We start from the raw sequence: 72089 nt of genomic DNA, 5'->3' as shown, positions 1-72089 counted from the left end.
TTCTGAGAAATATTTGTTCTAGAATATTTGGCTCTTAGGTTATTAAGTTATAGAAAGTTGAATTTACGGGCATGTTTGGTATGTCATTTGGATTCTATTTTCCATCTTTTCAGATTTTAGATTTAGAATTTTAAAAGGTAGAATTACATTAAAAAGGATCATTTACTCCAGGGAATGAACTCTCTTTTTCTTTAAAATAGGTAAAATATAATACATTATAAATTATATAATATTATAAAATAATAACTATACAAAATTTATAATATATATGGTAATAAATTAATTAATACATCTTAAATTGAACAAAATATATAGTTGGCACTAGTTTTCAAATTACTAAACAATAATTGAATAATTTTTAAAATTGAGATTTAATTTTTAAAATTTGCTTCCGAAAACAATGAATATATGTGAACAAAATAGTTTTAAGTTTTAGATTATTTCAAGGAGATAACAATCATCTATCAACATTCATGGACATACTTTTGCAAAAAAAAATTAAGTAAAATAAAATCCTTTGCAAAAAAACACTCATGGACATAAAAGAGATGTTTTAAAGAGATGAATTATGAAGTATCTATTATCTTCAAGAAAAATGGAAAAAACTAATAATTAACCGTGTAGTTTCATCGAGCTCCTGTTGTGATGAATATAAAACTGCTGAATTATTGTCACATTAAATTTTCAATGGTCTTTCAATACTCAATTATCTTTAGTGCTGTGATAAAATTTCTAAGCCATATTTCATGATTCGATGCCTCATAACACGCCACAAACTCTGCTGCCCTGGCTATAAGTGATTGCTTGACACTTTTCTATGAAATGGCTCTTCTTGCCGTCATGTAGATATACCCAGATGTGGACTGCTTGCTGTCTTGGCATCCAGCAAAATCAGAGTCAGAAAAGCCAAAGATCTCTATACTATCTGATCTCCGATATGTGAGCATGTGATCTTTAGTTCTTTGCAAATATCTCATAACCCTCTTGATTGCTTTCCAGTGTTGCATACCCGGATTACTCAGATATCTGCTTAGCATTCCTACTATAAAGGCTATATCAGGTAGGATGCAAACTTGAGCGTATATTAGACTCCCTACAGCCGATGCATAGGGAATCTTTTGCATCTCACTCCTTTCATGATCACTTTTAGGACTTTGATTCAAACTGAATTTGTCTCATTTAGCTACGGGTGTATCTCCTAGTAGACATCCATTCATGCCATACCTACTCAATACTTTATCAATGTAACTCTTTTGTGATAACCCTAAGATACCTTGAAAACGATCTTGCAGTATTTTTATACCCAAGACAAAAGAGGCATTGCCAAGATCTTTCATCTCAAAATGCTCTGTCAGAAAGTTTTTGGTTTCCTGTAGTAGGTTTAAATCACAGCAAGCTAATAAGATGTCATCTACATATAATACTAGGAAGATATATTTACTCCCACTATTTTTACGATACACACATTCATTAACTACATTAGCCTCAAAACCAAAAGAAGTAATGATATTATGAAATTTGTGGTACCATTGACGGGAAGCTTGCTTAAGTCCATAGATGAATTTCTTTAGTCTGCAAACCATTGACTTTGGATTTCCTGATTCAAAGTTTTCTGGTTGCTCCATGTAAATGGTTTCAACAATATCTCCATTGAGAAAAGCCGTCTTAATATCCATCTGATGTAACTCTAAGTCAAAATGTGCTACCAGTGCCATAATAATTCTAAAAGAGTCTTTCGAGGAAATTGGAGAGAAAGTCTCTTTATAATCTATGCCTTCCTTTTGAGTGAAACTTTTTGCGACAAGACGTGCTTTATATCTTTCAATGTTGCCTTTTGAATTCCTTTTGGTTTTAAATATCCATTTACAACCAATAGGTTTCTTTCCTGCAGGCAACTCAACTAGATCCCAAACGCCATTGTCACTCATGGATTTCATTTCATCTTGCATAGGCTCAATCCACTTATCTGCCTTAGAACTTTTCATTGCCTGTTGAAAATTGATAGATACATTTTCTGTAAGGCCAATGCTATCCTCATGTTCTTAAAGAAATACAATATAATCGTCCAGTATTGCACTTCCTCTTTCTCTAGTGGATCTTCTTAATGACACTTCTTGAGTATGTTGAGGTTGATCTATAGGGTAGAGTGATGTGTCCTTAGTGTTGTCTTGAAAGGTAATGACATCAAGTGTTGGAACTTCATCTTGAGTGTCATTATCTAAAATTACTTTACTAACAATGGTAGGTAAGGTAACCACGTCATTCCTAATAGTAGCATTTTCTTCTTTAAAGACAATATCTCTACTTTTATTTCTCCCCTCAAACTCAATATTCTCAAGAAATCGAGCATTTCCTGTCTTGAAAAAATTTCCTGAAGTGGGATTATAGAACTTGAAGCCCCGAGAGCGCTCAGCATACCCAACAAAGTAGCAACTTATGGTTCTTGAGTCTAGTTTCTTTTCATTTGGCCTATAAGGCCTTACTTCCACTGGACATCCCCAAATGTGTAAATGCCTTAGGCTGGGTCTTTTTCCTATCCACAGCTCATATGAGGTTTTATTTACTGCTTTGCTAGGCACTCTGTTAAGTATGTATACTATAGTTTTTAATGCTTCTCCCCAAAGAGACTCTAGCAAAGAAGAATGAGCAATCATAATTCTTACCATATCTTTAAGAGTCCTATTTCGCCTCTCAGCAACTCCATTCATGCCAGGTTTCCCAGGCATCATGTACTGAGGAACTATGCCACATTGTTCATGGAAAAGCACAAAGGGTCTTGGACGTTGTTCACCTGATCCATCATATCGACCATAATATTCTCCTCCACGGTCAGATCTGATGGTTTTAATTTTCCAGTCAAGTTGAAGTTCAACTTTTACTTTAAAAAATTTGAACATGTCCAGAGCTTGAGATTTCTCATCAATTAAATATATTTAGCAGTATCTTGAATAGTCGCCGATGAATGTGATAAAATACTGTTGTCCATTCCATGAAGCGGTATTGAATGGTCCACATATGTCAGTATGTATCAGTTCTAGGACTTCGCTCTTTCAACACCTATATTTCTCTTGTTTGATTCTTTTCCTTTGATACAATTAACACAAACCTAAAGATCTGTTAGGTCAAGTGAATCAAGAATTCTTTCATCCACGAGTCTTTTAATTCTAGTGTTAGAGATATGTCCTAATCGTTTGTGTCATAATGTATCAGAATTTTCATTTAATTTTCGCTTTGTACCGCGTGATGAAACATGCAAGATTTCATTATCAAAAGGAACATTATCAAGCATATATAAATTTATCAATCAATGAACCAGTATCAATAACATTTGAATTATGCAAAAGACTTAGCTTTTTATTTCTAAATGAACAATAATAATCAAATTTGTCCAATGAAGAAATAGAAATTAAATTCCGTCTAAATGACGGAACAACAAAAGTCTCGAACAAATCCAAATGAAAACCAGTTCCTAAAGTAATATAAATGTTCCTATTGCTTCTACTTTTGCCCTATTGTCGTCAGCCACGTAGATGAAAGCCTCAGCATCACTTGGCGGTCGGCTCCAAATGCAACCCTGCATAGATTTACTTATGTGAGTAGAAGCACCTGAATCTACCCACCACGTATGCATAGGTACAGAAGCTAGATTAATCTAAGAACAAAAAAGGGAGAGAAACATATCCTTCTTCAATAACCAAGCAGAATATTTGGCACATTGCTTTTTCATGTGCCCAGTCTTCTTGCAGAAGAAACAAGCGGGTCCTCTTTTCCTTTTTCTACTTATAAGATTCTGCAGCATCATTCATTCTCTTTCTCTTTACACTCTTTGAGGTGGAAGCCATGTGAACACTTTCTGTCTTCTCTCACTGCATCCCCTCTTCCTCTTGAACACAATGAGAGATTAACTCATTCAGGGACCATTTGTCCTTCTGAGTATTGTAACTCACCCTGAAGTGGCTATACTCTGCTGGAAGAGAGTTCAAAACCAAATGCACTAAAAAGTCTTCCGAAACTTCCAACTTCAGTGCTTTAAGTTTTGTTGCAACATTTGACGTTTGCATTATGTATTCCTTGATGTTTCCTTTACCAACGTATCTTGAAGAGATGAGTTTTGTCATAAGGGTACCCGCCTCTGCCTTATCGTTTTTTGTAAAGTACTACTCCATTTCCTTTAGAAAATCTTTGGCATTCGTTCCCTCAACAATAGAGCCTCTAAACGTTTCTGGAATTGAGCGCTTCATGATCATTACACACATGCGATTAGACCTATCCCACTTCTCAATTCAACCTTATTAGGATTTTCCTCAGTTGAAGTAGGACAGTCTACCATTAATGCAAGGTCTAAATCCATACACCCAAGTACTATCTGGATGTCTTCTTTCCAGTCCTTAAAATTAGCCCCATTCAGTGTAGGAATGTTGACTTGAGTGGACATATTATCAGAATTACCAAACTTAACTGTATAAAGAACACAAGCTCAATATAGTAAGTAATGTCACATAGATATATATAAATATTCATGACATTCTAAATAAACTTTATGAGGACAAATGAGATACCTAATGCAATATTTACATTCAGTCTTTGGACAAAAAATGTTAATTTGCTAGTGATACTCTCAGTACAATAATAAAACATTAATAACTCATTCCTTTTGTATGATAGCATTCCTTTGGGCTAACTAACAACTTCAAGGACACAACCTTATGTTATCCATATTTATTATTGCATGTGTGTTTGTTGTTTGGCTAAATTGCAACCTTCCTTTGGGCCAATCACAATCCGCATAAGCAACAAATACACTACATCTAAGAACTTTAAATGTTCCAATTTATAAAATAGAGACTACTTTGGTAGCGTATTTCACGCATCAAAACATTCAAAAAAATTAGATAAATTGTGCTACCAATAAATGAAATATAAATTTATTGACCATGGCAGTCAACCTTAATTAGCACAATTTAAAAGGGAAAAATAAACAGTTCTCCCTACCTTTTATGCCCAAAATATTTATAACAGATTATAAATATATAAAATACTTATCAAAAATTAAATTACAAAATAAATAAAAATAACTTGCCCACTGCAACAATTTATCTTTATGTACTACGGTTTTACCTAGCACAATAGCCTTATGCGGAGCTTTATTTATTTATTCTTTTTTTTTTTAATAATGAATCGCAAATTCTCATATGCGGCACTTCACGCAACTTTAATTTTTTTTAAACACTAACTAATTTGATTCTAGTATGATCGATTTGATAAAATTAGGAAGAACGTTATATTAACCTTTATCAAATCAATCGACAATCAATTCAAACAATTTTCAAATTAAATAATTCAAAATTGTCGAATCAATCCAAATAGTTCTAATAATTCAGATTTCATGCTGTTTCATAATAAATTTGACTAAGGAAACAACCAACAAATTTATTCATAAACAACAATTAAATATTTAGTAAACAACCATGCAAAACTTGCTCTGATACCACTTGTTAGAAACAAAAACTTTAATATAGGATCTATGCATGGGAGTAGGCTAAAGAACTATAACTATAAGTAGAGATTCCAAATTCATGTAGAAATATCTGCGTGGTTTGGGTCTTCCTCAACTATGCAGCCTTAGACCAAAGATGAACAATACTCTCTATTAGATGGAGAATATGAGAATAAAGGAGCATAGTATAACGGGGGACCATAACCCTATATTTATAAGTTGATTCTAGGGTTTCCCATAATCCCTTAGGATCAACGGGCTGGTATCTGCCCAGCTGGCCACACCATATATAGAAAGTTTATGGACCCTAATTAGACCACTTATTTTTCCCATGAATAGTAGTACATATAATTTATCATAAATTGTTACCCATTTAATGGAATTAATTAAATTAATTCCAACAGCTCATTATAGTGTAAGTAAACTACTTTCAGTACTACGTAAGTATTATTATATATGACATATGAATAAGAAAATATCCAGGTGCTTCACCACGTTTCTAGTTTGTCCTTACCTTTATTTGTAACTTTTTTTATAGGTTCTTTTTGATCGATTACGGTTTTTGGGAAGAAGGAGACGGTTCGTGAGTTTGGTAGTAATTATCGTATCTTCCAATGCAGCTACCCCTCCATAGTTTTAAAAACAGTATTTGATTTTTCAATCTTATTTTTCCTACTCATTTTCCACTTACTTACGTTTCATGAGGTCATTTTTCATATTTTTCTGCATTTTAATCTTTTTTTTATTTCAAAGTATTCATTTAACCAATTTTATTTTTAAAATTTTGAAATTTCTAAATCTAGATTTATTTTTGAAATTTTGATTCACTATTTTATTTCATAAAATCAAGCTGTAGCAAAAAAGTTATTTCAAGGGTATTTTTGCCACAAATTTAAGGGGTAATGGTATGATATAATTTAGCTATTTTGGTGGGGGTATTTTTATCTATATTAAATTCTAGATTGAACTATAACTACCTGGTAGCCATTTTTATGATATTGGATACTTTTGGCTATTTTTCAAGTCACACTATTTAATATAATCATTCTTCTACTTGCCCCTAAAAGAAATGCATCCAACAAAGGCCCCGGCCCACGGGGCTCAAGCCATATTTTATTAGAAGTACTGAGACATTATTGGCGAAGATAGGATCAGGATTGGTCTTAATTTCGTTAACGACAACAGATTGGTAGATCATCTGAACAAAACCTATATTGTCCTTATTTCAAAGGTCAAGGATCCTAAAACTGTGATGGAATTCAAACCCATCACCCTTTACAATGTCGTCTACAAGCTGATTGCTAAAACTCTGGTCAACAGAATGAAAAAAGTCTTAGGTGAGATTATTTCCCCGACCCAATCAACTTTTGTCCCTGGAAGACTCGTCACCGACAATGCAGTTGTAGGATTCGAGTGCATCCACTCTTTGAACAACAAAAGACACGGGAAGGATGGCCTTGTCGCCTTAAAGCTCGATATGTCTAAAGCTTACGACCGAGTGGAATGGACATTTTTTAGATGTACAATGGCAACTTTGGGTTTTGCAGAGCGGTGGATTTCCCTAATCATGAGTTGTGTTGAATCAGTTAACTTCTCAATTCTCATAAATGGAGAGCCTGGTCAAAGCTTCCGACCCAATCGAGGGCTCCGACAGGGAGATCCACTATCCCCTTATCTTTTTATTTTACGTGCGGAAGGCTTGTTTGCTCTTCCCGGGAAGATCATAAAAGACTTTTTTTTTTTTTTTTGCAGATGATAGCCTCATATTTTTTAAAGCGATAAGACTATACTGTCGTGCTATAAAGCAGATTCTCAATGATTATGAACGTGCTTAAGCTCAAACAATAAATTATGACAAGTCCCAGTTCATGGTCAGTAAAACACTAAAGCTGGAATAATTGACCTCGTGAAGATGGAGCTCAACGTTTCTTATACCGGTCAATTGGGGTGTTATCTTGGTCTCTCATCCTAGATCTCTTGTAACAACCCGTATTTTCTAATATGATCATTCTGACAAAATGCAGAAGCGTAAACAAATAAACACTAAATTAATGAAAAAACTTCTTTATTTAATTTGATACTATGACAAAAGATAAGGACAAATCCAACTTTGAAACACAAAAAATGAGTACAAAAATACTAATAAGCAATTTCCATATCGAATTTCGAAGTTCATTTTCCTAACATTCGTAAACAAAAATACGAACAGATCGAAACTTATAAAGTCCTTTAAAATATTTAATACAATTTTCAAAACTCTCAAAATAAACTAGATTTTCAGGAAAAAGTCTTCAAATAAGGTAAAATTTCCAATCAGTCAAAACAAACTTTCATTCTTTCAAAACAAACTTTCGTTCATTCAAAACGAACTTTCATTTGATCAAACTTCAAATCCTTCCAAACAAACTTTCTTTCAATCAAAACTTTCAAAATTCCTTCTACAACATTTGGTACAACTTTCAAACTTTCAAATAACTAAATCATTCAAACATTCAAAACAATCTTACATTTATTCATACTTTCAAAATCAGAGAGGAATGTTGCATTATTTGGGTAGCCTACAGAACATATGTGGTTACCCATCGGTGACAGCAATCAATTAGAAGCTTGTATCAGAGTTGTCGAAATAATATCGACCAGAACAGAGTTGTCGAAATAATATCAGCCAGAACAAACAGAACGGTTAGTTAAGTGTGAAGCCATGTGAGTGAATAACAAACACATGAATTTTCATTCCTAAGGAATGTGAAACCACAAAAGTGTCTTTCCACAAATAAGCCAGAATAGAAATCCATCAATTCCAAATTAGGCTACTACCCCAAATAAGCAAAACGTTCCTCAAAACAAAATCATGACATATCTGGATAGCCCTATCAAATCAATCAAAATATCTTTCAAATAAAATGCAAAACAAATACTTACTTTCAATATTAAATTAATTCAAAACATTGAAATAATTTAAAACAAACTTTATCAATCCTCCAAAATATGATTTCAAATATTTCACAAATAAACAAAATATCAATTTCAAACCTTTAAATAAATCTAAACAAAACTTTATCAAATCATATCAGAATACTTCAAATACTTTGTAAATAAACATAATATCAATTGTCAAATTAGTTTTCAAATCCATAATAAAACTTCAATTTCATATACAAGATATCAATTTCAAATCTTCATATCAAAGCTAAAATAAATTTTAGTTTTCGAAGGGATATGGTAAATCACTTACAACACTTTTCGAAGGGATACGGTAAATCACTTACAACACTTTTCGAAGGAATTTGGTAAATCACTTACAACACTTTTCGAAGGGATAGAGTAAATCACTTACAACACTTTTCGAAGGGATACGGTAAATCACTTACCTCTTTCAGAAATCCTACGAATCTAATTAACTTCTTCTTTGGTAGTTGTCAACTTAGAGGCCTAAAAACAACCAATATCCAAAATCAATCCTTAAATCCTATCCAAGGATTTAAAATTCAACCAATTACTAACCAAATCTTATCTACCCAATTTTCCCATTCAAAATACTTTGTTATGCAAAATAATTAGGAAAGTATGGATTTGGGGCTACAAAACCAGATCTGAAAACTGGGTTAAAAAGCCTCTAAAATCAACAATAACAACCTTTAAAATTACAAGAATTAGTATGAATTAATACGGACTAAATTTACAAAAAGTTTCTCAACAAAACAAGTTCAAAAGCCTTATAACCAATTGAAAATTTGGGAATTTTAAATCTGGAAAATTTTATGTTTCATAAAATAAAACTTCCAAGAATTTTCCATAAAACAATTAACAATTTACTGATTTTTATAGAAAAAATCAGATTTGAAAACTGTATAGAAAACCTTTAAAACTTGGTAAAAACATATAATTTTTCATCTAAAAATCAGAACAATAAACTATAGTTTATGGGATACAAATAGGTAAACTTTTTATGCAAAAAGAGTCTCAAAATAGGCCAAAAACAGTCTCGTAAACAAAAAGATTCAAACCAAAAATTCTGGTAAAATTTTAGGGTAAAAAGTCCTTAAAATCTTTTATTATAAAAACAAAGACCTCAAAACTTTTTCCAATAAACTGAATTAAAGAACTACAGATCAAGAAAAATAAAACTAAAACAATGAGGAATAAAAACTTACCGATATTTGAAAGAAAGTATCAAAACTCTTTTTCTTTTCTTTTTCTCTTGGAGAGAAAACTAGGTTTAGCAATTTAAGAAAAATAAAACCTAGAGTTTAAGGGTTTTATAACAAACCTCAATGAATCCTTTTTAAAAAAGGATTAACATAAAAAGATAAAGATTTAATAAAACTCTTTCTTTTTATTTATTTTTTTATTATAAGAACAAATTATCTTTTAAAAATAATTTTTAAAACAAAAAGGTTTATCTTTGAGAAAATAAAAGAAAACAACTAAAAACAAATAATTTAAATATATATATTTATATATTTTTTCGGTTGTTACATCTCTAGAAATATATGTGGAGTTCTCAATTCTATCAAGCATAGGGTCTGGAAAGTTTTACAAGGGTGGAAGAGAAGCTTTTTTCCACGGGTGGAAAGGAAGCTCTAATTAAAGCAGTTGCTCAAGCAATCCCTAATTATACGAGGAGCTGTTTTAATCTTCCTTCTAGCCTTTGCAATGAGATTAATGGTTTTTATGCAAAGTTCTTATGGGGGTCGACTCAAGAACGAAGGAAAATACACTGGCGAAAGTTGGAAGAAATTTTGTATTCCAAAAGATCAAGGTGGTATGGGGTTCAAACAACTGAAAGTATTTAACAAAGCTATGGTTGCAAAACAGAGTTGGAGGATGATGAGAAATCAAGATAGCCTGCTTTTCAAGATTTTACATGGAAAATATCTTAAAACGGTGGTTTCTTGAAAGCAAAGTTGGGAAATAATCCCTCTTATACTTGAGGAAGCATTATTTGGGTAAGAGAACTTTTTGAGAAAGGCTTTCACTCGAGAATAGGCAACGAACACTCGGTCTCTATTGGCTTGGACTCTTAGCTCCCAAGGGACGGATGCTATAAATGATTATCCTATCCAAGGTAAATGAAAGATAGTAATGTGGCATCCATCATGATATATAAAGGTTCTTAGAATGAAGAATTGATTCGAGCAAGTTTCATTGAGTCAGAGGCCAACCTCAATCTCAATATTCCTCTCCCTATGAGGGATAAGGAGGATGAGGTAATTTGGGGTCCAGATAAAAAAGGCTTTTCTCGGTAAAAGTGCTTACTGCCTAGGCATGGTGAGTGAATTTAGAGAAGAGGCTACCTCTTCTAACGACTTTCAGAGGTGCACTTGGAAATGTTTATGGAAGTCTAAAGTCACCACAAAAGCCAAGATTTGTTGATGGAAATTATTGATCAATATTATACTAATTCTAATCTGTTTAGAAAGGGAATTCGTTCTGATTTTTTGTGTCCTCTTTGCAGGAAGACAGAAGAGACGTCAAACCATATTTTCTGGGATTTCAAGGTAACGAAATCTATGTGGGGAATTTTTGTGGATTGTGATTTTAATTATTTATCTATTGACAAGGTAATGCCGACTAGTAGAGATTATTAGGATTGGATTGCTGTTCATTTAAAGCAAGGGGTGGTTGAAAAGGCTATCATCATAATGTGGCAAATATGGGCTTTCTGAAATAAAGTGGTGTTTGGAGTGGAGATTCCAAATCAGCAAACTTTAGCTCTCTACATTGAGAAACAAATTTAGAATCACGAAATTGCAATACATCACAGGACGGACAGCAGCCTCGGCTCAAGCTCAAATTTCACGCTAAGTCAAAGTTTATTATCAACAACCAGCTCGCATAAAGCCCGAGTTCACGAAAGTTGGTCCCCCTACCCTTCAATACCTAGAAGTTGAATTATGATGCCACTGGGTTCGACGATCAAAATCAGGGAAGGCTGGGATGTGTGGTTCTTTATTGGGATGGATAAATTGTACTCGTCGGCAACACCTTTGTTCGAGAGAAGAGTAGTATCAAATATCTAGAAGCTCTGGCAATCTTGGATGGGTTACGAAGAATCCGAAAACAAGATCGAATGCAGTATATACTTGGAAACAAATTCTTTGGAGATGGAGAAGCTACTGAATGATTCAGAGGCTGATTTAATCGAGATTGTCTAGATCGTTAATGAAATGAAAGCTCTTATGGAAGAGAAATCGGTGATTTCAACCCGTTTCATAAGGAGAGAAGCAAACCTTCTGGCACATGTTGTAGCTCGTCATGCTTCGAATGTAGGGGAGTCCATATGGGGCCCTAGGGTTTCTGAAATTCCCGAGTCGATTAATTCTGTTTTAAACTCTTCGCATTAATTCTATTTGAAGTTTAAAAAAAAGGTATACATATATATATATTTAATCAAACGACATAGTAGATAACTTACGTCAACAATTTGATATTATTTAATTGAAAGATATAGCTAAAGCGAACACCCAAACCTCAAATATTATACTAAAAAAATTGAAAGAGATAAACATATCTAAGATTAGAAATTAAAAGTTGATTATATCTAGGAGTGATATAGAGAATGAATGTTATAAAATGATATAAAATACCATAAATAATTTATATAAATTGAGATCAAACATCCAAGAATTTAAGAGAAAAATCAGAGGATAAATATTACAGATGGTATGAATCCCAAGAATTAGTAAAAATTATATTTAGTCCATGAATCAAATTTCTCTAGAAATCTCAATTTAACAAAAGGTTTTAATATAATAAAATAATATTTTGAAAGAAAATGTGATAGAGAGATGAAAAAAATAAATTTAAAAATAGGAAAAATAATAGTTGTGAAAATAATATAAAAGAAAAAAAAATGAGAGATAGATGACATTCAAAGATGAGAGAGAAGAGTAGATGGTATGAAGATTTGGGGAGTGAGTTTGGAGAGTAATTCCACATTGAAAGTGTGAGTTGTTGATGACAAGACTTAAACAATTTTTGAATGAAATACTTACAAAAAAATCCACAAAATTCGAACGAAGTAAACCAAGAATGATTATTAAAAATGAAAAAAAAAACACAAATGTGAATGAGGAAGTTTCCTGTGCGATGCTGACAAATGCGAGATAGGATTTGACTACCATGATAATTACGACTTTTCATGACAGGTAAAAAATGTTATAAATTGTGGAAAGTTCGTAAATCTCCGTTTTTAAGGCAGAATTATCTCTCCACCATTTCGTGACAATTTTTAATTGTCACAAAAAAGTTTCAATTTTCGTGACAGTTTTTAACTGTCGTGAAATTTTTAAAAATCTGGGAAGTAGCGTTTTTTCCGGCAAAAACTTACCCCACAATCTGTGAATTTTTTGCTCTCAATATTTTTTATGGTTAATAACTGTCATACAAGCCCAAATTTGTAGTAGTGTCCTCTGTTCTTTTTCTTTTGTTACTTGTTTTTTTAATTTGAGAAGAAATTTATTCTATAGGTATTTTGCAAGCTCTTTCTCTCCTATGTTCTCTCTTCCTCACTTCTTCTTTTGGTTATTAATTTGAGAAGCTACCCGTGCATGAGAAGAAATTTGTTCTTTCTTCCTCTTTTCGCCTTTTGACAAATATTTCAAATGAATTGGATCAAAATGCATAAAGTAATGGAGATCAAATAATATAAACTAAAAGTGTCACCTCAAGCCAAGAAAAAAGTTGGAAATTTTGCCCTTCAATCTTGTTTCCATATAAGCTTAAACTTTAGAATCTTTATCGAGATGGAGATCAATAAGAGGTGAGCGATAAAGGGCGTAAGATTGAAGAAATTCTATGGCAACGGTAACTTGGAAACTTGAAATTCGAACACCGATTCTTCGTTTTCCTAGTCCACCCATGCCTGCTGATTTTCTAATATATGTTCCCGTTCTCTTCAACCTCACCACAAACTCCAGATCCATAGATCTCTTTGGCATGGATATTGTTTTGGTCGAATTTTTGGATTAGTTAATTTCACTTTAGATTTATCTATAGTTATTTTGTTGCAATTTACCATATCTGATTTAGGGCATTTATTTAAAGCATACATGTTATCGATTTGTGAAACGCAGAATATGACCTATGGTAAAAATAAAAAAATAAAAAACTTTTACTTGTTGTAATGTTTTAATGGATAGCTGGATTTCTACCTTGGCTTTACGTGTTTTCCCAAAAAAATCTTTGACTTATGTGATCGGCTACGAAAATTAAAGGCAATTTGATCCAATTTTAAGGTCCACTATTAGTCAACCAAGATTCTGAGGAAAAATCTTTAATGAATTTAGCTTTTATGGTTTCGAGCTTCATCGTTTGGGTAGATGGGAAGAAATTTGTGACTTCACTAATTATATTAGTACCTTTTATATTGCTGAAAACTTGATGTAGTATAGTCATAAATCGTTTATCATCTAATTATAGGGGTGATTTTGAACATTTTGTTTATTATGCAAATAAGACTCACATATGTTTAGCTACTAAACAAAATTTTTTTTGTTACCTTGTTGAACATTTAAAGATGTTAAAGAAAATGATTTATCATAAATTGTTGAACAATAATTTTGAACGTTTAGAGATGCTAAAGCAAATGATGAAAACATGTTTCCTATTGGCAGTATTGATAGTATATATAGGACAAACTCAAATATTACTTGTTGATGCGTGGATTTTGACCCTTTGGCTCTTCTTCTCGCACACGCCAAACTCTATGATAATAGAACCGATACCTGCAAAATCAAACCGATCTAAACTGGTGTGACCTTAGTCACACGGACTCCGATGCTTAAGTTAGCGAAGGAGAGTTGAGAAAATAGTTAGCTAAGGATAAGTCACCTGCCTCTTCAGGGTTGGATCTCACTGCTACTTATAGCTGTGAAGGTGATTCTAGAACCTTCATAGCCAAACCCTAATTCGGTGTTGCAGGGCCTGAGGGATCGTAGATCGTAGGCGGGAGATTCATGGGCTAGACCATGGGCCAAGCAAGGGTCGGAACCGAGAAGTGGTCGAGACCGAGAAGGGGTCGGGACCGACTAGGGGTCGGGATCGAGCCCTCTCAGCCCAGTTGGTTTTTCGTCGTTTTCTTTCCTCGTTCTCTGCCCCGGCGCTAGGTCGTTCTTTGGGCTGGCCCGTTGTGTCACGGGCCGGTCTCCTCCAATCGATGATCTCAAGCTCGAGCACCTTGTCCTGTTTCGGGTCGTTTTTGTTCTCCATAAAAATGGCCCCCTCTCAAAACAAAAGACGAATAATTGAGCTAATATCTTTGTTTTGAGAGTACCTGTCGCTTGTCGTTACCACGAGATCATTGTATATCAGTGGCTAATAATGTGAAGGTTGCTAACGCACGGGGCTTCTACCAAAAGCTTTTGATCCAATTTTGGATTTTAATGCTTGGTTCTTGCCACTAGTTTTGTGCCTTGAACTTGTCGATAATATTCATGAATTGGAAGATTTTCCAATTTTCGTTGACCACAATCAAGTCTCATGAGCTTGGTTTTATTCTCATCTGAGTTTAAACCATTACTTTTGGCCTTGGGATCTAACTTTAACAGAACTGATGTCGATACCTTTGGGTTTCTAACCTATTTGGCTTTTGCCCATGTTTTATACCTCATGGCTTACTCTCGGGTTTCTAACCCACTTAGCTTTTGCCAATGGCTTTTATACCCTGAGTTTAGTCGGCACCCTTAGGTTTCTAACATATTTGGCTTCTACCGGTTTTTTACCCCAAGTTAAATCAACACCCTCGGGTTTTTAACCTATTTTGGCTTTTACCATATGATTTTCTATTCGTGGGTTTCATTGATCAGTTAGGCTTGCCTGTTTTCTGTTTTAACCTTGCTGGGCTTGTACACATGCCTTTTTCAGCACCTCGGGATTCTTTTCCCTGGTTTCACTGATTGGCTTTTAGCTTATCGGCCTGCTTCTATGTCCGTCCCAATTTTGAGTTTCTTGATTGGTCGTAGATATGAAGATATTCATATGATGCCCCCTGCTTGAGAAATTTATTTCAGAATGAACATAAAACTCAAGTATCATGTCGAATGTCGAATACTTTATTTAGTAGGAAGATCGTCTGTCGAAGATTTAGTTACAATAACCTTAGTTGGTCCAAATAATGGAAAAACATAAAAAATGTCCAGAAATATGTCGAACTAGTGGTAGTATCTTTTGAGGTGTTGAGCGTGCCATGTGTGTAGTAAGGCCTTCCCCCATTGGTCTTCTAAAGCATAAGTGCCTACTCGCACCACTTTAGTGACTTTGTATGGGCCCTCTCATGTCGGCCCGAATGCACCGCTAGTTGAATCTTTAGTATTGGGCATAATCTTTCTCAACACCAAATCACCTTCTTTAAAGTCACGTTTCTTAACCTTCAAGTTGTAGTATCGAGCTATTCGATTTTTGTATTCAGCCGTTCGTAGCCATGCTGTTTCTCGATGTTCTTCTAATAGGTCGATGTTGAGCTTTACGGATTCGTTGTTGTCAAGTAGACTGAACTGCTCTACCCTTGGGGAGGGGAGTCCAATTTCGACTGGCACTACCGCCTCAGAGCCAAATGATAATGAAAATGGCGTTTCTCCTCTTGAAGTACAAGGTGTTGTTCTGTAGGTCCATAATGCGTTGGGAAGTTCCTCTGCCTACAACCCTTTGAGCTTTTCTAATCTGATCTTCAGAGTTCTTTTGATGATTTTGCTGACTGCTTCGACCTGCCCATTAGCCTGCGGATGTGCTGGCGAGGAACAAATGTGCTTAATGCCCAACTCCCTGCAAAATTTTCGAAAGGCAGCATTGTCGAACTGCTTCCCATTATCACTGATAATGGTGTAGGTTATTTCGAAGCGGCAAATTATGTTCTTCCAGATGAAGTCGGTGACCTTTTTCTCAGTAATTGTAGCTAGGGCTTTGACTTCGACCCATTTAGTAAAATAGTCGACTGCCACTACTACAAACTTGGTCTGGCCCTTTCCTAGTAGGAGAGGTCCTATAAGGTCTATTCCCCACTGAGCAAAGGGCCATGGACTCATTATGCTTGTTAGAGGCTCGGGCGGTTATCTAGGTACTGTTGCAAACCGTTGGCATTTGTCACATTTTTTGGTGAATTGCTTCGTGTCATTCAGCATGGTCAGCCAATAGTACCCTTGTCGAACTATTTTGTGACTTAGGGATCGTGCTCCAGAATGGCTCCCACAAACACCTTCATGTATCTCTCTCATGACGTAGTTGGCTTCATCGGGCGTTATACATTTTAGAAGCGGCAACGAGTAGCCTCTTTTGTACAGATTATCGTCTTTGAGCACATATCTGGCTGCTCGTCGTTGTAGCTGCTGGGCCTCTATCTTTTCAGTAAGCAGGATCCCGTCTCTCAAATATTTGATCAAATGGCTCTTCCAGTTTCCTTCTGGTTGCCCTTGTTCATCGATATCCATTGCTTTCTATGCTTCTATGCTTGGTTCAAGTAGAATCTCGACCGCTACAGTTCTGCCTACGTCGGTTTCATAAGCTGCAGCTAGTCGAGCTAACGCATCAGCGTTGACGTTTTGAGAACGTGGAATTTGTCGAATCTCATATTTTGAGAACTGGTCGAGTTGGTTTCTTACCTGTGAAAGGTATTTCGCCATTCTCGGTTCTCTAGCCTGGAACTCCTCTTTCACCTGACCTACAATCAGTTGTGAATCACTAAGTATCAGTATGTTTCTGACCCCAACGTACCTGGCCACTCTTAGTCCTGCTAGTAGAGCTTCATACTCGGCTTCGTTTTTGGATGCATGAAAGCTGAATCGCAGCGCATATTCGAATCTTTTTTATCTGGAGAGACTAGTAGAACTCCTGCCCCAGCATCCTCGAAAATTTGAGGACCCATCTACGTAGAGTGTCCAGAGTTGCTCTTCCTCAACCACTTGTGAGTCGATACTATATACCTGAGGTTCTGTTGGTGTTAATTCTGCTATGAAGTCTGCCACAGCCTGCCCTTTCATGGCAGTTCTTGCCCTATAGTGAATGTCGTATTCGCTAAGCTCTACAGCCCATTTTATCAGTCGCCCAGAAGTATCTGGCTTTTGCAAGATCTTCCATAAAGGAAAGTTGGTGGACGATTATTCTGTGCGCTTCGAAATACGGGCGTAGTCTCCGAGCTGAAGTGACTAGTGCCAATGCCAACTTCTCCATTTGCGGGTATCTAAGCTCTGCATCTACCATTGCTTTGCTTGCGTAGTAGATTGGAGACTGTTGTCCATCTTCTTCCTTTATTAACACGGAACTCACTGCCGTGTTGGATACAGCTAAGTATAAGTAGAGGTCATCACCCACGATTGGCTTTGACAGGAGTGGAGCTGCCCCCAGGTACTATTTGAGCTCCTTAAAGGCAACTTCACACTCTTCTGTCCATTCAAATTGCCCTTTCTTCCTTAAGATTTTGAAGAATGGCAGGCACTTGTCAGTTGAACGGCTAACGAATCTGTTGAGTGCTGCTATCCTCTCATTGAGTCCCTGCAGCTGCTTTAGAGTTTTAGGTGGATCCATCTCCAGAACAGCTTTGATCTTATCTGGATTGGCTTCGATTCCCCTTTGGTGTACTAAAAATCTCAAGAACTTGCCTGAGGTTACTCCAAACATGCATTTGGTGGGATTCAGCTTCATCTTGTACTTTCGCAAAACGTCGAATGCTTCTACCAAATCCTCCTCGTGTCGCTCGTTCTTTCGACTCTTTACCAGCATGTCGTCTACGTAGACTTCCATATTTTTGCCGATTAAGGCTGCAAACATCCGATTCACCATTCGTTGGTAAGTTGCACCTGCAATCTTCAATCCGAATGGCATCACGGTGTAGCAATACAGCCTCGACTCGTGACAAAAGAGGTTTTCTCCTGATCCGGTACATGCATCTTGATTTGATTATATCCGGAGTAGGCATCCATGAAACTCAATCTTTCATGCCCTGCAGTGGCATCAACTAGTTGATCTATTCGAGGCAAAGGAAAAGAATCCTTCAGACAGGCTTTATTTAGGTCCTTGAAGTCGATGCACATTCTCCATTTGTCGTTTGGCTTCTTTACCAGCACTACGTTGGATATCCACTGGGGATAATGTACTTCCCGAATGAAGTCTGTTTTCAGTAGCTCCTCCACCTGTTCAGCTACAATCTCGTTCCTTTTTTGGTTGAACGCGCGACGCTTCTGTTTCACTGGCCTAAAGCTCTCGTCGACGTTGAGTCGATGTACCATGACTCCTCGATCGATTCCCGACATGTCCTCCGGTGACCATGCGAACACGTCGGCGTTGCTTCTGAGGAAGTTTATAATGCTTTCTCTTTCCTCATTCCCCAACCTGGTTCCGATGTTGACCCGTCGGTCTTTGACTGTCAGAGAGATATATTCTACCTCCTTAGCTGGTTCTCCCCTATCAAGGGTGGTCGAATTAAGTCGATGACCAGAGCTCGGCCTTGCCTCACCTGAGAGGTCGGTCGCTTCACTCCGGCTCGTCACTGGTTCTCCCCTATCAAGGGTGGTCAGATTAAGTCGATCATCAGTGCTCGGCCTCGCCTCTCTCGAGAGGTCTGTCGCTTCATTCAGGCCCGACGTTGGTTCTTCGGTCAAGGGTGGTCGGATTAAGTTGATGGTCAGGCTCGGTCTTACCTCACTCGAGTGATCGGTCGCTTCTTTCAGGCTCTTCTTTTCGAAGCACCGATGGCTCTCATCAGAATTCATGTCGCTTTCAGACCAAGTCGACGATCAGGGCTCGGCCTACCTCGCCTGAATGGTCGGCCGTTACACTCTACACGCCTCAGATAGAAATTTCACCTCAGATCGGGATTTCGCTTCGACGAAGCTCGCTTTACTGTATCGTTCCCACAGACGGTGCCAATTGTTGATGTGTGGATTTTGACCCTCTGGTTCTTCTTCTCGCACACACCAAACTCGATGATAAGGGAACAGATACCTGCAAAATCAAACCGATCTAAACCGGTGTGACCTTAGTCACACAGGCTCCGATGCTTAAGTTAGAGAGTGAGAGTTGAGAAAATAGTTAGTTAAGGATAAGTCACTTGCTTCTTCAGGGTTGGATCTCACTGCTACTTATAGCCGTGAAGGTGATTCTAGAACCTTCATAGCCAAACCCTAATTCGGTGTTGCAGGGCCCGAGGGATCGTATATCGTAGGCGGGAGATTCATGGGCCAGACCATAGGCCGAGCAGGGGTCGGGACCGAGAAGTGGTTGGGACCGAGAAGTGGTCGGGACCGAGAAGGGGTCGGGACCGAGCAGGGGTCGGGACCGAGCCCTCTCGACCCAGTTAGTTTTCCGTCGGTCTCTTTCCTCGTTCTCTGCCCCAACGCTAGGTCGTTCTTTGGACCGGCCCGTTACGTCACGCGCCGGTCTCCCCCCAATCGATGATCTCAGGCTCCAACACCTTGTCCCGTTTCGGGTCGTTTTTGTTCTCCATAACAATATTTATGGGTGGAAGTTTTTGCTATAGACATCGAATTAGACAATTGAGCTTTTTTCATCTAATATATATTGAAATGATTAAACATGTTTTGAAACTACATGTATGAACAGGAGATGCATTATATGCTTAAAGCAATTGGGAAATTAAAAGGCACTACAAATGTAGAAGTTGAAGAGATTGTTGCAATATTTTTACACATCCTTGCACATGATGTAAAAAATAAAGTTATACGTCGACATTTTGCAGGTTTAGAAGAAACAATTAATAGACATTTAATGCAGTTCTTAACTTTGTGTTACAGTTACATGAGTTATTACTTAGACAACCTGAGTCAATTTCTGCCAACTATGTGGATGAAAAAAAAGGTAATTTTTTTTAGCTTTAATCATATTTAAATGTTAATTAGTTTTTTTATATTAAATGTGGCCATAATTAATTTAGAGTTTTTTTTTTTTTTTTTTGTATTACAGTTACATGAGTTATTACTTAAACAACCTGAGCCAGTTTCTACCCACTGTGTGGATGAAAAGAAGGTAATTTTACTTTAGCTTTAATCATTTTAAATATTAATTAGTTTTTTTATATTAAGTGTGGCCTTAATTAATTTAGAATGTTTTTTTTTTGTATTTAAAATTGCCTAGGTGCATTAAATGGAACCTACATTAAAGTCAATGTAAGTTTCTTGATTGACCTAGGTATCGAACAAAGAAAAATGAAATTGCTACCAACGTGATAGGAGTTTGCTCGCAAGATATGCAATTCGTCTATGTTTTACTTGGATGGGAGTGATCAACGACTCAAGAGTTTTACTATATGCTATATATAGGAGGAATGAATTAAAGATTCCAAACAGTAACATGTATAAAGTATGGATTCGTATAGGTATAGTTTAGGTCGGACTTTTATAAAAAAAAAAGAAAAAAAAGGATTAGACAAACTATTTATGACATTCTCAAGTATTCAAATTGGTTTACTTAGGTTTTTACTACTTATGTCATGCTGGCTATACAAATGGTGAATGATTTTTGATACCTTACAAAGAACAACGATATCATTTAAATGATTGGAGGGAAGGACACCAACCAAAAACTCCAGTTGAATTTTTTAACATGAAGTATTCCTTAGCAAGAAATGTAATAGAACAAACATTTGGACTATTAAAAGGTCAATGGGCTATTATTTGAAGGAAATCTTATTATCCTGTAAAAGTTTACTGTCAAATAATCACAACTTGTTGTCTCATTCACAATCTTATAAGAAGAGAAATATACTTGTATATCATTTAGGAGAAGAAGTCATAAACACTCATTCAATAACTTTTGACATGGATAGTGATCGAATAAAACACATTGAAAGGTCAAATAAATAGACAAATTGGAGAAATAATTTAGCAATTGAGAAATTATTTTTTCGTAAAAAATTTACTTATTTGTTTAAATTTGGTCCATGGTGTTGAAAAGTTTTTAAAGTTCATTAAACTCTATTCACGCAAGCTATACTGAAACAACAAACTTAACTATAAAAACTAATCATTGAATATTTCCCCTCAAACGAAATGATATACAGACATGTGTTTGGATTTCAAAAATGATAGACTATGGAAATCAATCTCTATGTACTTCAACAAGCTAATGTGTTGTATGAACAAATTGAAGTCGAAGATCCTTTCGAACAACCCGCTCACGAACAAAATGGAAATCAATCTCTATGTGCTTCATACGACCATGAAACATAGGATTACGAGCAAGTTGTATAACTAAAATGTTATCACAGAAAAGCAAAGGAGCTTTAGAACAAAAAACATGTAAATCATGTAATAATTGCCTTAACTAAAACAACTCAGTTGATGTAGAGGTCAAAGCTCGATATTCAACCTCATTTGAACTTCGAGAGACTGTGGTTTTCTTTTTAGCTCCCCAAGAAATAGGATTAGTGTTGGTTCAATTTATGTTACCAATTCTTATACATGCAAGTATACACAATCGCCGCAACAAGTAATAAAAAGTTTGAATCCAGAGAGACTAAGTACCAAACACTCAATATTCACCTAAGAAATTAGTGTATTAAACTAGCTAATCTTCTTTCGTAGTATATGCTAAAATAAACATTAATGTAGGAGGTTTAAATATATTTGTAAACACACTTAATATTCGCCAAAACTACCAAACATAAACAACAAACGAATAACTTCTTCTAAACTGAGGGCGTAAGGGGGAGAGAATCATGACTCTTTCTAGGCTACTCTAACGATGCTGCAGCATTAATGAAGTGAAGCAGTGATCAAACAGACAAGATGCTTTCCAAACATCCCAGATTTTCTGCTATTAGGGTTCTTAGACAAACAATAACAGCATATGCGAACGGTTTATAACCAAACTAGGTGGTTCTTATCCCTAAGTATTCCTACTCTCTAGCTCAAGTAGAATCTAGCTCGAAATGAAGTTTTTTGCTCCCTATTACATTTTCCCAAAAGTTAACAAGAAGGTATTTCAACATGGTGATCAAGCACATTGAAAATGGAATAATAAGACAACTTCAACTCAAAACACATTATCCTTAATACAAAACAGCAAAGTTACAGCCCTTGAATCGAGTTCACTACATCTCCACCTTACACAAGGTGATTAGCTATGTAATGCCATAAAGGGAATCAAGAAATATAAGAATGAAAATAATACAAAGAGCTTAAAAGATGAAGAGAGGGAGCTGAAGATCAGCTCCCAACAAGGGTCTTGGTTTCTGTTCAGCAATGGGTGTCTAGTCTTCTTCTCTTCTTGACTTCCTCGAACGGTTGGAGAGATTTTCTTGAAGTAAAGATGAGTGATTCCAAGAATGAGAAATGGAATTATCTTGTGTGTTGTGTGTGGAGGCTTCTCTTCTTGTTGGCATTTATACCTCCCTCCGTTTTTAGGGCAACAAAACAAGCCCTGTGGGGCCCAACTCTCACTTTCAAGTGAAACCTCCAATTACTGTGGTAATTTCTGTTGAGAAGTCTTTTCACTGCCAGCTTGCTGCTTTTTGTCTCTTTTTGGACCCGATGTTGTAGCATCATCAAACCTACGACAAAATGCTCAAAATTAGATCATTTGCATAAATGCTAACATTATAAAGGAGAAGTCTGATTTCTATGCTAATTTAGGCACAACTCAGTAAATATGGGGGCTAGATGAGGCTATCTTTAGCTATCTTATATGAATTTTAGATACAAATAACTCTCTTTAGAAGAGTTATCAATTAGGTCCCAAAAATATGATAAAACCCATCGTAGAATGTTGGTATAGAGGTCACTAGCCTAATCGGAGTCAAGAAAGACGAGGCACCTTTGGGAAAAATCAAACTAAAAGATAGAGTGCCATTGATATACCGAAAGACTCATTTTGCAGCAACCAAATGAGATAGGCGAGGGGAGTGCATGTGCTGTGACAATTTACTGACAAAGAAGGTAGTGTTTGGCCATGTAAAAGTTAAGTCATGAAAGGCCCTAACTACGAGAATTTTCATCAGAACATAGATAATAAGTTCCAAAATCATCATTTGATTGGAGAGAAATAGGGGTAACACAAGACTTATTAGCCAATACTGGTGCAAGAGAAAACTGGCCCAATTGACTAAATCGATCGAAATCGACGTTGAATTGATTTTGGTGCCATTTAGCTTTCGATTTTAGGTTGGTCTAGAGTTAAAACTGAAGATAATCGGTTCAACTTAGTTTTTGCTTGCCATAATCGTTTACAACTCGAGCCGATCGAGAATGTGTAAGACGATACATCTGAAATCCCTCTTCATCATCACACCACATGGCCGAGGCCCATATTATTTGGATCTCACCTTCTGCCTTCAAAACCAGCCCTTTTTCCATGTAAATACACCTAAAATTCCTCTCCAAATACCCAAATCCCAAAAATGGAAAATCCTAGAGTTGTTGTCTCTTGATATGCGACAACCCAAGCGTATTAAGCTACTCGAGCCACAAGCCACTTGAATCCAATCGTATAGATGATTCAACCCGAAAGGTCAAGATTAGAGGGATTACCTTTGCAGTCGTTACCTTGACCAGACATATGACTCATTATGCTCGAGGCCGGAAACACTCCACGAGTTTGATGACCAATCAAAAAAGCATGCTCCAAGGGGTTCAAACACGAAGGCCTAAGTTCAACCACACAAAGGGATTCGAGATTTGAAAGGGGGGTTTGCACACGGCAATGAGAGAAACACTCAACTCAATTTGATTCAATATTCGAAAGATAGGTGCCTCACAAACGAGGGGGTACACGCCTATATATAGGCCAAGGCCCTTGGCCTTTTAAGGAAAATAACAAAATTCAAAATTAAAATTAAAATTGGTACATTCCTAAAACGTCTAAAACTTTCCTAAAGATGAATTTTAAATTTGATAAATAAAACAATAAACCAAAAATAAACCGTAAATCAAATCTCCCAAGAATAAACCAAAATCATAAGGACATATATTCCTTATTTGGGAGGAGTCGGCGGCAAGGTATGCTGGGCTGGGAGCGCGAGGGTGGCTGGGTGGGCAGGTGGGCACGCACGCATGGCATTAGGGTAAGGGCGCTGGCATTAGGGTAAGGGCGCTGGCAGACGGCAAGTGCTGGGGCAAGCACTGGCACGAGGGCACGCACATGGGCGCTGGGCAGGGCATGCTGGTGGGCGATAGGGACGCTGGGGTAGGCGGTTGCACGAGGATGGCATGGGCGCTGGCGCTTGGTGGTGGCATGGCGCGGGCAGTGTGGGCGCTGAGCGGCAGGGTGCTAGGCAGGCGGCATGGGCGGCAGGGATGCTACTGGGCGTGCAGCGCACGCAGGTATGGGGGTGGGTGGCGGTAGGGCGCACGGGCGCTTGGGCGTGCAGGGGGCGTAGGAGTGCGGGCGGAGGCGGCTGGCACAGGTGTGTGCGGGCGGCAACACGCGCAGGGGGCATGTGCCTGGCGATGCTTGCATGCGAGTGTCCTACGCACATGGTAAAGCACACTCGTGCTATGGACTCCTCACTTGGTCGCACTTTGATGAGACACTGATGTTGGATCTTGGTATGAGACACTGATGTTGGATCTTGGTGCCTTCATTCCCTTCTTCTTGTATGGAGCCAATATAGTTTTGCACATATTTGTCCATGACTCCTTGAAACTTTTTGGCTCGGGCTCTCGTGATTGGTCCTTGTGGTAAGCTTGGCGGCTTTATGATCACATCATCTCCTCCCTGCAATCTCTCTTCAAAGTTCAAATACATAAATCTTCTCCTTCTTGAAATCTCTCTCTAAATACTCAAATCCCAAAAATAGAAAATATGAAATACCCTCTCCAAATGGCCAAATCACACAGGTAAAATCCTATCATCTCGTTCCCGATCCATGAAACCCCATAGGTGAGATCTTAAAATCAATGGAATATTGTAGTATGCATCCTCTATCTATTCTTTGATTTGTGAAATCTGTGAAATCTCCAGAAATACGACCACGAAACCAAATATATATCTCATCAGCTCATTCCTCAATTAATTCCTCTTATTTTCTCTTGAGTTATGATTATGGGAAAACTCAGCCCAATTCTAAAATTGTTGGAAAAAGAAAGAACAAAAAAATGGAGAAAGAGACCGTTGAACCAATCTAATGAGGCAAAAATGACCTAAACTCATACAACCGACCCTAAACTCGTACAAATAGACCCAAACTTGCGCAATAGTGGAAAACTACACCAAACAGATTACACTCCTAACAGCCAACATGCAAAAAGTGGAATAATGTCCCTAGCATACTTAGATTGAGTAACCCCCACTCTCAAAGTTGAAGATAACATTAACCTCCCACTCTCAAAGTTGAAGAAAATGAGTTAGTCAAAATGCCAGACTTATGCTTTGGAAAATATTTGTCGTAAATCCATTGTCGGCCATTTATTGTCAGCCATTTTTAGACGATCATCCTTGGTAGGTCATTCTCGGTTGACTATCCTTTATCAACAATTTTTTGTCGTCTATTTTCCGATCTGCCATTATTGGTCAGTCATTAGTGATCCACCATTCTTCGTACGTTATTCTTGGTTCGTCATCCATTTTCAGTTATTGTTGTTGACCTTCTGGCTCATTGATCTTGACCGGACTTCTAACTTGTTGATCTTGATGTACTTTACTTCAAATAATAGCCTTCATTCTTTTGATGAGATTTTACTAAGGTGAAGGTCATATGTGTCAGCCAATATCTGTATTGAGAGTAGTAAGTTTTTGTCCTTTTAGTATGGAAATTTACGTGATATTCCTTTTAATGTGATTTTTCAAAGCTTGTTCACCATTGGAGTTGATGTCTAGTTTAATCCATCATTTGGGTAGAGGTCATAACAGTGGCTTTTTTTTAGTATCTTAGATCCATTCCGTGAAAGCAATCGTGATGAAGAAATTCATATGTTTTGGATTTCACGATGTATGAAGCCATCACTATCTCTGGGAATAGGTGATTAAGCCTAGGGGTGTTCAAAAAAACCGAGAACCCAATGAACCCGAGCAACCCAACCCAAACCGACTGTTTGGGTTGGGTTAGATAAAGAATTGGATTGGGTAGGGTTGATTTTGTTGTGAACCGAGCAATTCAGTTCGGTTCGCGGGTTCAACCAAAAAAATCTCGATTCAACCCGAACCAAACCGAAATTATATTATTATATATTTATACATTTAGGGTTTCATCCTTATCTTCCAGCCGCCTCTTTATTCACATCTCATTCTCTCACCTCTTTGTTTCTCACCTCTCTCATTTTCCATCTCACTGTCTGTCTATCACGTTTTCATCCCTTAATCTCGATCTCACCTCTCCCATTTATCACGAGTTCATCTTCAATTTCATCACTATCATATTTCATTTTCAATCTTACCTCTCTCACGATTTCGTCGTCCGTCGCTGCATGTTGTTACTCATCGTCCATCGCTACAGCCTGTTGTCGTAGGTCGTCGTTCCTCGTCTTAGGCTGCCGCCGCCGTCTAACTATTGTGTTTGTGAGTAGATGTTAAATTAGGTATTTTATATATTTGCACTTTTCTCCCCTATTTCTTTCTATTGATTTGTTTGGATTTGTATATCTCGTAAGATTTGTTTGGGATCTGTATATCTTAGATTGTAAGATTTGTTTGGATCTGTATCTCAGAGATTGTAAAATTTGTTTGGATCTGTATCTCAAATTGTTGTGATTGTGAGAGAATATTGTTAGGGTTTCTAGATTTTCTCTCCTATTTTTTTTATCTTGAAACTGAAACTAAAAGTAACCCGGTGACCCAACCCGACCCAACCTGAAAATTTTGGGTTGGGTTGGTTATCACACTCGGTTTCGTCGATTCTCAGATCTGATCAACCCGAAAATTCAGGTTGGTCCATAAAATCCCCCTAACCCGACCAACCCGTGAACACCCCTAATTAAGCCTACCGACTATCCTCTTGATGTATGGCTGGGGAGCGAGTAAGTTCTTCACTCCGCTTCTTTGGGGAATACCAGCAGATTTATTAATATTCTTTATCATAAGGATGATCAAGAACACAATCTTATGTTGTTTTCATTGTCTATGTTGTATTTGTTTACTCGCCTCCCATTGCCTTTAGAATTATCTCAAACTATCTGTTTTTCTCTTTGAAGGAAGACCATATGAGTAAGTCAACTTTTTACATGTTCATCTGTTGAAGAGCCGAATAATTGAATATTTCTTCTATATGATGATAGATTTGAATGATTGCTCTGACTGACCCTCTAGGTGGCTGCCTAGTCTATGAGTTGCTCGACTAGTAGAATTTTTGCAAGATCAAGTTCATACTATATTTACTTGGTCGACTTGATTTGTAGGACTCTAAACATGATTAAGCGACTATTTGTGGAAGAGTCGACTCGTTATCATTGGCAGCGCGCAGGAAATAAGAACAAGGTGGTGGAGGCTGAGACTTAGGTTGCCAAGATACGATCGGTCGGGATCACCTAGTTGGCTGAGACCTGGTCGGTTGGGACCTAGTCGACCGGATATAGATTCTTAGCCAACCTTGGATTGTTGAATTTCCTGCCCAAAAAAAGAAATGTAATGCACCAAGATCAATAATATCAAAACAAAGATAAAGTTGAGAGACCAAATCATCAACATAATAGGAACTAGTGAGTAACATTCACGTCTTCCACATAGAGAATTAAAAAGGAAAAAGTACCTTCCAATTTCTGCACAAACAAAGAAGAATCTGCTTGAGAAGCTACAAAGCCAAGAGACAATAAGTATGTAGTAAAATATTCAAACCAGCTCGATGCGTATGTTTTAAACCATTTAAGGATTTTAGAAGCTTGCAAATATGAGAAGGATAAGATGAGTGAACGAAACCTTGAGGTTATTATATATAGACCTCTTTATGAAGCTCACCATGGAGAAAATAGTTTTTTACATCGAGCTAACGAATTCCCAATTAAACTAAGTAGATAATGACAAAATAATTCGAACAGTTGGCTTCTTAACAACAGGACTAAAAGTGTCCTCATAATCAACACATTCATCTTGATGATAGCCTTTAACAACAACAAATTGTGCCTTGTAACGGGTCATACTTGAAGGGATCGGATCCCGCAGCGGAAGCGCGCGAACGTGTGTGCTTCGATCTTGTTTTAGAATTACAATAAATAAAAGACACATAAGCATGAATAACAAGAAGTTAGTGATACATACCTGTGAAGACACCTCTTCAATGTAGATATCAACGCCACCACAAAGTCTTCATCGCTATTCTCTGGACGTGAAGAACTCAGTTTGTGGGAACCGTCTTATAATGGAAGGGAAATCAAAAGAGCAAGAGAGATTTTCTCGTGAACTGGGAACCAAAATAGAAGGGGAGAGCCTCCCTTTGATAAGGGAGGAAGAGTGGTGGGGAAGTCACTCACCACTTTTCCCATGGTGGGAAGTGGGAAAACCTCCCCACTTTTCATCCTTAATGGTGGTGTTCGAGAAATTCAAATTTCTGTTTCAACAGGTGGAAAGTGAGAGGTTTTTCCTCCCATTTTCATTTTCCATTTTCCATTTTTTTCTTTTTCTTTTTATTTTAATTTAATAAAACCATTTTAATTAAATTAATAATTAATTAAATCATATTTAATTAATTACCAAAAAAAAAAATTATTAATTTAATTAAATTAAATCAAATTTAACTTAACCAAGTCATTAATTTAATTAAATCATATTTAATTAAATTAATCAACATATCCCATTAATTTAATTAATTTAATCAAAATAAAGTTAAATTAATTAACCATATTAGAATCAAATTCCAATATACATCTCTCTCATAATTTTGAATCCAATTCAAAAATTAACCTTATATTATAATGTATCAACATATATTATATTTATTGCATCTCATACAATTAACATTAATTCCATTTTACTAATTTGAACAATTCAAATTCTTTTCAAGACTAACTGTTCCTAACTATCCTTTACGAGCTAGCAAGGGGACCTAATGGACCTACAAATCGGAAGCTCCAACGATACGAGATTAATTGATTAAACTCAATAACCATATTAATCAACATTCGTTAACTGTCTGTCACTCCACTAAAGACCCACAGTTGCACTCTTCTCACTGTAGAATATTTTGCGTCCATGGATTTTGACCATTAACGGTAACTCAATCCTTCACGAGTGTTCGTAACCACAGCTGGATCAAATTACCGTTTTACCCTTGTGTTACATCTTGTACCTTAAGTACCGCTATACTCTAATGAACAACCCATTTATGGTCCAACCAATAACCGGAAGTCTCTCTCAGGCCAATGAGAGGGTGGGGCCCCTTGTTCAAGTCTCAAAGTCAGCACTTAAGAGAACACTCATCTACTTACCCTAAAGTCGGGAAATATTGAATTCCATCTTGTGTAGTTATGTCCCCAGCTCCCCACTCGGTCTCGTCCCCAAAATGGTAGGCATATTGAGTCGGGTTCTCGAGCCACTCTCACCCATACAAATCAAAGGACGAGTCTTAATAGGCAAGAGTCCATAACTCACTCAGGATCGAGATTGAGTTACCTGGTCATCCTATTGAAATATTAAAATATTAGCTAACGATGTTACAGCTAAAGATTAATTATTTCGTGGTCTGGTTTTATACAAACTCATTGTATAGGATACCCTCACTTACATGTCTCCACATGAATGATCTGGATTAAGTCATTTGTAACTATTACAAAGTGGGTCGTATCCATAGTGTTACTAAGATAAGTTACCCAACCTTATCCATATATTATAGACCCTTTAGGTTACTACTAGAACATTATCCACCTGTATATCAAATATATACTGTATATCAAATATATACATTGTATATTAAATTTATACTGTATATCTGTTATATACTGTTCCAGTTACATCACATAACCTAAGATGTTAGTTTATTGGATTTGGGTTAATGCAATTCTATCAATAACAACTTTATTGAATGAATATTTGTTTTATGTTTACAAACCACGAGTTTAGGGCATAAAACCCAACAATACTTCCATTTGGATTATGTTTAATACAATAGACCCATTTACAACCAATAGCAAGCTTATCAAGAGGCCAAGGAACAAGTTCCCTAGTGTTTTGAATTCTTCATTCATAAGAGAACACAAAACAAGAAGCTTATAAGCTTTAGTGAAAGAAATAGGCTTAGAGTTGATAGAGGACACCGAAGTGGCAACAAAAACTTTCTTCTAAGAAATTCCAGATTACAAAACAAGTTTTCATAGTGTAAATTGATAACTAATGGTTCGACAGTAGAAGGGATAGTATTAGAATAACCAAAAGCATCAGCATAAGTGATACCAATAAACAGGCCAACTTCAGAAGAATCAACACGAATAGGTACTGAAGTATTAGTAGCAGAATTGAGTATATTAGCCACAAACATGGGAGTAGTAGTAGCATAAATGGGAGTAGTAGCAACAGAAAAGGAAGAAGTGTTTGATAGGATGAAACAGAGGAATTTGAAGAAAAAGATGATAAAGAGGGAGAAGAGAATAAAGAGGCAAAAGGAAAGAGATGTTTATCGAAAATAACATGAGTGATGTATAAAGACAACCATTGCTCATATTGTAATAGAAATACCCTTTATAATCTAGTGGATAGCCAGGAAAAACTCACTAAAATGTACATGGTTGAAGTTTATTAGAGATATAAGGTTTGAGTAGAGGATAGCAAGCACAACCAAATGTTTTCTCAAAAAAATAAACAAGAGATTTATGGAAAAAAACTCCAAAAGGAGATTTATGACCAAGAGTGGGGGATGAAATACGATTGATGATATAAACAGCTATAACAAAGGCAAAGGGCCATAATTTAATAGGAAAAGAATAGTTAGACATTAGTGTAAGAGCAACTATAATGATATGCGACGTTTGTGTTTAGCAACGCCATTTTATTCATGAGTATATGCACAAGATTTTTGTTGAAGAATATTGTGAGAGCAAAGAAAGAAACTTAAAGAATGGTAGATAAATTCATCCCACCATCACTAAGAAGAATCTTAATACGAGATGATAAAAAGTTTTCAACTAAAGTCTTAAGTTTGAAAGATAGAAGAAACATCAAATTTACGTATAAGAGGAAAAATCAAAGTATATTTGGATATATCATCAATAAGAGAAACATAGTAATGGAATCCGTTTATAAAAGTCTCAGGGAAAAGGCCATATACGTCGTTATTTAGTAATTATAAAGGAAAACAAGAAGTAGTTTGAGATATGGAAAAAGAAAGTTTGTGCATTTTACCATGAAGACAACGAGCACGTATACATTTAGAAGAATTACAAGTCGGTAAATGAAGAGAACGAAGAACATTACTGAAAATGACATCACTAGGGTATCCTAACCTAACATGCCAAATAGAAGAGGATGTTCGTTTACCAACATGAGCAATATGAGAGGATGAATCAGAGGCTAAACTTGAAGGAATGATAGCAGTGGAAGAAATTGTATATAAGCCATTGATACTAGGGTCGCAAAATAGAATCTTTCTCGAAGACTTGTCCTAAATGAGAGGAAAAAGTCAAAATTAAAGAAAAGTACAACACAGTTATTATTAGAGCAGAGACGATGAACAAATAATAAATTGTAGGATATATGAAGGACACGAAAAAGATTAAGAATAGAAAAAGAAGAAGAGTGGGGGATGACAAAGTAGCAAGAGCATTGGGCCTTGTGGTATCACCTACCAAGAGGTCTTGGGTTCAAGCCATGTGCTGGTCACTATGTTGCTCAGCCTAAACAATGAGTCCTAGTTATAGGGATCTACAACGTAAGCCACACAATATCGATTCTGGAAAAAAAAAGATGTCACAACCTGATTGAGTGATAGGAAGCGATTGCCCACTTCCAATTATAATCTGATCATCACCAACATATTCTCACCCCCATTATTGGGCCGGCCCGACCCAAAGAAGCAAAAGTCTGATCTCGGCCCACGCCCAAGCCCTACGGGCCTTAAACATTGTTTGGGTTGGGCTTGGGCCGACCCAACCACTTAAATCCAATCCATGGGCTTAAATCAATGGGCTAAAGTTGGATCGGACTTGAATTAGCCCATATAATAAATTATTTTTAATAATTAAAAATATTTTTTAAATATTTATCAATCAATGTTCTTGAGTTTTAGAATTTGTGTTTTTATTTTATGCTTTTGAACTACTTTTTTTACTTTTTAAAAAGTTATCAATAAATTTTATTATATCATATTTTTACAACTTAATTTATTTTGATTTTTAAAGAAATAAATTGTATTACCCTATTAATATAATTTTTTTTAGAGGAATGAGAATGACAAAAAAGAATGATTCTAAAATACTAATTATTTATTTTGACCTTAGGTCGGGGCTAGGATCGGGTCTGGACTGGGCTAGGGGTGAGCATCGGTCGGTCAGGGTCAGTTTTTCACCAATCCCGCCGTTGAAAACCGATCTAGTCGGTTCGGCTGCGTATGGAGAAGTTAGAGATGAGAGCGAGAGCCGATGTCGGAATGAGGGGACTGTGAATGACTGTTAAGTGTGAGGTCGTGAGTGGGCTTTTGTGCGAAATAAAAAAGGAAAAGAACTTGGATCTTTAAAATCATCGATTTAGAATATGGGAAGAAGAAGATGAAGGAGGAGATGGTGTATGAGAAGAGAAGAAAAGAACAAAGAAGAAGAGAGAAGAAAATGAAAACGTTAGAAGGGAAAGGGGGAGAAAAGCAAAATATTTGATAATGATAATTAATTAAAAAAACAAAGCATACAAACCACCTTAAAACCAACGGCCATTAAATGCGGCGCTGGTTTTCAATTTCCTTGGCCAGCGGCCATTTAATGATGCTATAGACTGCATTTAATGCAGTCTGCCACTATTTTTTTTAAATAATAGGAAATGATCGGTCGGTCGGTTGGAATTTACTTTTCCAACCAAACCGACTGACTAAAATTCGGTTTTTCATTTTAGAAAATCAATTCTGACTGAAACTTTTATCAAACCGACCGACCAATGTCGATTCGGTTGAATCGATTTTTCGGTGTTTTTTGCTCACTCTTAGACTGAGCTTGAGTCGGCATTTGGGCTTTGAGCCTGGTGATGGGGCTGAATCTCATCACGTTTCACCTATTTGTATATAGCAACCTCTTCTGAAACTAAAAGAACATAAAGTTTGCGAAATAAGATAGGCTGAGATATGATTCGCATAGTGGTAAAGAAGGTATTAAGACAAGAGGGAAGATCATTCAATCCATAGATAATAAGATCTTCATCATCGATTTACCACATGAACATTTGATAGTTTGTGTTTGATCTCCTTAATGTGCTAAACATACTAATCAATAGATTCACTAGGTTTCTTGATAATTGCCTGCAAATCAGACTTAAGGTTCACAACATTAGTCGGGAATTTGAAGAACAATGTTGCACTAATGTATCCTAGACTTGTCATGAGGTTGAACAACCAACTACATATGCACGGGCTAGAGGGGAGGGAGTAGCGTTGATCAGCGTCATAAGAACGCGATCTTTAGCAATCCAATCTTGAACACAAAGAATGACTTGAGAAGAAGAGGAACTCTCATCATATGAAACCACAGTCACAATATTGGAAGAAGACAAAGCGAAATCTACAAACTTAGTAGGTTTCAGATAGATCCATTAATGAAACCTTAAAGATTTAAGGATGAAGATTAACTGGAATTTCCATAGTACAAAATTCGTCGAATCAAGTCGAATGGAAACTAAGTTGCAGATGTTGGACAAGAAAAAAATTGAAGAACAAAGATCTCTTGTTTGCAAAGTACAGTCGGCCATGTAAAGAAGAGAATTGTAACAACCGAAAATATATATATATATATATATATATATATATATATTTTTATATGTTGTTTTCTTTTATTTTCTTAAAAATGAACCTTTTTGTTTTAAAAATTATTTTTAAAAGATAATTTGTTTTTAGAATTAAAAAAAATAGAAAGGATTTTATCAAATCTTTATCTTTTTATGTTAGCTTTTTTAAAAAAGGTTTCATCAGTGTTTGTTCTAAAAGCCGTTAAACCTAGTTTTCTCTCCAGAGAAAAAAGAAAAAAAAGAAAAAAAGAAAAATTTTGATATTTTCTCTCAAGATTGGTAAGTATTCTTCCCTATTGTTTTTGTTTTCTTTTTCTTGATCTGTAGTTCTTTAATTCAGTTTACTGTGAAAAGTTTTGAAGTCTTTATTTTTAGAATAAAAGATTAAGAACTTTTTGCCCTAGAAAATTTCCATAATTTTTTATTTGAATCTTGTTGTTTATGAGTATGTTTTTGGGCTATTTTGAGACTCTTTTTGCATATAAAGTTTACCTATTTGAATCCCATAAACTATAACTTATTGTTTTAGTTTTTACATGAAAAATTGTATGTTTTTACCAAGTTCTAAAGATTTCCATACAGTTTTCATATCTAATTTTTCTATAAAAATTAGTAAATTGTTAATTGTTTTGTGGAAAATTTGTAGAAGTGTTATGTTATAAAATAGAAAATTTTTCAAATTTAAAATCCCCAAATTTTCAATTATTTAGAAGGTTTTAAGCTTGTTTTGTTGAGAATATTGTTTTTTTTTTTTTTTTTGTAAATTTAGCCCGTATTGATAAGTATCGATTCTTGAAATTTTAAAGTTGTTATTTTTTAATTTTGAGGTTTCTAAATCATCTGGTTTTGTAGTCCTAAATCCATATTTTCCTAATTGTGTTTACATGAAAGTGTTATGATTTGGAAAATTGGGTAGATAAGATTTGCTTAGTAATTGGTTGAATTTTAAATCTATAGGTCGGATTTAAGGATTGATTTTGGATATTGATTGTTTCTAGGTCTCTAACAAAGTTGACAACTACCCGATGAAGAAATTAGTTAAATTTGTAGGATTTCCAAAAGAGGTAAGTGAATTGCCATAACCCTTCGAAAAGTGTTATAAGTGATTTGTCGTATCCCTTTTGAAAGTTAAATAATTTAGTTGAAGATTTATTATGGTTTCGATAAATATTTTGGTAATTGATATTATGTTTATTTGTAAAATATTTGAAGCATGTTTTATATGAATTGATAAAATTTTGTTTGAAGTTAATTAAATGTTTGAAATTGATCTTTGGCTGATTTATAAAATATTTGAAATTATGTTTTGTATGATTTGATAAAGTTTGTTAGAAATTATTTAAATCTTTTGAACTTATTTCATATTGAAAGTATATATTTGTTTTGCATTATTTATTTGAAATATATTTTTGATTAATTTGATAGGGCTATCCGATATGTCATTTTTGTGTTGGAGGGATGTGTTGCTTATTTAGGTAGTAGCCTAATTTGGAATTGATGAATTTCTGTTCTGGCTTATTTGAAATATATTTTGTAGTTTGACATTTCTTGGGAATAAAGATTCATGTGAACAGTCACTCGCATGACCTCACACTTGAGTAACGGTTCTGTTTGTTCTGGTCGATATTATTTCGGCAACTCTGTTCTGGTCGATATTAATTCGACAACTCTGATTAAAGCTTCTGATTGATTGGTGTCACCGACGAGTAACCACATATATGTTCTGTAGACTACCAAAATAATGCAACCTTCCACTATAATTTTGAAAGTATGAATGAATGTAAGGTTGTTTTAAATGTTTGAATGATTTAGCTTATTTGAAAGTTTGAAAGTTATACTAAATGTTCTAGAAGGACTTTTAAAAGTTTTGATCTGTTTGCATTTTTGTTACAAATGTTTTGAAAGGAAAAAATGAATTTCAATGTTTGATATGGAAATTGTTTATTGAGTATTTTTGTACTCTTTTCTAAATATTTTCAGATGAAGGTTCAAGTGATTGTTGCCATGGTAAGGAAGAAGGGGGGAACAAGCACACTTGGAAAGCGCTGTACAACTAGATAGTGATTGAGGAATAACGTTCTGGCATGATGAGTTGGAAATATTTAGTCTTTTTCATTTTTTTTAAATTACGAGAACTTAGTATGGTTCCTCTGGTTGTTCTTTGATTTGGTTTTAGTATAGGTTTCCATTCTAAATTATGAGAACTTAGTTAGTTCTACTAGTTATTCTTTGGCTTTATTATAGTATAAGTTCATGTTTCAAAATTGGACTTGTCCTTATCTTTTGTCATAATATCAAATTTAATAAAGAAAATTTTCCTTTGATATAGTATTTATTAGTTTACGCTTCCGCATTATTGTTAGAATAACCATATTAGAAAATAAGGATTGTTGCAAGAATAGCACAAAATAGGCACAGAGAAGAAAGGACAAGATGCATGGGCCAAGGTGGAGATCATAATCTGAGATGTGAGTCAAAGAAAGGCCAGATACCATGTGATAATCTTTCACAATAATGAAAGAGCTAAAGATAGATTATATATATAATCACTAACCATGTAACTAAAAAGAATAAACAAATTGATCATCTAATAACACGTAATGTGAAATCTTTTATAGAATAATTAGGTGAAATTACAACAACCTTCAACATAGTCGATTGTGAATCAGTACTTGTTTCTAGCCGTGATTTCATTATTATTATCATTAAATGTCAAATTTGTTGTAATATCAATTAATTATTTGTTTCCAAAAGTTTCCACATCAAATCTTTGGCACGTCAACTTTTTGTTTAAAATATTAAAGGATATTTGGTCATAAGGTATTTTTAAAATGTTCATTAAAGGACATAGAGGTATTTTTGAAATAGAGGGGAAAGTTTGAGGAATTTTTTTTAATATAAATATATTTTTAATTTAACCTTAAAAATATTTAAGCCGGTCAGGTCACGGGTTTGTAAGCCGGTCGGTTAAAATAAACCGGACCGGGTTCACATAAAGCTAAAAGCCTAAAAGTACTCTCGAAATCTCGGTTGTGAAAATCAAAATCCACAGCTGCTGAGCCCTTTCTCTCTCTTATCTTCCTCCAAAACTCAACTCTCCTGGCCCTCGTCATTCCCTCTTTTACTTACCCGCCAAAAATCCCTCCAATTAACGTCTCAATATTTCCAAATTCCTTCCCCTCTCCCCTCTCATGGCCGAACCGATGCAGGAGGTGGTTGTCGATGCGGAACCAACTGAACCCACCGTGACCCACTCCGGCGACAAGAGGCCAATTGGGTACGAGGGACACGACGGGGTTGTTGCTGCAGAGCCGCAGTTGAGCAAGAAGCCGCGGAATGGCCAGGAACTTGGTCGGAATCTCAGACGGGTTGCGGAGATTGTGTTGGTCATGTCCACGATGACGGCGGTGCGCGGCGGGAAGAAGCCGAGTGATGCCGAGGTCGAGTTGATGGCTGAGGCCAGGGCTAAGCTGGCTCAGATTTGTGAAGGATTGGCGCCGAAAGACATTATGGGAAGGGAAGGTATTAGCTCTGTGATTGAAGATTTGGGGCTGAATGAGAAGGCTAAGGATCACAAGTTAGGGTTTCGCGGTCCCAGGTTGACAATAGCGGAGAAATTGGCGATGGCTAAGAAGAAGGTATGTCACTATATTGTACATTTTTCTGGCTCATTGAGATTGTTTGTTGTTTTGTAACGATTGCTACCTGGGTTTGAATTTTATGTTCTTTTATTATCTGTTGAATGTCGAGTGTTTGTGCTGGCTGTTACCCATCTTTAGTTGATAAGGAATTATGAAAACTGAAGCTAATTAATTGTTGGAAGTTTAGATTTTGTACTTGAAGAATCACAATGACTAAGCAAGATTAGCAAATAGAACTTCGATTTGTGTAAAAGTGTAAAGTAGACTGTAGATTAGTTACAAAAATGCTGTGTTAGTACTTCAATTAGAAGTAATATAAACAACCATTTTGAAACATTAAGTATTTTCCTTTTAGCATATTTGGAAACTCTATTGTTTCTTTCCTTCCAAAATCTCCAAATGCCCGATATGATGGCATCCTCTCAAAGGATTCTTGCTCGTCATTTGAGGTTGTGTCCATCCGAGTTTTGTTCCACAATATCTTTTACTGATAGTGGTAGGCTCCAAGAGATGCTGAATGTGTTAATAATGTTGTTCCAAAGAGTGTTTTTGTGTTTACACTTTGTGAAGAAATAGATAATTTGTTTCTTCCCCATGCTCTTTTTTGTAAGTTAAGGTCTTCTTATTGCTTCATGTATAATTCAATGCTTAAATTGTCATGTTAAATAATTTTATTATTCGATCCCTAATTTTCTTTTTTTTTTCTCATGACATCTAAATAGTTGCCTATAATTTAATGTGTAAATTATGTTGCTGTAATGAATTGAAACATGGAATTTTATGATGCAGATTCTCTTTTAGATTTTTCCTTTAATTCTAGAATTGTACCTTGCAACCAGCCTAATTGTAGATTTAATATTTATTAACATTTCAATGATAGAACTATTTTCTAGTTTGACTATTAATTTTGTAATGGCCAAGAGTGGTGTAATACCAATGAGGAAATCTTATTAATCATAGCATGAATGTTAAACAAGAGAGGGAAGCACCTTTTATAAGGCTACCGATCCTGAAAGAAGCTTAAATTAACTTACTAAAAGCTTTAACAACCTAACTAACCACTAACTAACTTGAAACTATAATAAATAAAACAGAACATACAAAATAAGTAACCGAATATTACATCAAAGAGGGTACTCTTTCCAAGCTCTCTCCCCAAATCAAATAATATTATGCTATTTCCTAGAGCCCCTCCCTTTTTACCCTCCCCTTTCCCTTCTCTCTCCCTTGACTTGCTCTTCGATCTGCTCTAGTAACCCCCATCCTTCTAATCCTTTCACTCTTGTTTTTAATGGGGTGGAACTAATCCAAACATACCATCTCTATGGATAGGAATCCTTCTCTGTCTAGCTTGACGAACAATATAGAGGAAGTTGAGTTGAGTTAGGATTATTGAGTACAGGTATAAGTATAATAGCGTTTTTTCCTTCTCCCTCCAGTGGGGCTCCTACGCTTGGTTTGGTTGACGATTTCAAGCTTTTGATTGGCTCTCTTTTCACCAACAAGTTGTTTAAATAACACAGAAATTATATTACTCTCTTTGGGCTGAAAATATATCAAATAAAAGAGGTTATTTCACCAACAGTAAGATGGATTTAAATGGGACAAAACATAGTCTTGGTACCCTCTGCAAAAGAACAAAATGGTTGCATATCCTTCCTCTACCTAATCAATGGCTTTTCTTGCAAAGGATGTTTGCATGCAAATGTTTCCCTTTCCACCACTAACTATAAAGATCAACTTTTGAGAAATTTAAAACCCATTAATGGTAAAGGACCTAGCATTAATGATCCTCCTCCACCAACTTGGAAGCCACCATTAATGGCCCCTCGATTACCCCACCTATCAACGGTAGTGGACCCTCCTTTGGTGGTCGATGATATTATGAGGGACTCCTCTATTGTGGTTTAGAAAAATTCTCCATGATGATTTGTGCAAAATCCTAAAAGCCTTATAAGAGAACGTAAGTGATTCCTATGTGGAACTCTCTATGATCATGGTTTTCCCCTCCCCTCCTCTAGGAGGAATTCAATGAGCGGTTAGCTTTTGGGACCCCCCCGGTGGATAAAATGAGAGCTACGCTAGATAAATGGAGAAACTTTTGGCTTTTCAAGGGGTAGGCTCACTTTGGCCCAAGTTGTTCTCAATAGCCTTTCAGTGATATTTCTTGATCCTTAAGGCTCCTAATGCTGTCATTTTGGCGATGAAAAAGCTCATGAGGGACTTTATTTGGACTGGAGGATCTTACAAGCAAGGAAGCCATCTAGTAAATTGGAAATTTGACTTCCATGCCCAAGTAACATGGAGGTATTAGAGTTGGTTCTTTGAAGTAGAAGAATTGTGCTTTTCTAAAATGGCTTTGGAGGTTCGCCCATGAAGAAAATGGATTATGGCACAAAATCATTGTGGCCATTTATGGCCTTCAGCCTCACGGTTGGTTGACAAAAGCAGCAAAATAGTTGTCCATAGGTAGGTCGTGGACTGATATAGACAAAAGTAGACAAGGATTTTTGAATTTTGTGACTTCTAAGGTTTCAAATGGGAGATGGGTGAAATTCTAGGAAGACCCGGGGGTTGATTGTTCTTCCTTCTCTACTCTCTGTTGTGGTAGCAAGAGAGGCCCGACGGTGACAAGTGGAAAGGTTGTGACTGAGCATTCATAGTCACATGGGAGTCGGGAAAAGAGGTCAAATTGCAAGGCCATACGCTTGTTTGGCTTCTCGCGGAGTATAGCTCATGTCCAAACATCTGATTGGGGAACGACTTTAGAGGTAAGGGAAAGCCTACCAGGCCGTATGCCCATGGGTGCAGGATTCTTCAAAAAGTGCGGGTTGACTCAGAGACTTGGGACCTTGGCTTAGCAACGAATGAAGGGGTATGTTATCTTCCAGAAAGGGTAGGACTGTTACTGATTGTTGGGTCGAAGCTTCCCATACTTGGGACTTAGGTTTGAGAAGAAATTTGTTTGTAAGGGAGATCTCCAGGTGGGTCTTTCTAACAGAGAAGCTGGATTTGATGCAAATAGGGCAAGGAAAAGACAAATTGTGGTGGAAAGTAGATAAAAATTGGCACTTACTCGGCAAAATCACCCTTTTCCCTCCCGATCAGTCATTCAGGCAAGTTAAAAACCCTAAACTTCATTTTGAATTTTGAACTCCCTAAGAAAATCAAATTCTTTTTATAGTCTCACTCTTCTATAGAAGTGTGAATGCCGCCAATAGACTCCAAAAGAGATTACCTCATTGGGCTCTATCTCCCTCAGTTTGTTGCCTCTGTAATAGGGAAGATGAAACGGTTGACCACATTTTTTTGCATAGCCCTTTTGCATATGCTGCTTGGTCTTTTGTGTGTTATGATTTGGGTTTTTTGCTTTGCCTCCCTCTTAAAATAGATGATTTGTTCTTAGAGAATTATGGTGGCAACCATGAGAAGTGTTAAAGCAAAGTTTAGAGTCTTAGCCCATGAAATTTGTGAAGGTATATGGATCAAAAGAATACTTAGAGAATTGAAATTTCCTTAGAGACACCTATATAGATTTATTGTGGCAGTAAGATTGCCATAGCTATAGCTCATTATCCAATTCTATATGACCGAACAAAACATATTGAGGTTAAAATATATTTTATTAAAGAGAAGATTGATGTAGGAGTATTATGTATTTCTTATCTTTCAACAGTAGAGCAAATTGCTAATGTACCAACTAATAGAAGAAGAAATTCGACAAACTAATCTAGAAGCTAACTATGGAATACATCTTTAAACCTGAGGTGGAGTTTGAAATTTCCTAACATTTATAAATATTTGTGTCTAAATATAAGTTTTCAATATTGAGTCTTTATTGTCTTTATTGTTTCCTTATGTTGTAGTGGGTCTCTCTCCTATACAAGAAAATCTGATATAGATTGCACATATTTGAATATATTAGAATAATTTGTCTCCTAAAATGAAGAGAAAGTTCTTGGCCAAGCACCTATGTGGTCCTTCCCCTTTGTGGAAACCACCGTTCAGCATCGTTTGGCAGTCTGTCATTGAAAAATTGTACATGGGTCTACAAAATTGGAATCATTCTTGTGTCTCAAAAGAGGTAGACTCGTGCTTATACAAGCAACTCTTGCTAATCTCCTTATCTACTTATCTCTTTTCCTTATGCCTAACAAATTTGCACCTCCTCTGGAGAGGATCTTTTGGAAATTCCTTTGATGGACGACAAGGAAAAAGGTGAGCCTCACCTCCTAAAATGGGACAAAGTGGAATGTCATTTCATGGAAGGGGGCTTGGGAATCATCAACATAAATCTGAGAAATAAAGCTCTGCTTGCTTAATTGGACTGGCGGTTTCACTCGGAAAAGGGAGTTCTTTGTAAGAAAATGATTGCATCAAAGTATGGTACCAAGCACTTTAGTCTCAAATCTGGTGGATTATCCATCTCATCGGCTAAGGTCCATAGAAGTATATTCTCCGACAAGACCACCTTATTTTCTCTAATATTTATAAGGTTGGAAATGGTGGCCCTCATAGCCCAATTGGCAAGGACTTGGGGTCTCTTGGTGTTTAGAGGTCTCAAGTTTGAATCTTTCGGTGAGCTTAATACCAAAAATCCTTGATAATTCCTGGGTCTGAGTCTTGAGTTGGGCGTAGGCACCCTTGAGTATAGGGGAGCAAAGCTCCGACTCCCAGTTATCAAAAGAGAAAGAAAAAAGGTCGGAAATGGTGAAGCAGCTTATTTTTTGAATGACCATTGGTTAGGACAGGGTCCAATATGTTTCTCATTTCCCCTTCTATTTTCTTTATCCAACAAAAAAGAAGCCTCCGTTATCGAGTTATGGGATGACCAATTGGGTGCTTGGAATGGGCAGCATTGTCTGCGCTACTATCTTCCCATCACCCTTTTTTGAGGTCAGACATTTGGCATTGGATCCTATAAAATAGTGACATTTTTACAACCAAATCCGTAACTCACAGTCTTGCATCTGGGGTAGCTACCAACAGTGTGAATCTTTTAAACTTTATATGGAAGTCCTCCTTCCCTAAAAAGATAAATTTTTTTATATGGGAGCTCAGCCATTCTTGCCTCAATACCTACGACGGATTGCAGAGAAGATGCCCAAGGTGGACAATTTCCCCAAATTGATGTGTTTTATGCAAAGCTGCGGGCAAATCTCAAGACCATATTTTTCTGGGATGCACTTTCTCCTACCAGATCTGGAGGCTTTTTCTTTCAGCTTTTAGTTGGTCGATGGTCACTCCAAGCAACACTGCCCAATGGCTTTCGCAAATCCTCGCAGACCATCCTTTCAAGAAAGTAAAGAAGCCTCTTCACCTCAATAGAATGTTCATATAGTCCTTATGGAATGAGAGAAATTCCAGAATTATTCAGAACAAGGAAATCTCTTCAGTGCATTTATATGAGCACATTCTGATTTTGGCATTATCTTGGTGTAAAATGTTTCCCCTTTCTGCAATTATAGTATGACTATTCTTACATACAATTGAGTTTTTTGTAACTTCGTTGGATAAGTTTGGCACCCCTTTTGTATAATTTCATACCATTAATGAAACTGTTTTGTTTCCTATCTGAAAAAAAAAAACAAGCAATGTGTGAGCAATGATTTATCCACCAGCTTTTAGTTAGATAGATAGACGGGTTGGATATGATCCTCTTCTTTCCAAGATGTTACCAAGGCTTTTCAGTCTCTAACTGGAAAGATGCATCCATAAAAGAGTCTTTGAACTTCTGCATTCAAACGTGGGATCTTGATTTTAGTGAACTTCACAAGTAATGGTTCCATCTCACAAACTGCCTTGACAAATGCACTGGATTCCAGAACATTTGTGATCCTTTATCGTTTGATCCTTCTTCACGATTTTGACAAACAAATTTAACCCTACCTACAGAGAAATTTGATCCTAAAAGGGCTAAAATCTTCCTGTAGGAACTCAGTCATGGAGCATGAATACCCATGGTTTGATGTATCATGTACAAGAGGCAGAGTCCCAAGGTTACATTTTCCTCAGCTGTCCTTTATGCGTACAGATGTTGTAGGTTTTTACTCCTATCCAATTGGCATGTGGCCCCTCCTTTAATAGAAAGCCTTCTTGATTATGTCATGACTGGGTTATTCTTTCACCAAGAAAAAGAATATCTTCCATCTTCAATTTATTACCACTTATATTTGGAATCTGTAGCTTAAAAGTAACAACGTAATTTCTAACACCTTAGAGAAGACTTAGGACACTTTTGTAGATACTTTCTTTTGTGGCTCTCTCTTGGTGTAAATTATACAATAGCTATAGTTTAAATATTCTTTGTGCTAATTGGAAGAGCTTTTTTTTGTAATCATTCTTTGGCTTGGAGTTTACCTTTCTTCCCCTCCTGTAATTTCATCATCTATGAAATTGTTTGGTTTCTTATTAAAAATAAAAAAGAAAAAAAATCTGGTAATGCCCAAGAACGTGAATGATCTTTTAAATTTCTATACTTGCTTTCTCTTCTAGATGGAAGATTCCAAGAAATATATCCCACCGTCAGCTTATGGATCTCATCCAACCCAAACAAACTTCACTCCATCAGTTGAGAGCCGTGGGGCATTGCCTACTGTACGGATGTTTCCTTCAGATAAATCAAGTCATGTACCGACTTCTGTGGGAGGCACTGCAGCTGCTCTGCCTTCAGGTCATGTTTCTGTCACTGGTTCTTCATCTATACAGGTTCAAGCACAACTACCAAGCAATGAAGTCAGAGCTCATATTATTTCAAGTGGATTTCCTATTAGTCATCAAGGAAGGGATTCTTCCCCGTTCCTGCATGGCGTTGAAAGACCGCTAAATGGGACATATGGATCTCAAATGCAAGGTAAAGCTTTTTATCTGCTTTTGTATAATGATGGAAGAGTAGTTTTTTTTAATCTTTGGATTTTTCCTAATGATGCATATGAGGCTATTTGCTTCTTTTGTATTTTCATCTCCTTGACAAAAGTTCAGTTCCTTGTAAAAGAAAATATAAATTATTTCGACTTGCGAGTCTGATATTTTCCCAAAAAGACTAATTTAAATGTGGTTGGGCAGACTCTAAAAGTGATTTGGTGGATTGTCGAGAGAGCAAGAGTCATAGATTTCTCTAATTGGTCTATTTTCTACATTAAAGATGTAAATTATTTTTAATTTCCTATCTGTAAATATTTTTTTATCAATCCGTTGTCCATTGATCAGAAAAATGATAGAAAGAATTTTCTGAATTGATAATTTTTTAATTGAACACTTAGTAAAGTTCTTGAACTTTGATGGTCTATTATATCTTTGAACTTTAAAAAGTTTCAATTATGTTCTTAAACTTTCAATTTTGGTTCTTATGAGTCTCTATCATTAACAGTCTTCTTTAAATGTTGTTGCGGCACGCTAATTGGACTAGCAAGTAATGATTTGACACATCATGGCAATTGGCCAATTAGATAAAAAATGGAGGATGGGCCAACAAATTCAGCTTAAAATCTGCTCTGTTCTGTTTTTTTGGACCATCAAATTTTCAGCATGGTCGTCCTTGTTTTAACTCAATTTGCCTATACCTTGTGTAGTTGTGTTACAGCATTTCAAATTATAACTTTCTAGTCAAATTAGTTTGTCACATCAATATTTAAGTAATTGTGTTATAGTGGGACTTCACTGAATCAAAATCAAAACTTTTTGTAGTTCAAAGACTAAATAGACATTACTATTAAAGTTTAGAGACATTTATAATTTAACCTTACTTTTAGACAATCGATTTTCTGCAATGCAAGATGTATTCCAATGATATACTTCAAGCTAAAATCTATTTTCTAAGATCTGACATCACCACAAGGTAACTGCTTGTGAGTGTAACTGCACGCTCATGTCATTTTTGGTTGAACTCTAGGTTGCTACCTTGCATTAGGTGCTTTCAGTATTTTGATTATATTTCATGACTTGTGAGTGATGATAAGACATGATCAGGTGGCTAGTTAAATTAAAGTGTTTGCACACAAGTAGTTTTTATGTCTTTGGATATATTATGAAGTATTAAATTTTGTACTTCCTTCTCAGTTAATTCTTCAGTAAATCACCCTCTGGCGAGTGCTCCAACTTGGTCTGCTCAAACTCAGTCTGCCTTGTCAGCAAAAGGTGGGCCAGAGCACAAGTCGCTGAATCATTCTGCTGTTAGTGTTCAGATAACCACAGACTCGAGCACATTAAGATCGTCTTCCCAAGCAGCGAGGAACCAGAGCTCTAGACCTTCAATTTCTCAAACTGTGACAGGGAGTATGGCTGGTCTGCAGCCGCATTTACAGAGCATGAACTTTGTGCAAGGATCTTCACTTTCTAATAACCACAATGAAATTGTCAAAATTATTCAGAAGCTGTTACAACCACAGCTTCCAGATCATCCTACCTGGAATCCTCCTTCAAGAGATTACATGAACAAGGCTGTGACTTGCCAAACTTGTCAAATTACCATCAATGAGATTGATAGTGTACTTATATGTGATGCTTGTGAGAAAGGATTTCACTTGAAATGTGTACAGTCACCTAATCAGAGAGCAATTCCTAGAGGCGAATGGCACTGCCCAAGATGTTTAACTATAAGCCATGGGAAGCCTTTACCTCCAAAATATGGGCGTGTCATGAGGAGTAACCCCCCACCAAAATTATCTGTCAACACCATTGGAACTCAGCCATCAGAGAAGAGATCAGGAACCATAGAACAAAAGGCTAGTGCTAGTCAGCTGAACTTGGTTTCTAATGGAGGTTCAGATTTGCAAAGTCCCCAGCATGCTGACCATGGAAGCAATACCAGTGATAATGAAACATCTGGTACCAAGACTCCAGATGTGGAAGAAATTCATGGAAATCATTTTCTACCAATTAGGAAAGACTTAGATGAGAAACCAGCCTCTTCAACTTCCCTGAATACCCCAGCCAAATCCTTGGGGCCGGTTTGTGACCCCTCTTCTGCTGAATTATCAAGTGAAAGATCTGTTCAGCAGATTAAAAGTTCTCAATCACCAAAAGGTGAAGATGGATCCTCTGAATCAAAAGCAGAGGCTCCAGAAGATCCCCAAACAGTGGCTGACAATGCTAGTGACCCTAAACCCCCAGATGTTTCTGAAATTGCTGATCAGAGAATGGTTTCTAATGGTCCAGAGGAACCCTACTCAACAAGTGCTCATGGCACTTCGAATGTGAAGAAAGATGATCATGAAATTCTGCAGGCAACTAATGTTGAAACTTTTGAAGCTAGCATCATAAATAGAGAAATTCTGCAGTCTGGGACTTCTTCAGATGACTTGCGTGATATTGAATGGATTGGAAAGCCACGTATTTTAGATGGGAAGGCATTTTACGACTCCTGTTGCATTGATGGTGTTACATATAAAGTTGAAGAATGTGCTCTTTTTCATTCCAACAATGGGAAATTGATGCCCTTTAGGCTTCAGGCAAGCAAATTATCAAACTATGTTTGACAATTTTATATAGACAATTTAAGTTGATGATTTGTATGGTTTTTTTTTAACATTTTCTGACAACTGCATCCTATTTTGAAGTAATATGGGGTAGCTTTTACTCTTAATTCAGGCCATGTTCCATGATTACAATAAAGGGTCGAACTGGGCTGTTCTTAAGAAGTGTTACTTTCATGAGGATTTGCCGAAGGAAGTTGTCCACCTCCCCCCAAGCTCCCCAGAACACATTGAGGTACTCTTTTTCTCTTCTTTTTTTTCTCTAATTTCTCCCTTTTTCTAGCTTGTTCATCTCTTTTTTTTTTTTTTTTGATAAGAAACTGTACTTTCATTGAGAGAAATGAAAAAAGAAGATACACAAAAGGACATACAAAGAAACAGCCCGACAAAGACAACCCTTATAAGAACGGACTCCAATTCAAAAGAATAAGACCTAACGGATAATTACGAAAGGCCTTAGTGGCCGAACCCCATAAGGAAGTATTAAACCTAATGAGGTCCCAAACATAATCTACAGATTTCTCTATACCCCTAAACAACCTATTGTTCCTCTCCAGCCAGATACCCCATAAAGAAGCCAGAAAGCAGGCTTGCCAGAGAAAGCGGCCTCTATCACGAAAGGGGGGGAATAACAACACTTTTTCCATCATCGCCCTGCAATCTCTGGAACAAACCCAAGCAATACCAAAACCTCTAAAAAAACGACACCATAACTCCTGTGCAAACTGACAGGACCACAACAAATGCTCAAGATCTTCCGTGGCATTCCTACACAGAACACACCACTACGGGCCCAGGCAAAAGGAAGACATCCTTTGAATCCCATTCAAGGTATTGACTTTACCAAGTAAGACTTGCCACCAAAAGAACTTAATCTTCTTTGGAATTTTAATCTTCCAAAGAGAAGTAAACCAAGGGGTCACCAGGGACGGAGAAGAGGAAGAAGGAAGAGAAGCCAAAAAAGATGAAGACGACGGGGAAATCAGGACATGGAAAAAAGAGCTACAAGAAACACCTCCCGAAGGGTTGGGAAACCACATCCTCATGTCTTCCCTCCTAGAGGATAACAAGACACTAGACAACAGATCAAGTAATGCGGCAATCTCTAACGATTCCCGATCAGTTAAAGATCGAGAGAGCCTCAGTGAAATGGACGAATCCTCTTCCCCAAAATTCAAAACCTCGGCCACAGAAAGGAGTTTCTTTTTAGACTGAAAGTAAATCCGAGGGAACGCAAGACTCAAGGGTTTATCGCCTAACCAAGTATCCTCCCAAAAGTAAGTATTAAGACCCTCCCCTACAGAAACCCGAAGAGAAAGAGAGAAAACGGGGAAACATAACGCAATAGCCTTCCAGGGATTGAAATTGCTCACCTTAGACCCACCTGTCGGAATCCAGTCGAACGGATGTCGCCCATACTTACTCACAATAATCTTTCACCACAAGGCGTTAGGTTTGTGGAAGAAATGCCATAACCATTTGGCTAGGAACGCCTCATTCCTTAGTCTCAAGTTTCCAATACTCAACCCTCCCGCTTCCAACGGCTTGGACACCCTTTTACAATTAACAAGATGAGCCCCACCCCCCTCCTGCACACCTTCCCAAAGAAAATCCCTCGTAATCTTCTCTAACCCTTCACTCACTTTCACAGGGATCTTGAAAAGGGACAGAAATTAATTCAGAATACCTCTCAAAACAGACTGAATCAACGTGAGTCTCCCACCTTTCGAAAAGAAAGCCTTCTTCCACGAAGAGAGGCGCTTCTAAAACTTTTCCAGCACCGGCGTCCAAAAGATAGCAAACTTAGGGTTATGACCAAGAGGAAGACCGAGATAAGAGGAGGGAAACTTGCCTACTTCGCACCCTACCAGGGACGCCCACTCATTAAGTTTACCATCCTCACAATTAATGCCCAATAAAGAACTCTTACCCCTGTTTATCTTAAGACCCGAAATAGCTTCAAAGAAACCAAGAAGGCCATTAAGATTCTCAAACGCCTTAAAATTACCGGAGCAGAAAAGAATGGTATCGACAGCAAACTGAAGATGCGAGAGACGAGCTTTCTCCCTCCCCACTTCAAAAGCTTCTAAAGCCCCTTTCTCCACTCCAACTAAGATAAGCCTACTCAGGATATCCACCACAAAAATAAACAAGAAGGGGGACAAAGGATCACCTTGCCGGAGACCTCTTGAGGCTAGAATTTTTCCCCGAGGTCTCCCATTCACCAGGATAGAGTAGTTTACCGATCTAATGCAATTCCAGATCCAACCTCTCCATTTGTACCCAAAACCTTTCTTCCTCAAAACCTTATCCAAATCCCAGTCCACATGTTCGTAAGCCTTTTCGAAATCAATTTTAAAAATAACACCCTCTCTTGCTCTTTCTATAATCCTTAATCGCCTCATTAGCAATCAACACTTGATCCAAAATTTGTCTCCTAGCAACAAAAGCCCCTTGCATCTCCGAAATAGTAGTAGGCATAACCTTTTTACCCTATCAACGAGAGTTTTTGCGATTATTTTATAGAGGCTCGTTACCAAACTAATGGGTCTAAACTCTTTCACTTTGCAACATTCTCCTTCTTCGGGACTAGGCACACATAGGTCTCGTTCATAAAAGAGTCAATCACACCCCTCTCATGAAACTCACGAAACAGTTTCATCAAATCCTCCTTAACTGCATCCCAATTATCTTGAAAGAAAACCATAGTGAAACCATCCGGGCCCGGAGACTTATCTCTATCAAAACCAAACACTACCCGACGAACTTCTTCTAGTGAGAAGGGAGCTTCGAGAATCTCTTTCTCCATAACTGAAATGGGACTCCAATCCAAACCTTCCAGGAAAGGCCTAGAACATGGCATCGGGGAGTACAAAGTCTTGAAGAAAGAAATCACTTCCTCAATTTTCTGATCCTCACGCAGCACCTCCCCCGACTCATTCACCAATGTAGAAATAATGTTCTTACTTCTCCTTCCACTAGCCAGACTATGAAGGGAGCTTCGAGAATCTCTTTCTCCATAACCGAAATGGGACTCCAATCCAAACCTTCCAGGAAAGGCCTAGAACACAGCACTGGGGAGTACAAAGTCTTGAAGAAAGAAATCACTTCCTCCTCAATTTTCTGATCCTCACGCAGCACCTCCCCCGACTCATTCACCAATGTAGAAAATAGAAATAACGTTCTTACTTCTCCTTCCATTAGCCAGACTATGAAAAAATTTTGTATTAGTCTCCCTTCTTTACCCATTTACCCATTTGAACTTAGCTTTTTGTCTTCAGCTTTGATCCTCCTTACGAAGGATATCACCCAACTGACCCTTCAGTCTACACCTATCTCCCAACTGCTCCAGTGAAAGATTTCCATCCACTTCCAGAGAATCAATGACTTTGAGCTTCTCAAGAATCTCCACCTTTTCCACCCTAACATCTCCAAACGTCTCAACATTCCAGACTTTAAAAGAGGCTTTAAGGGCTTTTAACTTCTTCATGAAACAGAAACCTTCCCATCTCCCTTGGACTTCTGACCTCCACCGGCCTGGGAAGGAAGCTTTAGAAGAAGGGTGATAGAGCCACGTATTTTCAAACCTGAAAGGGCAAGGACCCCATTTAACCTCTCCTGAAACAAGACTTACAGGCCAATGATCAAAAGTTATCCTAGGACCCAAAGATTGCTTCACATTCAAAAAACCATCTAACCAACCTTTCGCCAAAAGAAATCTGTCCAGTCTACACCCAACTCCTTGACGAGACCACGTAAACCTCCCATTCACAGGGGAGGATCCAATAACCTGCAATCCTCATAGAACTAAGGAATCTCCCCATCGAAAATTTCTCAGAAGGAAACCTAACCACGTTAAAATCTCCTTCGAGACACCAACACTCCCCAAAAGACCAAAGAGGCTACCAATTTCCTCCCAAAACTCCTTACGACCTTTAGGGGACGGCATGCCATACACCCCAGAGACCCAACCCTGCCCTATCGAAGGGAAATGAAAGGCAATAGAGAGGGAATACGAACCCCTGACCGAATCCAACGACCTAAGAATCTTACTATTCCACATCATTAGAATCCCTCCCGAATCCCCAAAGACCCTAACCCTGCTCACTCAACATGCCGAGAGTTCCACAAACTTTTAACAAACTCTTTACAATAACTCACCTTTTTCGTTTCCACCAGAATCACTAAATCCAGGTGCTCTAAAAGCAGAAGCTCTTTGACCAATCTTCTCTTCTCCTTGCCCCCCAAACCCCTCACATTCCAAGCCACGACCTTCATTGGATACCTTTAATGCCCCTGGCAACCGAAGAAGCCGCTTTTCTATTGTAATTAATCAAAGACACTAGATTCTTCAACTCCCTTTTACCTTTTGAGACCGAAACCGTCCTTGACTTACCACACGCCTTCCTACCCTTAGGAGGCTCTTTACCTAAAGAAGGGTTTGACTCCTCCATAGGAACTATCTGAAGACCCACACTGGAGAGCAAAAAACACTAACCAAACCATTCACTCAGCAAGCGGCATTGGAAACTGAGATAGGAAGAGGCATCTTCTGAAACCCGAAGGCTTAAAAGGTTTGCAGCTAAACAATTATGACCTCCTCCCACTCTACTAACGTCAAGGGGCAAAGGATCCAGAGTCGGAACAGACTCATCCGAGAAGAGGGAAAAGGGCTCAGCGGCGCCTAAGGTACAATCCACCCCTGGAAGACTAAAGGGACAGGGAGGGATAGACGAGACACAAGTCATAAGACCCCAACCTTAGGAGAAGAAGACACCAAACCTTTCGAATTCCCAACGAAGAAATCGCCCCCCTCAACAGACCCTGACAGACCCCTTGGTTACACCTCCGAATCAAGGGATTAAAAGACAAAGAAGAAGAAGAACTTACCTGGGCCTCCTTACTTGGATCAGTCTCACGGCGAACCGAACCTGAGGGGTTCTCCTTAGCCAGAGCTGGAAAGGTCGCCTCTGTAGGAATGCCGGAAGAAACGCCAACCACCTCTGGACACAAAGTAGAAACCTGCACCTCATCCAATGCTCCTTCCTCCAAATCGAACACTTGCACAACGACCCATCCAAACCGCAATCACTCGAATTCCTCATGACCGACAAAGACAAAAAAGAATCGTCCTCTGAAAGACTCGCAATTGAGGGATCCGGAGACGACAGAGGCAACCCGTCTTCAAACAAGGGAGAAAAAGAACCAGAAACACCTAACTCATCGCGACCAGCCGGACCGGAGTCAACCCCTTCCTTTCCTTTATAACTTGGAGTTCCACCCAAAGTCTCTGGCCCAAATCCTTTACCAGCAACTGTGTCTACAGCCACACCACTCCCTGGCCCAATATCCTTTAAAGGATTTCTCTCCAAGCGATTAGGATCGTCTCGGCCCACCAGTGTTTTCAAGGCGCAAGGCGCACCTCAAGGCAACGAGCCTCGTTATCGCCTTAAAGCGAGAGGCGATAAAAAGGCGTCGCCTGAGTGAAGTGAGGCGCACTTAATAAAATAATAAATAAATATTATATATAGCAATTTTATGTATTAAAAATACTCTAGATGAAAATATTTATAAATCTATTTAATGTACAAATAAATTTTAACTTAAATAATTAAGTAAAATAAAAAATTTTAATTTAATAAGATATTAATAAAATTAGTGGTTAAATAGAAAACTAAAATTAAATAAAACTTAAATCATAAATTAACTTAAATAAAAGAATTATAAAAGAATTTATTTCACTCTTGCCTGTCAGATGGCAAAGTAAATGCAAGATGGCAAAGTAATTGCATGTGATTAGTGCCTTGATTGCATGCAATTAGTGCCTTGAAAACCTAAAAGGGAAGAGGAAAAGACTCCACCAAACCTCAAATACCAAAATCTCTTTAATTCTACTTTTTATTCTTCTTCTACTTCTTCCTCTTTTCCGATTCTTCATCTTCAGTTCTTCTTCTACTTCTTTCCCGAGCACAACCCGTTCATAGGTGAGTGAGACTAGATCTTTTGGCTGTCTACAAAGAAGGAGATGACTTCATAATCTTGCAATGACTAAGCAAAGGCAGTGGCGGTGGTGGCAGTGAAGGATGAAGCAGTAGTGGCGAAGGAGGAAGGTTTTCGGGTGTGGGCATTTGAATCTTTGGGTGTAGGTTTTCATCTTTTTAGGGGTTCTTTCATGAGTTTTTAACATTATAACAAAAAAAAAAAAAAGAGTTGCCTTGCTTCTAAGAGGCGCTCGCCTCACCTTATGGCAACGGCGCCAAGGCGCAGCAAGGCGCACAAAGGCGAGCGCCCCGGCGCCGCTCAAGGCGCGCCCAAGCCAAAACGCCTCGCCCCTCGCCTTAGGCGAGCACCTGGGCGCGCCTTGAAAATACTGCGGCCCACATGGCGAACCGGCCCATCAGCAGAAGGATGGCCCAAAAAACCACCGGCCCGTGACCACTCCTTCCCCTCTATTATCTAAATCTTCACCTGCCCCTTTTCTACCGCAATTTGAAAATTTACCAGAAATAGTTAAAGAATTGCAAGGTTTAGAAACTTCCACGTCACTTCCTGTAGACTTCCCCTCTGCTAAGCTCTGACATCGTACGACCTCAGCCCCATCATTGAAACCCACGAGGTCATCTTCTCCGGCCAAGTCCACTGGAAAAGCCGGCAGGAAAGAGATCGCAAATCTTGCGTTTTCGCAGTTCAGAAAGCAACCTTTCGGGATGAAGCCATTATCTCTTCCGGAGACCTTGACCCAAACATCTTCCTCCCACGAACTTCCAAAGAGAATTCCTTCTTTTTGCTCCATGAGCCCGCCACAGAGGGAAGCCAGACCAGTGACTACTACCGTACGAAGATTGGGGGGGGGGGGGGAGATCCCGGAGCTTAACCCATCCTTCTTTGAACACTTGACTTCTATTTTCCATTATGAACTCCACACTCCACTAGGTTAGATTAAATGTACATCCTCCTAACACCCCACGACCGAAACTCCTCAACAAGGAAAGCTTCTTTACATCTTCACACTGAACCAGCGCCAAGTTGCAGCAGAATTTATTAATCAGAATACTGTCTCCTGCTAAACTCCGAACGGCACGCTCAATATTAGCCCACGAGTCATCCGCTCTCTTCCTCACCAACAACACACAAAGGTCCGTATCGAAGAGATAACTAATATTCTTATCAAAGACCTTTGGAGAAGACGAATCCAACTTTCTACCTGAAACTGCTTGTGCAAAGGAGGTGTCCGCTCGACGAGCCCCGTCGGAAGTACCCTCTAACTCCCCCTGACCCTGGTAGGATTTCTTTGCTCAAGAATCAAACCCAAGTTTTCCCCGAACGTTCGCCACCCCTGACCTCCCAGACCTTCTGGGACGAACAATTTCGATCGTTTTCCACGTTTGGCCTCCAACACCACCACACAACACCTTCCTTTTGCATTCTTTACCAGTTGAACCCAAATCAAACGTACTGGGGAACTCCATCTCTTGAAAAACCGCTCCACTGACCCCCTGGAAGCAATCTCCTTAAAACCATCCCTGACCCATGCTACCAAACCCAATGAAAGACACAAGGAAGAAATCCTGCCATTGCTAAACTCTTCAATCACAACTTCCTTTTTGTTACCAGCTAACGAAAAAGAAAATTTTTTCTTCTCAACCTTCGTCGAGAGAGAAGAGTCACCACCGACTCTCATCCCTCACCCTCAGTCTCCAAGTGTTGCTAGGGATTCTTCTTCTCCATCTTTTCTTCTTATTATTCAAATTTCCTTTTTATACTCTGTCTTTTCTTTTCTTCTTTCCAACGCTGATTCTTCTCAGTTCTCCCCACCCTTCCTCTTTTTAGCTTGTTCATCTCTTATTTACATTTTGTGAGATTGTTGGTTACTCAGTTAATGTACTTGCTCACACCTCAAGAAGTTATACTCATATCTCACGTATATATTGATGTGGCCAATTTCTAAGTGCCTAACGTCACTCCAGTAGCTTTGCTTTTTTCTGCACTGGTTAGTCTAGAGAGTTACATATATGAAGAGGGCTTCATCATTTGTGATTGTGTCTGTAGGTATATGCATCCGATGTCGATGCCATTTTAATGGCAGGCTTAATTCGAAGCCCATGTGAAGTTCTTACTGTTGCCAAGTATAAAGAAGAATATGAAAGACGAAGGCAATTGGTTCTCGGGGCAGATAATGGAATGAAGCAAATTTTCCTGTGCAAGTATGTCTATTTTCTTACTCAGACTGTTCTCTACCCATTTGTTGCTTTTGGAGACTGAGATTAAGCGGGTTCACTTTATTGAACAATGTGTGTTGATTGATGATTTTTGTTAGCGTTTTCTTTTAGAGGATGAATTAGCTTGCCTTTTGCTCTTCATGATGGTAGAGTATGTTTTTGCAGATGGTTCTATATTGAAGCTGCAAAGGAGTTCATACCTTTTACGGGTGAAAACTTCACAGTACGTTACAGGCAAATTGGACTAATTAAGTAGTCCCCATTTATTCTAAGGTCTTTGTTGGTTATAGCTTGCCATTTATATTTCAGCCATTTAAATTGATTGCTTTGGTTCGTATAACTATAATTAAGCTGTCAGTAATTAGGATTTGTTTCGATTGAAGCACTCTAATGCTATGCTTCTGAATGGAAAATTGAAGAATGTCCTGCTTAATTTTTCCATTAAAATGGATGTAGAACAAGATAATATCCCATTTGAAGCTGGCATGTGGTAGTAGGTAGGAGGATTATAGTGGCTCATCCTGATAACGTTCTCGCTCCTTGTTTCTTTATTCAACTTATTATCCTATTCTATTAATGTCATAATCATATATCTTTTTACAAACATTTCTCAAATTTGAGAACTATTGATCCATTTATTTGCATCGATACAGATTGAACGGACACGAGTTGATGGATGACCGTCCGCAAATTCAAATCTTCTGAAGTAGGTAGCCATTTTCTCAGTTTGTTTATTTTTCCTTGTGTCTGTAGTTCAAAGCTGTTCCTTTTTCAGGTTATCACCCTGTCTGTATAATGTATATTATTGTATACAGACATGTGCCATTTTTTAAATCACATAAATTTACATCTTTTTACTTGTCATGGAGTGAAGCAAAACTAGTGGATGCTATTAGTCATAAAGAATTGGTCTTCTCATTAGTGAGTAGGAGTTTCTCTTTTCTGATGTATTATTTTTAGTGGATCAAAAATATTAATTCAATCAAAATTTATTAAATGTAAATATAAAAAATCTCCAACCTTCTTACCATTAAGTTCTAGTTTGTGAACTTGATAGTGTGAGTTTTGTTGGTTGCTTCACGGTTAAATTATAAGTTTAGTCATTTTAAGTTTCATGATTGTTTAAGCTTCTACGTGTTTTTTCTTTCTTTTCTTTTTGGGAAGTCTCATTATAAGTAATGTACTTAAATCATGATTCATTTGAATGTATCATATTTGTAAGTACATATAAGCAAATATATAAATAGAACCTCTTATAACTTTTTAGATAAAGAAAACTAATTCCATAAGATGTAGGGTGTTTTTAATTGGTTGCAAAAATATTTTCCAGATTTGTAAATATAGCAACAATTTTTTGGTTTTGCAAATATGGTAAAATTTTTAAAATTAGTTTTTGTTCTTTTATTATTTCAATTTTGCTTTTGATGATAATTCTAGAAATCGATGTATCTAAAATAAAGTGTATCATTGATATACTTGATATATATCAGTTATATGAAATATAAAGTATGTTATATGAAATATAAAGTATCACTGCTGTAACTTATATACCTAATATGAAATATATCAGTCACACTAAATATATGAATGATATATACTTCGTATTAGGTATATCACTAATAAATCTTCTTCGAGTTGAAGATCTTAGTTTAAGTAACATTGTAGGTTTCTTATGGATATATTGAGTATATCTATCTTGATGGCAATTCCTGGGCTTGTGCCACGTAGGTGTCATGTATGTGTCACATATGCCTTCGTCTCCAAGCTCTTAGCTACTCGTACATAGAAATCTAGCATCAGTGTGATGCTCTGTCGAATGCACTCTAATGCTTAAATTAGAACTCAAATTGGGAATAAACGAGTATGGAGCAAGTAGACTATAGGTAATAATCTCGAGGTAGTAATCTCGAGGGTGAAAGTCTGCATGAGAGTGTGTGTCGAATTCTTACAAGTTGTATAGGAAATATTGACTTACCTTGATTATGGTCGGTCTTTTTTTTATACATGGTGAGAGTGACTCCTCTAGTGTGAGGTGGACATAGAGGGCGGTATGCCATGCCTTACGGTTGTGGGGACCATCAAAATTCTCCTTCTCTCTATGTACGGTAGATGAGGGGCGTAGCAACATCCGAGGCGATTCTCTCCAGGGCGTATTGCGACTTGGGTATGAAGTATTAGCATTTTGCCTACTGGTTGTCCTTAGTACGGATCGCGCAAGTATACTCAGTCCTAGAATTGGTGTGCTCGGAATCGGGTCTGGTGCACTCAACCTTTGCTTGTTCTTTGCTGATTGTTCCATATGGTTGAGTGGAGTCAAGACACGTAGCGTCTTGGATTTATCCGATGACAATGGCCCCGCTTCCTCCATTAGGCCTTCATTTCTGGGCTGGTGGGGAGGCTATCGAATTTGGGAGTTCAAGGTGCCAAGTGCTCTTATAGCTGTATAAGTATCCACGTGCTTATTTGCATTTTACTTCTCGAGCGGATATACTTCAATCTAGCTTTCTAGAAGGAGTCCTTTTACCTGTCGTACGCTTAAGGCTACGCCAGTTGTGGCAGGCGTCTTATGTTGTGAGGTGTCTTTAAGATGTTTTGCCGATCTGTCCTTCATAAGGCTTGAGGCACTCTAATTGATTTCCTGATGATCGTGGCTCTTTGGGATGACCTTTTTACCGGTTATGCTCCTCTGCTCCTCTATTAAATGTGGGGGAGTAGGGGGACTTGTATCTGCACCTTGTCTTCCCTTGGCTTCGAATTCTAGTGTCTGTTATGTCCTCCAAAGGCATTAACAACTCTTTTAGTGATTTTGATTCTTCCTCGAGTGGGGAGCGAATGGACGAAGGCCAAGAGCCTTCTATTTCTTCGCCTTCTGACCACAATCCTGTTAGTTCGGAGAGGCATTGGGTGTTTGTTTTTCGAGACGCATTGCAGATGTTGGAGAGGAAGCTCCGGCACGTGCAACATAAACTGGTCATTGAAGGGCCACTACGAGAAGGCACGCTAAAGGGGTCTCGGTTGTACCACCCGTGGTTAAAGAAGGCTTGGGATTGGAACCTTGAGTTGATGGTGGAGAGCCTCAACCTCATGGCCCGAGCATTCGAGTTGGAGGAGGCTCTGGCAAGGCAGGTGAAGAGTGACCATACCCCATTTCTCTCTATGTAGGGTAGGGAGCTCTCAGAGCGTATTTTCCAACTGGAGGTAGAAAATTAGTGTCTGGAAGAGCATGTGGCAGAGCTACGACAGTTGCTAGGCTTGGAGGCTCCCAGTGGCAGTGTGTTAGAACCCCGATCTTGAGCATGCAACATAGTTTGGTGGGCCTTGCACGAGCCGATGTTAGAGTGTTGTCGGACGGTACACTCAATGACAGGGCAAGGTAGTGTAGCAATCGGTGCGGACAAGCAGGATGCGGAGCACGCATAGAGGTGCTATTAGGCGACTGGTGTCACCATACATGCAGGTGGCAACCTAGCATGAGACTGAGTCGCGATGGCAAGCGTAGGAGCACGTAGGTGGGCGCACACGGTGGCATGACATGCACGCACGCAGGCGAGCGGCACAAGAGACGGCAAGCGCACATAGGTGGACGTTCGCCACACAAACATGTGCAACGGGCGCGGCGCGCAGGCACACGCAGGAGGTGTGCAGCCATTCGAGCGCGCGCGTGGGCGGCAACGTGTGCAGGCATGTGCGCGGCGGTGTGTGAGGGCAGCGCACACATGAACATTCAAAGGCGTTCCGGCATGCTAGTGTGCAGCATCCACGCTGAAGCATTGGTGAACTTCTTATTGGCATCACACAGCGGGAGAGTTGGTCCAAACGTGCATGGGTCTTCCATAAGGATAGTCCCACATTCCTAAAATGGTGGATGGTGGACTTAGTGGGAGAGTGACCCAATAACGGAGGAGTGGTGGCTAAATTTAGTAACACCAAATTTAGCCAACACTATATTTAGGAGTGTTAGTGGTGGAGTGGCAACACCATTTTCTCCAACCTCCAAGTAGTGGGAAAGTGGGCTAAAAGCTTGGAGTGGACTCCAAGTAACACTAAATTTAGTAAGCCTAAGTTTAGCATCTCGTTTGCCTATAAAATGGAGAGCTTGAGGAATGTTCAAGAATCCAATTCAATCCTATCCGAGTATATCGGATCCAGTCCTAGAGTGTTCAATTGTAGCCCAAGTGGCAAAAGAGAGTGTAGCCTCTCTAGGGGAGGTGTTGTTCCTCTAGGAGAGTCGAGTTCCTTATGAGAGGGAGCGTTGTCCATCAATATCCGTCTTGATGGAAGACTTCAACTAGGTAGTTGGGATCGAATCTCTTGTATCATGTATATGCAATTTGTATATAAAAGGTTGAGAAGAGGTTCCCGTATGATTGGCTTTGGGTGTGTATGTGTTGTGTTGTGTTGACACTCGGCCAACGAGAGTTGGGAGGGTCGTGATGATGTACTTCCGCACTAATTTTACGAATGAACTATAGGTGTGTGGTGAGAGGTTGTACTAAGGCGGTGTCTTTAGTCCGCACGGAGCACGAAAAATTCTACTCCAGGAATTGTCCGTGACACCGTGCTTCTAGCAACTGAGTCGACGCTTTTCTCAGAACAACGTCAAGGTTGGAGAAACAATGCCCTCAATGGTCATTCAGCAGAAGATTTCGCTGACAAGGAGAGGCTTTCAGTTTCTCATCCTCTTCCTTGTTTGCTCCAGTGGTGGGGCTTTGCCATCCTCTCATTCTTTTCCTTTTTGGGCAGAAGATCCTTCTTGTTATAGAGCTCTTCCGTCCCTTCATTTTGCGTCAAACCTCACGACCTCTCGACTGGTGATTCATACCTTAGCTAGTTGATGTACGCTTGGACGAGACTTGTAGTTATTTGATGTAACTAATTATGTCTATTTTAATTAGTTGAGAAGTTAGCTTTTAATTCAGTTGTTAGTTAATTTTTTTTTTGTTGGTTAGAATCTGTTAGCTAGTTGATGGTTTCTAAAAATCCAACCTCTTCATTTGTAGTCCTCTCTTGTAAAAGGAAGGATGCAGGCTTCATTTTGAGAACTTTTTACATTTAATAAAATTTCCTTCATTGGTTTACACCATTATTTGCAGTTAACTTAATAAAAGGTCGCATTCTCTATTTTCTCTGTCGTAATGTTCTTATCGGAGAAACTTGAGTATCTTAAGTTTGGATGCGAATTGGTTTTCTTCCAGAACGTTGTCGTTTCTGAGTGTTTTCATTTAGCCTTGTCTAGATGGTCTCCATCAATGCGACTTTGTTATTTGTCGCGTGGCAGGCTGGGATTTAGCCACGCCTTTCATATACTGCAGCTTAATGCGAGGTCGCCATTATGGTGTTGTTTGCGCGTTATCGAATTTCGATCACTTCATTCATCATGCGTCTTTCTGAAGCGCGTCTCCTTGCTTCCTTCACCCTGTTGGCGACGTGTTTGTTCATTGGACTGGCCACCCGTCGCTTGCCTTCTATTTAAGAAGGTGGCAAATGAACTATCGTGGCCTCATCTTCCTAGCTTTCTCTATTTTCTTCAAGATGGCTAATTGAACCACCAGATCGGCGTGGCAATCTCCAACACGTCAAAAAATTAACCACTAACGTTTCCCTCTCTACCTTCGCCTTGCTTCTGCATCGGTATTTGGAGCGTGTGGGAGTCACAGTGTCGACCCTTCAGACACCAAGAGTCACGTCGGGGATTGCGTGACGACACTAAAGAAGAAAGTTATGAAAGGATCAAATCCTATAGCGAACGCGTGTGAATGCTTGTACTTCAATTTTGTTTTAGGAAAAACTACAAAGAAAAGAAAGAAGGAAGAAGGAGAACCCACCTTTGAAGACCGTAATTCAACAATAGCACCAATGCCACCAAATGTGCTTCTCTCACAATCTCTCTTAAAAATTCCCTGTTTCAAAAGATGGTTCTTGTCTAGAGGATAGCATGATACCAATTGAAGGGATCGAATCCTGAAGCGGAAGCGCGTGAACATTTGTGCCTCGATTTTGTTTTTAAGAAAAACTACAAAGACAAGAAAGAAGCAAGAAGGAGAACCTACCTTTGAAGACCGTTCTTCAATAATAGCACCAACGCCACCAAAAAGCCTTCATCGCTATCCTCTGGATGAGAACCGGTTTGTGGGAACCGTCTTTTGAAATATGGATTTTTTTAGAGAGATTGTGAGGGAAGCTAATTTGAGAGAGTTCTTCAAAATGCATCAACTCTTCCATAATATGCAAACCCTTTGCATTTAAAGACGAGTGAGGAGTGGGGAGCAAGTTAACTCCCTTCCTCACCATAATCCCACTTCCTTGCAGGGTTATTTAGTTAATTAAAAACAGATGTTCGACTGTTGAACGTTAACCTGGTTGTGGCAAGGCTGTTGGAGGAAGAGGTGGTGACGACAAGGTCTTTCATGACCAAATGGCTGAACTTCATGGGAGTTGCAACCTGAAGCAGGCGAATCAGAATCTCCTTGAGTGAATACACAAACTTGAGCGGATCATCATCTCAAATGTTTCAAACTGGCCTCTATGGGTTGCCCTGATTAACATTGTTGTTTGTCCATTTTGTAGGTCTATCGTGCCCTCTTTCCTTTTTTGTTTGGATTCCTCGTAAATGAAAATTATGGTTTTGCCAATATGTTCTATTGTCTCGAGTCGCTTTACCCTTATCGTAGTGTGTTGCTGACTGGGAGTTAGACTCGCTAGTTTAACGGCTTCGTTGTTACCACTTGTAGGGATTCGATGGGTTGGACTCTGTTTCATTCAAGGCATACTTATTGATTTTGATTTTGAGACCATCCTCTTAGGGTTACAGTCAGTATTTTGGGGCCAAACTCAACTCTTCTAGTGGGGCTTTCCTCTTAAGCATTTAGCTTTTAGGGTTGCCCCTCCATCTGTATAGGGTGTGCTCTTTTGGTTTGGGGCCCTGAGGTTATCCTTGAGGCAGTTGGTGGGGGTGTGGCCAGGCTTGGTCTGATGAGGAGCCTATCCTTGTGTTCTTTACTTGAAGTCGTCTCTAAGCTTCTGGCAAAGGTGGGTATCTTTGACCGAAGGCTCTGTTAAATTTAATCTAGACATATTGCAAATACATGAATTATCAATAAATTACATACATGAATTAGAGGATACATAAATCACTAGATACATTGCTTAATGTACATGTATTAGTGAAGGGTCACATGTATTGATATTTACTATTAGTGTCTTTTGGTTTATTTTCCTACTAGTATAAATGTGTGTAGGATTTGTCATTTGTAATCAATTTCAAGGAAAGTAAAGTCACTTTCAAAATTCAAGTTCTTGTTTCTTCAATTTAGTGTGAGTAAGAGAACAACCTTCTTCTCTTGTCTCTTGCATTGTGTTGTGAGGGGCTACTTCGTTTCCAATAAGTGGTATTAGAGCTAGTTTCAGAAATGTCGTCAAATGGTAATATGTTGCAGCCCCAACTTCCTAAATTCAATGGGAAGAATTTTAGGAAATGGAGTATTCAAATGAAAGTGTTATACGGCTTACAAGATTTGTGGGATATTGTCGAAAGAGGATTCATTGGAGTTGAAAATCAAGACGGGCTCACGAACCAACAACTTTCTGAGTTGAGAGAGAATCGTAAGAAAGACAAGAAGGCATTATTCTTTATTTATCAAGTTGTTGATGAAGGAATTATTGAAAGAATTTCAACAGCTACTACTGCAAAGGAGGCTTGGGATATTTTGCAATCTACCTATCAAGGAGAGGATAGGGTAAAGATGGTAAGATTACAAGCTCTCAGATTTGAATTTGATTCCATAAAGATGAAAGAGATTGAAAGTGTTGAAGATTTTTTTAATCGTGTTCTTGCGATTGTCAACAATTTAAGATCAAATGGAGAAGAAAAGAGCGATCAAAGTATTGTTGAAAAGATTCTTAGAAGTATGCCAAGAAAGTTTGAGCATGTTGTTGTTGCAATTGAAGAGTCAAAAGACTTATCTACATTTTTGTTAAATAGCTTGATGGGTTCTCTTCAATCCCATGAGCTTAGAATAAAACAACATGATGTTACTTCTCCTGAGGAAACTTTCCAGATGCAAACCTCCTTCAGAGGCAATTCTCGCGGAAGATGTGGCAGTCGTGGTGGTCGAGGAGGTGGAAGAAACTATGACAAGAGAAATGGTGCGAGTTATGAAAACAAGCAAGAAAACTCTTCTTCATTTCGAGGAAGAGGAGACGGAAGAGGAAGAGGTTTTGGTAGAAATCAAGGAAGTGGTCGTGGCAATCTCTCACATCAAATGTTTTAATTGCAAAAAGTATGGTCACTTTCAAGCAGATTGTTGGGCTCTGAGAAATGAAGATGGAAATTATAATTCTACCATGATGAATAAGGAGGAGAAAAATAATGAAGGAGTTCTATTTCTTGTATGTAGTGCTCAAGAAAATGTTGAAGAGCCTACATGGTACCTTGATAGTGGTTGTAGTAACCACATGACAGGAAATAGAAGTATATTCGTTACTTTGGATGAATCTTTCCAAAGTGAAGTGAAAACTGGTAATGATACCAGATTGCAAGTCAAAGGTCGAGGTGATTTCTCGTTAAGACAAAAAAAAAGGCACCAAACGAATTATGGATGTGTTCTATCTCCCGGGTTTGAAGCATAATCTTCTGAGTGTTGATCAATTGCTCCAACAAGGACTCAAAGTTTCATTTGAAGATGGTGTTTGTGCAATCAAAGATCAAAGTGGTGTTCTTATTGCCAAGGTGAAAATGACGGGTAATAAAACGTTTCCTTTGAAATTATCATATGGTCAAATTGCTTGCTTTACTAGCATATTAAAATATCCATCTTGGCTTTGACATTTTTGATACGATCACTTGAATTTTGGATCATTATCATATATGTGCAAAAATCATATGGTGAGAAGCATTAAAAATATCAACCATGAGACAGATATTTGTGAGGTATGTATTCTTGCAAAACACCATCGGGATTCGTTTCCAATTGGTAAAGCTTGGAGAGCCTCCAAACCTCTTGAACTGATTTGTGTGGTCCCATGCGCACAACATCAAACGGAGGTAATCGTTATTTCATAACCTTCATTGATGATTTTAGCAGAAAATTGTGGATTCATTTTCTGAAAGAGAAAAGTGAAGCATTTGAATGTTTTAAAACTTTTAAAGCTTATGTTGAGAATTAAAGTGGCCATAAAATAAAAATGTTGAGATCTGACTGCGGTGGAGAGTATATAGTTTTTTTTAACTTTTTCAAGGATCATGGTATTCATCATCAAAAGACTGCTCGGATGACTCCACAATAGAATGGAGTTGTAGAAAGAAAGAACAGAAACAATCATGGAGATGGTTAGGAGTATGTTGAAAGCCAAAAAGATGCCAGATGAATTTTGGGGAGATGATGTTGCATGTACTACTTACATTTTGAATCGAGCTCCAACAAAGAGTGTTCCAGGTATGACTCCTTATGAAGCATGGTATGGTGAGAAACCATGTGTTAGCCACTTGAGAGTTTTTGGGAGTATAGCTTATTCTCATATTCCAGATAAGCTAAGGGGAAAGTTAGATGATAAATCTGAAAAAAGTATTATGGTGGGTTATAGTGAAAATTCTAAAGCTTATCGATTATATAATCCTGTGTCGAGAAAGATTATTATTAGTCGAGATGTGATTTTTAATGAAGAAGAATGTTGGAATTGGGATGTTGCTTGTGAAGCTAAAAGTCCATTTCATGTTAACATGGATGAATGTGGAGTGTTCAAGACTTGGAGCAAGTAGGGATTCAGTCAGTTGCATCATCTTCATCTTCATTACAATCTTCTGTTAGTGATGAAGAAACCTCACCAAGGAGAATGAGAGATATTCAAGATATTTATAATACTACTAGCAGAATTGATGATTTTGCTAATTTTGCATTATATGCCGGTGTTGATCCTATAAATTTTGATGAGGCGATTAAAGATGAAAAATGGAAAATTGCAATGGATCAAGAAATTGATGCCATAAAAAGAAATGAAACATGGGAGTTGTTGGAGCTTCCTGTAAATAAACAAGCTCTTAGAATGAAATGGGTGTATAGAACAAAGCTGAAGTCAAATGGTGAATTGAAAAATACAAAGCAAGACTTGTTGTAAAAGGTTAGAAGCAAGAGTATGAAGTTGATTATGAAGAGATATTTGCTCCTGTGACCAGAATTGAGACCATTCGATTGATTTTGTCTTTGGCTGCTCAAAATGGGTGGAAAGTTTATCAAATGGATGTAAAGTCTATTTTTTTTAATGGATACTTGAAGGAAGAGATATTTATTGAACAACCTCTGGGTTATGTGAAAAGAGGAGAAGAAGAGAAGGTGTACAAGCTGAAAAAGGCCTTGTACGGATTAAAGCAAGCTTCACGAGCTTGGTACAGTCACATTGAAAATTTCTTTTTGAAGACAGGATTTCGAAGGTGTCCATATGAGCATGCACTTTATGTCAAGGAAGATAAAAATGACAAGTTTCTTATTGTTTCACTATATGTCGATGATTTGCTTTTCTTTGGAAATGATAAATTGATGTTGATGACTTTAAGAATTCCATGAAAAAAGAATTTGAAATGAGTGATATGGGCTTCATTCATTACTTTCTTCGGATTGAAGTCAATCAAAAGGATGAAGAGATTGTTATCTCACAGCAAAAATATGTTGGTGATTTGTTGAAAAAGTTCAGGATGGAAAATGCTTTTCCTTGTAACACGCCCATGGACGCAAATTTGAAATTGAGCAAAGATGATATTGGAGAAGCAGTTGATCCAAAGCTTATATCGAAGTTTAGTTGGAAGCTTGATGTATTTGACAGCAACGAGACCTGATATTTTATTTGCTGTAAGTATGTTAAGCAGATTCATGACAAGTCCAAAAAGAAGTCATTGGGAAGCGGGTAAGAGAGTTCTTCGCTACATTCTTGGCACCAGAAATCTTGGAATTCATTACAAGAAAGTTCCAGAATCAGTGTTAGTTGGTTTTTGTGATAGTGACTGGGGTGGTAATGTTGATGATCATAAAAGTACATCCGGTTATGTTTTTAGCATTGGCTCGAGAGTTTTTTCATGGACTTCGAAGAAACAACTCGTTGTTGCTCTTTCTACCACTGAAGCAGAATACATCTCTTTATCTACAGCTGGATGTCAAGCTTTGTGGCTAAGGTGGATGTTGAAAGAATTGAAGTGTACGCAAAGACCTGAGACTGTCTTATTTTGTGATAATGGTTCAACCATTGCATTATCAAAAAATCCAGTCTTTCATGGAAAAAGCAAGCATATTAGAATCAAGTTTCATTTCATCAAAGACTTGGTTAAAGATGGAGAAGTGATGGTGAAGCATTGCAAGACTTAAGATCAACTGGTAGATATTTTTACGAAGGCGTTGAAGTTTGACTTATTTGTTAAGTTTAGAGAAAAACTTGGAGTTGCTCAAGTCTAGATTAAGGGAGGATGTTAAAATTAATCTAGACATATTACAAATACATGAATTATACGATAATCACTAGATATATTGATTAATGTACATGTATTAGTGAAGGGTCACATGTATTGATATTTACTATTAGTGTCTTTTGGTTTATTTTCCTACTAGTATAAATATGTGTAGGATTTGTCATTTGTAATCAATCTCAAGGAAAGCAAAATCACTTTCAAAATACAAGTTCTTGTTTCTTCAATTTAGTGTGAGTAAGAGCACAACCTTCTTCTTTTGTCTCTTGAATTGTGTTGTGAGGGACTACTTCGTTTCCAACATGCTCTTCCTTTCACCTTGGGTTGGATGGTCTTGGTGAGAACATGTTTTTTTTGGCGAGGCGTTCATTTCGTAGGCCTTAGTCTTATGGTAGTTTCTACGCCCGTGGATGACTTACCTTTCTTCTCCTTGGCCTAAGGTTGTCCCTAGAGCCATTGGTAGGAGTGGCGCGCTCAGTTTGTTGTGGTGCCATCCCTCTGACCATTGCCTTAGGGTGGTCCTCGAGGCTTCTAGTCGAGGTAGGCACATTTAATCGCGCAAGCATAGGTGCTTTGTCGAATGCACTTCGATGCTTAAGTTAGAATTCAAGTTATGAGAAAATGAGTATGGAGCGAATAAAAGAGCAGTAATCTCGAGGGTAAGAATCTACTTCAGAGTGTGTGCCAAATTCTCACAAGAAAATGTGTAGGAAAAATTGACTCACCTTGATTAAGGTTGTTATGTTCTTTATATATGGAGAGAGATAGTGACCCACAGTGTGAGGCAGACAAGAAGGAGCTATGCTCCTTGCCCACCTGTTGTCTCTGGTATGGTTTGCTCAAGTGCACTCGACCTTTACTTGTTCTTTACTAACTCGCTCCACGTGGTCGACTGGAGTTACTACGCATTGTGTCTTGGATTTGCCTAATAACAAGTTATATAATTGATATACAAAATACCAATTCTATTACTAATATACCTGATATAAAAACATCAACCACACTAAACATACGAATGATATCATATTAGGTATCAATGATAAATCTTCTTTTAAGTTCAAGATTTTAGTTGAAGTAACATTGTATGTTTCTTATTGAGATATCAAGTATATCAATGATATGCTTTATTTTAGGTATATAATTATAATAACTGATACACCTAATGCGTACACACGTAACACAAAGTAATAATTTATAAAAAGGCCTAACCATAAATCAAAAAGTTGGAAAGAAGAATCAAAACAATAATGATGTATATTAATTGCACTAAATATATCAGTGATATTCATTTCAGGTATTTCACTGATATAGCGAAAAGTATATAAATGTGAGAGTTTCTCATTTTAAAAAAATCACCCGGGCATAAATGACTTTTCCATTTTTTCTTTAGTGCCTCTGTTTTTTTTTTTTTTTTTTGCTGTAATTGCAAATAAAAAAAAATGGTTGCTATATTTGTAATTTGTTATTAGCAAAAAATTTCCATTTTTTTCTTTTGTAGTGCTTCTGTTTTTTTGCTATAATTGCAAATAAAAAAATGGTTGCCATATTTGTAATTTATTATTAGATTTTTGCTATAGTTGCAGGTATCCCTAAAACATATTTAAATAACTCAAATATGCACTTCATGTTAAATTTCCATCGACGTGTCAACATTCTATAGATGTTGAGGCCGTGCAATTCTATTTTTCTTTATTAAAAATAAGAAATAGGAACGATACTAAATAGACTTCATTTTTAGTGTACTATAAAATCTTTTTTTATCCAATGTTGTGTTTAACAATTAATATGGATATAACAATGAATAAATTGTTGTGTTTAACAATGAATAAAGGAAAACTAATCTTGATGCTACTCTGCTTGTTTCTTTGCATATTCCCTTGGACCGAATATGGTGGATCCAATTCTCACATTGGTGCTGCCCATTTCGATCTGTAATGAAATAAACAACAAGCTGCCCCTCACTCTTAATTATGAGTTCAAATGAATTAAACCAATCATATAAATGTCTAGAAATTCAACTTCCAATTGTTTTGTTGATGAAGCTAAAAAATTATGTGTAATGCCAATGGCAACCTCCTAGATATCTCCACACCTAAGGGTGTAAGCGGAAAATTATAACATTTTGCTAACTTAGCAATTTACGGTCATTAACTTAACCATCCTTTCATATTTCTATTAGTCAACTAATAGTTAAATGCTCAATGACCCTTCAGAACAATTTTCCATACTTCAAAAACTAAATTGTCTCTTTTGAAACTTTAGGAACCAAATAGACGAAATCTGAACCAAAAATGTATTTTGCCATTTTCAATTTTATGAAATGAATTGAACAAATTTTGATCGATTTGAGGTATACTTCATCTTGATTTTCAATAAAAATAAGCAGCCGACAGTTATCAAAAAGGAAGAGAAACAAAAACGCAGCATACGGAGGTTTAAGTAATACTAACCGCCAACTCGAAATCACCAGACATTCCCATCGACAGTTCACAGTGCTCTTCTGCCATTTCAAGTGCCCGGCAGACCTCAGCTCTACATTTCAATAATGTCTGGTAGGTCAGGAAAACAATGTATGGCTTTAGTAGATTGAATGCTGAAAAAACGAACACCAGGAGAACTCCACAACTATAATTGTTAAGCACAGTGAAGAAGAAACTTTGCGTGCAGAAACCTTTCTTCTTTTCTTTTTCTTTAGTCGGGTTCAGAAGCATTTGAAAACATGAAATCAATATATTCATTACACCACCACAAATATCATTGAAGTAGATCGAACCTTTTTTCTTCCCTTCAAAAGATCCTTATTATAAAATTTGGAGCACAAATTCCTTCTCATTAACATTATCACGCCTTCCAGCATGTAAGAAGTACAAAAATATCACCTTAAAGTTCTCTGGAGTGGAAGAATAATCTGGCATCCCAATTGTCATTAACCCAGAAAGCTCAAGATGTGGGCAGCATAACTTCACATGCTTAGCAAGTTCGACGCATCTAGAAGGATCAACACCAGATTTTGCTGCCAAATTTTCGCTTGAGTCATTTTCCATATAGTCCTATGCCTATAATAAATCTCCAAATAATTAAATAGAAAATAATGATATAATCATTAAAAATATGCTGTTATACAGACCATGTTCATCCAAAAATATTCTGGCTAAGAGCAGGTGTTTCAAAATTCAATCTTGAGGCTAGGACATCATCAAGGCTCGTGGGGTAATTTTGATAAAAAGAAAGTTACTATAGGATGTAAAATTTGATAGACGTAGACAAAGTTATGTGGCTTGAACAACACAATAAAGATAATCAAAGTAATGAGAACATCGAGTAAATTATGATAGTGTCATCCCATTGGTCACTATGACACTCAGGAGAAGCTTTATTTGCTGAAGTCGGAGGGTCATTTGATGAGAATAAAATAATTTTTTTTTTTGGAAGGAGGAAGAGGTTGTTTAGATGTTCCTCGTAAAGTGAAGATAACATTCAATGAATGTTTATATATATTTGATATCAATCAGTGTCTAGACTAACTTCTGCACTCCGCACTCCTCGACTAAAAAATGTTTATGTTTATATCAACACATCTGTATAAGAAGTATTTCAAGATGTACAACATTTCACTTGTTGTCTATCGATGGCGCCTTTCGGCTTGATATTAGGTCCCGACTCACCCTCTATGATAACGATTTTGTGAAATCTTCTAAGATGTTAATGGGTAAAAGGATTGATTTGATTGAATGCATTTACCAGTAGCGAGCCCTTATTAGTCAAGTCAAGCTCCAACAACCTAGGGCATATTAGAGTCGACAGCATTACCACAGTTTAGGATACACTATATTTTGGATGCATCTCAAAGTGATTTTATATTCTACCAAAACAACATATTAAGCAATAACAAATGGACGCGCTGTGTTTAAACCTTTCAAATCAGTTTCCCATTTTTCCTAATAGACTTGCCATGTCTCAGCAATCAAAATGGCTCAAATACTACTCTCTCATCCAATTTTTCTTCCATATTTATAAATATGTTCAAACAATAGATTCATTCAACCAATCATAAGAATGATCTCGAACAAATATCATCAATGAACCAGGTAACTTACATATTTCTCCACTGGTGTTTACTTGGATTAGAAGCTTTAAAGGATCCCTTACGATGTATGAAACTGCACGATCGAGATGATTTGCAAGCTGCAGTGGAATGAGAACATGAAGTATTCTTAAGTGGCAGAGGAATAAGCAGTTAGATATTTTCTTTTTTCTTTTTCTTTTCTTTTCTGATCATCTGAAAATTTATCACGATATTAGGAGAAAAGACCATAAATTTTACCAACTACATCGTATATGCAAGTCATTTTTAACCAAAATAGGAACAAGTACTAGCTCATCGTGCTGCACGCAGAATTTTATAGCACATTTCAAGTGCCATTTCTAAAGGCAGCATGTACAAGACCAAACAACAAAAGGAAAACCGTAAACAGTGGCACAAACTTATTTCATGAATAATAAACATGAAAGAAATCTCACCTTGAAGAAATATAATAGACATTGCACTAAATCTTTACCTTCTCATTATCTACACCCTCAACCATGGCCAGGTTTGGAACTCCAGCTGCAGGGAAAAGAAAAGGCCCCTCAGAGCAATGAAATGTGACATGTAAATGAAAAGACAAATTCTACAGTTCAAATATTTTATCCCCTGGGATTTTCTGTTATAGAAGAGTTATCAAATATTAAAAAGAGAATCAAGAAAATCAAACAAATCATAAAGCCTTCGGAGGGTTCCTCGAAACAAACAAAGTTGTATCATAAGCCCATGGAAGAGGAGGGAGACGGATTGTACCCAGAAGCGATTTAACTTTGTTGCTCTGGAGATGCCCAATAAAGTGCCATTCAATGTCTCGAGGAAGCTGAGACCAAATAGAATCTCAGACGCAAGTCACGAATTCAAGCACATAAATCCAATCAAAGCCCTAGAAAAAGAAAACAACCTGAGGAGCTTTATCAATAATCTCCTGGACGTAGTTCTCT

The 72089-nt window shown here is 37.5% G+C and overlaps 2 protein-coding genes and 2 pseudogenes across 3 annotated transcripts in view; 2 read left to right on the top strand and 2 right to left on the bottom strand.

Moving 5' to 3' along the window:
• Window positions 1-3545: 3545 nt before the first annotated feature.
• On the bottom strand, window positions 3546-4414 carry LOC148208545 (uncharacterized; annotated as a pseudogene).
• A 14835-nt stretch (window positions 4415-19249) lies between these two features.
• LOC148208544 (uncharacterized) lies at window positions 19250-21396 on the top strand (annotated as a pseudogene).
• A 15926-nt stretch (window positions 21397-37322) lies between these two features.
• Window positions 37323-56474, top strand: LOC111019267 (uncharacterized). 2 transcript variants are annotated; one of them, XM_022295611.2, is made up of 7 exons: window positions 37323-37920; window positions 44419-44776; window positions 45982-47372; window positions 47512-47631; window positions 55446-55600; window positions 55781-55838; window positions 56269-56474. In XM_022295611.2, exons 1-7 carry the CDS (start codon window positions 37474-37476, stop codon window positions 56293-56295), a joined length of 2556 nt encoding a protein of 851 aa, XP_022151303.1. In that variant the 5' UTR covers window positions 37323-37473; the 3' UTR covers window positions 56296-56474. The 2 variants fall into 2 exon arrangements, with proteins under 2 accessions (XP_022151303.1, XP_022151302.1); XM_022295610.2 differs by having other exon boundaries at window positions 55781-55888.
• Window positions 56475-68777: 12303 nt separating this feature from the next.
• The window catches only part of LOC111019248 (Putative pyridoxal phosphate-dependent enzyme, YBL036C type), a 3673-nt gene continuing 361 nt past the window's right edge, over window positions 68778-72089 (bottom strand). The window contains exons 1-7 of the mRNA XM_022295593.2: window positions 72050-72089; window positions 71902-71968; window positions 71624-71670; window positions 71162-71249; window positions 69944-70077; window positions 69515-69613; window positions 68778-68993 (exon numbers count right to left, since the gene is read on the bottom strand). The exon at window positions 72050-72089 is cut by the window's right edge and continues 361 nt beyond it. Of these exons, the coding sequence (XP_022151285.1) occupies window positions 68913-68993; window positions 69515-69613; window positions 69944-70077; window positions 71162-71249; window positions 71624-71670; window positions 71902-71968; window positions 72050-72089 (556 nt within the window). The 3' untranslated portion in view covers window positions 68778-68912. The remainder of the gene's footprint in view (window positions 68994-69514; window positions 69614-69943; window positions 70078-71161; window positions 71250-71623; window positions 71671-71901; window positions 71969-72049) is intronic.

Source organism: Momordica charantia (assembly GCF_013281855.1).
Source record: "Momordica charantia cultivar OHB3-1 chromosome 10 unlocalized genomic scaffold, Mcharantia_2.0 BLBB01000010.1, whole genome shotgun sequence".
NCBI lineage: Eukaryota > Viridiplantae > Streptophyta > Magnoliopsida > Cucurbitales > Cucurbitaceae > Momordica > Momordica charantia.
Note: the sequence above shows the minus strand (reverse complement) of the source record. Positions and strands in the feature narration are given on the sequence as shown.

What these genes read in the sequence shown, in the direction of transcription:
- LOC111019267 (XM_022295610.2), top strand. Translation starts at nt 37,474, where the DNA reads ATGGCCGAACCGATGCAGGAGGTGGTTGTCGATGCGGAACCAACTGAA. An exon ending in ATATGGATCTCAAATGCAAG is followed by an intron (nt 44,777 to 45,981) that starts GTAAAGCTTTTT and finishes CTTCCTTCTCAG; the next exon opens with TTAATTCTTCAGTAAATCAC. An exon ending in GCTCCCCAGAACACATTGAG is followed by an intron (nt 47,632 to 55,445) that starts GTACTCTTTTTC and finishes TTGTGTCTGTAG; the next exon opens with GTATATGCATCCGATGTCGA.